Genomic DNA, 72,089 nt, shown 5'->3' on the forward strand with positions numbered 1-72,089 from the left:
TCAGAACGACACCAAATCGAGCCACTGGCCAAACACCCTTTGCCCTGGTATACGGGGCATAAGCAGTTCTCCCCACAGAACTCATATACGGGTCACCTCGAGTGCTCGCTTATGATGAGCTTGAGCAAGAGCAGTTGCGCCAAGATGATGCAACGCTCCTTGAGGAAGATCGTCTTCAGGCTGCTGTGCGAGCCGCTCGCTACCAGCAAGCCTTGCGCCGCTACCATAGCCGCAAGGTTCATGCCCGAAGCCTTGAGGAAGGCGACCTTGTTCTTCGACGTGTTCAGTCCGCCAAGACTTCAAACAAGTTGACGCCAAAGTGGAAAGGCCCTTATCGGGTAATACGAGTCACCAGGCCCGGCGCAGTCCGCCTGGAGACCGAAGATGGCATTGCGGTGAGCAACTCCTGGAATATCAAACATCTTCGCAAGTTTTACCCATAAGGCACGGTTGCCGGGAGCCCCGACAACCCCCTTTTGTACTAGCCTTGCCGGCAAGGCATGTAACCCTATGTATAGAGCCAGGCGCAGACCCTGTGTGCAGTCAGATAACTTTTAGTATGCGCAGTTTCCTATTGATTTCCATGTTTTATATAAGTATATGCATGCTTGTCCAGGGTATTATACTTGACTATAAACAGTAGGGTAAAACCCCACTGCAATTTTTATAAATAGAGAGAGAAAAGTATACAAATAGTCTGCAAGGCTTGAGATAAGCCTTAAACAAAAAGAAAACTAAGAAAGAAAAAACAAAGCTAGGAAGATAAGCCTAGGCGAATAAGGAAAAATTACAACAGGGCTTCTAGCCAATCAGAGAATTGTCTCTCATGTTTATGCTTTATTCTGAATCTTAGAAGCTTGAGCTCCTCCAGGAAAATGAACTTCCATCCTTGGAATGATGGTGAAATATTTTCAAAAATCTTATTATTTCTGGTTATCCAGATGGCCCATGATCCAAGAATGATGATCTCCATGAAGAATGGGTAGTTTAGCTTATCCTTCAGATCTCGGAAAGCTTCTAACACTAATAAATTTGGTGTTCTTGTTGGAAAGATAAAATACCAGCATTGTTGCACAAAGGGGCATCCCCAAAATAGATGATGTAATGTTTCTTCCTGTTGACAGCCTCTTACTGCACAGTTATATGCCACCAGCACAAAACTCTTTTTCCTAAGCAGATTTCTTGTGTTGACTCTATCATGGAGCAATTTCCAGAAGAATACTTTGTGTTTGGGCTGACATGAGCTCTTCCAAATCCAGTTGAAGTGGGGAGGTGTTTGCTTGTGTCCAATCAGAACCTTATATGCATTGATGGATGAATAGAATTCATCCCCCCAATTGTTGCTCCATGTGTCTAATGAGTCCAAGAATTCAGATTATCTTAGAGAGATGCAAATATCCTCCATTTGTAAAATTCTTGATATGCTTCTGTTGTCAGTGGCAAGTAGAATAGGTCATGTAGATATTCAGTGTGAATCACTTGCTGAATGTTGAGTTGCGGATTTTTGACAAAGGAATATAAGTGATGGAATTTGTGCTTGAGTACTGATTGATGCCATAAATCATCCCAAAAGAATGCACTGATACCATCTCCCACATTGCATCTGGCAATAGCTTTGTACTGACCAATCAGAGCTAAGTTGGATTTCCACCAGAATGAGCCTACCATGCTGTCTCCTGGTAGCTTCCCATCATTGTAGTAAGTCTCCCAAATTAGATTGACCCAAGGAATGTCATGTCTGTTGAAGAATTTGTGCAGATTCTTCATAAGAAGAGTTTTGTTGTGTGTATAAATATCCAAGACTCCCAAACCTCCCTGCTCTTTGGGCTTACAAACTGTGTGCCAAGCCACCAAAGCTGGTCTGCGGTCCTCCATATCAGGGCTTTTCCAAAGACAGTGCCTCAAATATTTTATTATCTATTTCTTTATGGTGATAGGGATGTCCAAACAGCACATGAAAAAGACTGATAGTGATGTAAGCACTGATTTGACCAGGAGCAGCTTTCGTGCTTGAGTCATGAAAATAGATAAGCCCGCCAATCTCTTTGCAATCTTGTTAACAAGAGGGAGACGTTGTTCCACAGTTGGTTTATATATTCCAAATGAAAGCCCCGGATAAGTAAAAGGGAATTGCCCTCTGGCACACTATAGTGTGTTTGTAAAGAGATCTACCCTTTCTTCAGCAATGTTTAGGGGAACCATAATTGATTTCCCATAATTGACTTTGAGCCTAGTTGCTAATGCAAAAGTATTGAGTAGTGCTTTCAGCAAATTAGTTGTCTAGCATTTGCCTGCAAAATAACCAGAGTGTCATCTGCATATTGGACTATTGGGAAGTTAGGGCAAGAGTTTACTTGAAGTGGAGGAGTGATAAGGTTCAACCTCATGGCTTTGTTGAGAATAGATTGAAGCATATCAGCAGCAAGCACAAATATTAAAGGAGAGTAAGGGTCCCCCTGTCTCACTCCTCTTCTGATGTAGAATTTTTTTCCCAGGTACTCCATTTAGCAATACAGATGATGATGCAGATGAGAATAATGATTGCATCCATGAAATCCATTTTTCTCCAAAGCCTTTTGCTCGAAAAATATCACTTATTGATGTATGCTCAATTGTGTCAAAAGCCTTTTCAAAATCCAGTTTAATTACTAAGATTTCCTCTCTAGACTTGTGGCATTGGTGAATATACTCATGTGCCCATCCTAGGCAATCCTGAATCACTCTGTCTCTGAGAAAGCCATACTGGTTAATGTGCACCATTTGCAAAATAACTCTTTGCAGTCTATTGGCCAGCAGCTTTGTAATGATCTTAAGCACTCCATTGAGCAAAGAAATTGGCTTGAAGTCATTTGGAGAAAGTGGCACTTCTTTTTTGGGGATCAGAGTGATGAAAGATGTGTTGATGCTTTCAAGATTTACATTTCCAGCATGAAAGGCCATAATAAGCTGAGTATCATCTGCCTTGATGATATCCCAACAGCTTTTGATAAACTCATTATTAAAACCATCTGGGTCTGGAGATTTATCTGATGGCTGGTTCTTCACCACATCATCAATTTATTCTTGGGTAAATGGCTTTTCCAAATCAATGAACACTTGTGGGTCCATTGTGTTTTCATACAGATCATTTAGATCAAAATGCATAGAGTGCCCATTGGATTGCCCCAGTCTATTTTTAAAAGTCTCCCAAAAGATGGCAGCCTTTCCTTCATGATCTGTGACTTCAGCTTGATCATTGTTTAAAAGCATAGCAATTTTATTGTGCATGTGATTGATAGAAGCCTTTGTGTGGAAAAAAATTGTGTTTTCATCCCCAAATTTCACCCCTTTAATTTTTCCTCTCTGCTTCCAATAGATTTTATGATTGTTGAGCATTGTTAGCAAAAGGTCCTTTAGCATGGTCCTGCAATTAGCTTAAAAACTGATAATTCCCTGTATTCCTCAATCAAGTCCCATAGAAAGATACAATCATTTAATTCTGCAATCTGCTTCTTAAGACATGATAAGTTTTTTGCCCACAGCTTGAGTGCTCTTCTGACATTCTTGAACTTTGCATTGATCTTCTTTGCATGATCAGTATGACCCACAAGAATGTTCCATGCAGCCTGAACCACTTGTTTAAAAGAGTTGTGCTTAAGCCAATAATTTTCAAATCTAAACACTTTGGATTTTAGAATATTTGTGCCAATAATCATGCAAGGAAGATGATCAGAAATTGGTTTAGCCATGGGGAGAGTAGTGGAATCTGGATAGCTAGTCATCCAAGCAGCAGAGGTGAAAACTAATCTAGCTTCTCCAGGAGGGGGCTGTCCTGCATGTTACTCCAGCTAAATTGTCTGCCTTTTAGTGCAAGTTCAGTTAATCCAAGTTCACTTATAACTTCTCCAGGGTATTATACTGCCTTTGATTCCAACAAATACTAATGGACCGGTAGGGTTCAAATGCTCCTATCATCTCTTCTTTCCAGTCACAGTAAAGATGCTCGGCCCCGCCGTTCCTGTTGTGGACTTGGCTCCGACAAGAAGCTGAGAAGACTGCCCGGCGTGTCGTCCCCGGCAACCCAAATAGATAAAGTTCACCTCTTGTCCATCTTTGCTCGTAACCTATGACTTGTGCATTAGAAAACCCCGTCACTCCTCTTAGACTTAGGTGCTCTCATCCTTTACCCGAACGCTGCTTCGGTCAGAATGGTCACAGCGGCCTCTGATAAAAAGAGATTGGCAAGGGGCTGGGCTCTTTTTCTGTAACCCAGCAGATGTGACTCTCCGACAGGCACTTAGGGCGCTGACAAGATAGCTTGCCGGGAAGACTCGTTTATTTGCATTAAAGAGGCGTTTCGCCTCTGGACGTACACATGCATGAGTTCCTGACAAAGCTCGTATTTTTCATTAATATGCTGATGCAAGTACAAATGTTACAGAACATAAGCATGGGCTCGTGAGATTACATTATCTAGAAAGTTGAGATTTGGCAAGTGCCTACAAGTTAAAAGAAGATAAGTTCCCTGTAATCCCCGTTCTTGCCCTTTTCCTCCCAGGTACGGCAAGTGCAGGCGGAGACGGGCATGGGGAACACGTCGATGGAGAGCTTGGCGGGGGAGCCCATCGACCACCGACGCCAGAGCTAGCAGGACGCAACCCCCGGCAAGGCGTGTTGCCGAGGAAGGAGGCGGAGCAGATGATGGTGCTGCCACTGATGGTTGCTACCTCTTGAGCATGCGTTGGTTTTCGCTTGAAGAGGAAAGGGTGATGCAGCAAAGTAGCTTAAGTATTTCCCTCAGTTTTTGAGAACCAAGGTATCAATCCAGTAGGAGACTACACGCAAATCCCTCGTACCTACACAAACAAATAAGAACCTTGCAACCAACACGATAAAGGGGTTGTCAATCCCTTCACGGCCACTTGAAAAAGTGAGATCTAATAAGATAATAAGATAAATATTTTTGGTATTTTTATGATATAGATTGTAAAGTAAAGATTGCAAAATAAAATAGATCGGAAACTTATATGATGGAAAATAGACCCGGGGGCCATAGGTTTCACTAGTGGCTTCTCTCAAGATAGCATAAGTATTATGATGGGTGAACAAATTACTGTCGAGCAATTGATAGAAAAGTGCATAGTTATGAGAATATCTAGGCATGATCATGTATATAGGCATCACATCCGCGACAAGCAGATCGAAATGATTCTGCATCTACTACTATTACTCCACACATCAACAGCTATCCAACATGCATCTAGAGTATTAAGTTCATAAGAACAGAGTAGCGCATTAGGCAAGATGACATGATGTAGAGGATAAACTCAAGAAATAGGATATAAACCCCATCTTTTTATCCTTGATGGCAACAATACAATACATGCCTTGTTGCCCCTGCTATCACTGGGAAAGGACACCGCAAGATTGAACCCAAAGCTAAGCACTTCTCCCATTGCAAGAAAGATCAATCTAGTAGGCGAAACCAAACTGATAATTCGAAGAGACTTGCAAAGATAACAAATCATACATAAAAGAATTCAGAGGAGATTCAAATATTGTTCATAGATAATCTTGATCATAAACCCACAATTCATCGGATCTCGACAAACATGCCGCAAACAGAATTACATCGAATAGATCTCCAAGAAGATCGAGGAGAACTTTGTATTGAGATCCAAAGAGAGAGAAGAAGCCATCTAGCTAATAAGTATGGACCTGAAGGTCTGTGGTAAACTACTCACACTTCATCGGAGAGGCTATGGTGTTGATGTAGAAGCCCTCCATGATCGATTCCCCCTCTGGCGGAGCGCCGGAGAAGGCCCCAATATGGGATCTCACGGGTACAGAAGGTTGCGGCGGTGGAAATAGGGTTTCGTGGTGCTCCTGGATGTTTTCAGGGTATAAGAGTATATATAGGCGAAGGAAGTCGGTCAGGGGAGCCACGAGGTGGGCCCACGAGGGTGGGGGCGTGCCTACCCCCCTGGGCGCGCCCTCCTGCCTCGTGTCCGCCTCGTTTCTTTCTTGACATCCACTCCAAGTCTCCTGGATTGCGTTTGTTCCACAAATAACTCTCCCGAAGTTTTCATTCTGTTTGGACTCCTTTGGTATTCCTTTTTTGCGAAACACTGAAATAGGCAAAAACAACAATTTGGGCTGGGCCTCCGGTTAATAGGTTAGTCCCAAAAATAATATAAAATTGCATAGTAAAGCCCATTAAACATCCAAAACAGGTAATATAATAGCATGGAACAATCAAAAATTATAGATACGTTGGAGACGTATCAAGCATCCCCAAGCTTAATTCCTGCTCGTCCTCGAGTAGGTAAATGATAAAAACAGAATTTTTGATGTGGAATGCTACCTAGCATAATTCTCCATGTAATTTTCTTTATTGTGGCATGAATGTTCAGATCCAAAAGATACAAGACAAAAGTTTAATATGGACATAAAAATAATAATACTTCAAGCATACTAACAAAGTAATCATGTCTTCTCAAAACAACATGGCCACAGAAAGCTATCCCTACAAAATCATATAGTCTAGCTATTCTCTATCTTCATCACACAAAATATTTAATCATGCACAACCCCGATGACAAGCCAAGCAATTGTTTCATACTTTTGATGTTCTCAAACTTTTTCAATCTTCACGCAATATATGAGCGTGAGCCATGGACATAGCACTATATGTGGAATAGAATGGTGGTTGTGGAGAAGACAAAAATGAGGAGAAGATAGTCTCACGTCAACTAGGCGTATCAGCGGGCTATGGAGATGCCCGTCAATAGATATCAATGTGAGTGAGTAGGTATTGCCATGCAACGGATGCACTAGAGCTATAAGTGCATGAAAGCTCATCAAAAGAAACTTAGTGGGTGTGCATCCAACTTGCATGCTCACGAAGACCTAGGGCAATTTCAGGAAGCCCGTCATTGGAATATACAAGCCAAGTTATATAATGTAAAATTCCCACTAGTATATGAAAGTGACAACATAGGAGACTCTCTATTATGAAGATCATGGTGCTACTTTGAAGCACAAGTGTGGTAAAAGGATAGTAACATTGTCCCTTCTCTCTTTTTCTCTCATTTTTTTGCTGGGCTTCTTTGGCCTCTTTTTTTATTTGGGCTTCTTTGGCCTCTTTTATTTTTCATAAAGTCCAGAATCTCATCCCGACTTGTGGGGGAATCATAGTCTCCATCATCCTTTCCTCACTGGGACAATGCTCTAATAATGAAGATCATCACACTTTTATTTACTTACAACTCAAGAATTACAACTCGATACTTAGGACAAAATATGACTCTATGTGAATGCCTTCGGCGGTGTACCGGAATATGAATCAAGAGTGACATGTATGAAAGAATTATGGATGGTGGATTTTCCACAAATACGATGTCAACTACATGATCATGCAAGGCAATATGACAATGGTGGAGCGTGTCATAATAAACGAAACGGTGGAAAGTCGCATGGCAATATATCTCGGAATAGCTATGGAAATGCCATAATAGGTAGGTATGGTGGCTGTTTTGAGGAAGCTATATGGTGGGTGTATGATACCGGCGAAAGGTGCACGGTATTAGAGAGGCTAGCAATGGTGGAAGGATGAGAGTGCGTATAATCCATGGGCTCAATATTAGTCATAAAGAACTCACATACTTATTGCAAAAAATTATTAGTTATCAAAACGAAGTACTAAGTGCATGCTCCTAGGGGGATAGATTGGTAGGAAAAGACCATCGCTCGTCCCCGACCACCACTCATAAGGAAGACAATCAATAAATAAATCATGCTCCGACTTCATCACATAACGGTTCACCATACGTGCATGCTATGGGAATCACAAACTTGAGAACAAGTATTTCTCAAATTCACAACTACTCAACTAGCATGACTCTAATATTACCACCCTCATATCTCAAAACAATCATCAAGTATCAAACTTCTCATAGTATTCAATGCACTTTATATGATAGTTTTTATTATACCTATCTTGGATGCCCATCATATTGGGACCAATTTTATAACCAAAGAAAATACCATGATATTCTAAAAGACTCTCAAAATAATATAAGTGAAGCATGATAGATCAATAATTTCTATAAAATAAAACCACCGCCGTGCTCTAAAAAGGTATAAGTGAAGTACTAGAGCAAAATTATCTAGCTCAAAAGATATAAGTCAAGCACATAGAGTATTCTAATAAATTCCGATTCATGTGTGTCTCTCCAAAAGGTGTGTACAGCGAGGATGATTGTTTTAAACTAAAAAGCAAAGACTCAAATCATACAAGACGCTCCAAGCAAAACACATATCATGTGGTGAATAAAAATATAGCATCAAGTAAAGTTACCGATGGACGAAGACGAAAGAGGGGATGCCTTCCGGGGCATCCCTAAGATTAGGCTTTTGGTTGTCCTTGAATTTTACCTTGGGGTGCCTTGGGTATCCCTAATATTAGGCTCTTGCCACTCCTTATTCCATAATCCATCAAATCTTTACCCAAAACTTGAAAACTTCACAACACAAAACTCAACAGAAAATCTCATGAGCTCCGTTAGTATAAGAAAACAAACCACCACCTTAACATACTGTAATGAACTCATTGTTTATTTATATTTGTGTTAAACCTACTGTATTACAACTTCTCTATGGTTCATACCCCCCGATACTAGCCATAGATTCATCAAAATAAGCAAACAACACACGAAAAACAGAATCTGTCAAAAACAGAACAGTCTGTAGTAATCTGTAACTTTAGAATTTCTGGAACCCCAAACATTCTACCAAATTAGGAAGTTCTAGGTAATTTGTCTATTAATATTCTGCAAAAAGAATCAAAGGAAAAGCACATTTATGTGATTTATGAAAATTATTCTCGTGCGCACAAAAGTTTTTGTTTTTCAGCAAGATCAAGTTAACCATCACCGTAGGTTATCCTAAAGGTTTTACTTGGCACAAACACTAATTAAAACAAAAAACCACATCTCACCAGAGGCTAGATGAATTATTTATTACTAAACTAGAACAAAAAGCAAGGAACAAAAATAAAATTGGGTTGCCTCCCAACAAGCGCTATCGTTTAACGCCCCTAGCTAGGTGTCACATCCCTAGCTTCTGGCATTGCTCTAGGCTAGCTTCATGTGTGCATCATGTCTATATTTTTGAAACTTGAATTGAGGAATATTGGAAGCCTCAAAACCCTAAATAAAAGAGGGGCAAAAAACCCTAGAAATCTCATTCATTGCTCCAAAGTGCTCCTCTTAAATGTTTGATAATTTTTGGTAAGGGTTCTGGTCCCAACCAAAATATTGAACATTTTTAAGGATTTATTTTTGGGACTTTGGATTTAATTCATTAGCTATTTGAATTTGAATTATATTCATATAATTAGAATATAATTTCAAATACCCTGAAATATTTTATAAGCTTTTGGAAAAGTCCATCTAGCAATATAAAATATTCAGAGGAGTTTTTGGCATTGTTTGAATTATTTTAAATTCAAAACAGTGGCAAAAAGAATTAAATAAAACAAAACAGAACAGAAAAATATAAAACAGAATTTACCTGGAGTTACCTGGCCTCACCCGTGCAGCCCACCAGAGCCGGCCCAGCTCCTGTGCTGGTCCAGCACTGTGCGGCCCAGCCCACCGTGGTCGCCACCGTCTTCAACCTCCTGCCAGTAGGCAGGAGGGCGTGTGCCCGACGCGCGCGCGCACGCTCCGGCCACCTCCTGCTTACCTGCTCGCCGCTGGAGGCACCCGAGGGAGCCACGCACCCCCCCTCGCCCCCTGCACCTCCCCTCTCTTCCCCTGGACCCCGTTCCCTCCTCTGCTTCCCTCCCGCGCACACCACCGAGCGGAGCTCGCCGTCATCGTCGCCGTACCCATGGCCACCGGCCACCCCTAGCCTCGCCGATGCACCCAGGAGCTCCGCCTCGACCCCCTCTTCCTCCCCACCGATCCACAGCCCTCCGGAAGCCCTGCATCGCCGCCATCGCCGTCGTCTTCTACCTCGGACCCGCCGGCCATCTTCGTCAAATTCGCCGGCTCCGGACCGTCCCCGACCTCGCCGAGCGTCCCCTCGTCATCGCCGTGAGTCACTGACCCTCTCCCCTAACTCAGCATGCTCCCCTCCGTGCCGTAGCGCCGTTCCCCACGAGCACCGAAGCCACCGTCCGCCATTGCTGCTGCACGCATAGCCTCCATGCTCCCCTGGCCCCACTGAGCTGCTCTTAGTGCTCCCCATGACTAGCAGGTGCTGCCCAGCCTCTCAGCTCGCTCGCTCGCCAAGCGTAGCCCCGTGCCCGTGCTGGCCCGAACTCCGGTCGCCGCCGCGGGCCCCGTTCCGGTGAGCTCGGGCCACCTCAGCCCCTGCCGTTTGCACAGATGGATGCGGGCGACTCCCAGCTACGCGTAGAGCCCCTCCTCCGTCCGTTTGGTCGCCGGAGCACGAAACCCGAAGGCCTCCGCCGCCTCGGCCTCGCCGGCGACTCACCGCCGGCGGGTTAGGCCCTGTTGACCAGGGGTTTGACCCCCCCTGGGTCGATGACAGGTGGGGCCAGCCCCCCTGTTAATTAGTTTAGTTTATTTTAACTAATTACCCCCCCTGCTGACACTGACATGCGGGCCCAGGCTCTAATTAAAATTAGGTTAGTTAGTTAGTCACTGACGTGTGGACCCCACATGTCAGGTTTGACCCTGACCGACCCCTGTTGACTTACTGACGTCACGGTGACGCACTGCTGACGCAGTAAATGTTTTCTGGAATTTAAATAATTCTTAAATGATTTATTAATTCCAGAAAATGCCTAAAACTTCAATAAATCATAGAAAATTAACCGTAACTCCAAATTAAATAATTTATATATGAAAAATTATCAGAAAAATTCAAGGAATCCATCTGTACCATTTTCATGCATGTTAGAACAACTTATAGCTGCTGTTTAGCACAAATCATATAAAGGGCATTTATTTAATCACATATGGAGTTTGAATTTGAATTTTATATTCAAACCAACTTCATTTAATCTGTTGCTAGTTGCATTAGCTCAAAACACATTCATATTGCCATGTCATGAGCATGCATCATATTGTGCATTGCATTGATTGTGTTCCCTTCTGTGTTGCCGGTATTTGTCCCCTCTCGATAGACGTGATACCGATGATGTGATCGTTGACACTGATGAAGACTCAATGCTATCTTCAGAAGTGCCAGGCAAGCAAAACCCCCTTGTTCATTCCGATAAAATCCCACTCTCTTGCTCCTGCTCTCTTTTACTGCATTAGGACAACAACGATATATTTGTTACTTGCTGCGGTAGCTGAACCCCTTTATCCTTTGCATGACCTGTCATTGCCACAGTAAATAGATGAAACCCACTAGCATGAGTAGAAGTTGTTTGAGCCCTGTTGTGCCTACTCATTCATGTTTGTTTGTCATGCCTGCTACTGCTTAGAGTCGAGTCAGGTCTGATTCATCGGGGATGAATCAGAGGCGTGTGAACATGTCCTACTGTGTGTGAGCTAAGTGTGTGAACACGATTTGGTAAAGGTAGCGGTGAGAGGCCATGTAGGAGTACATGGTGGGTTGTCTCATTGCAGCCGTCCTCAGGAACTGAGTTCTGTGTTTGTGATCCATGATCAGTTACTACCACACATTGGGCTCCGGGCGCTCCAAGCCCTCTCGACTTATTAATCAACTTGATCTCTGTCCAGGAGTTGCAACTAGTTTCTGGTGTTTGTAGGCAGTGTTAGTAGTCTACCAAGTGGCACCCGGTACAGGTGGGCTTGGGACAGACTAGGCACAGTGGCACGGTGTACCAAGTGGCACCCGGTTGGTGGGCTTGGGAACCCTGCACACATCGTTTGGGGCCGTAAGCGACACCCCGGCCGGATCTCCTTGTGGATGGAACCCGAATAGGCGATAAACCTGGACTAGAGACTTGTTCGGTTAGTCAGGTCGTGGCCGACTCCCTCGCCCGGCTTCCGCTTGAAGGTTGCCGAGGTACATGACGTGTACAGGGCGATAAGTGGCGAGAGCGTGTGTGAAGAAGTACACCCCTGCAGGGTTATCATCATCTATTCGAATAGCCGGATTCCTCGGATATGGAAACTTGGACCCCATTGCATAGTTCATAGACAAGTGAAAGTGGATACTCTAAAATACGCAAGATAAGCGTGAGTGCTATGGATGGCGTTCTCGTAGGGAGACGGGAGCGGATCCATAGTGGTGTATTGATATGGTGAATATGTGGACTCGTGTGCGCCACCTCAAAAGAGTTACTTGCAGTCGTAGTTCAGGTTAGCCACCGAGTCAAAGCTGGCTTGCTGCAGTTAAACTCCACCACCCCCTTTGTTGATAATGATGCATGTGTAGATAGATCTGATGTAAGTCTTGCTGGGTACATTTGTACTCACGTTTGCCTATTTTATGTTTTTGCAGAGAGACTTCAGTCTCACTAGTAGTTCCGCTTGGACTTCGACGTTTAGCTTGATACCTCAGCTACGATCTTGTGCCCTCGGCAGGATCTGATAGATAGTCAGGCTTCTCAGCCTTTTTCATTTATAGATGTCTGTACTCAGACATGATAGCTTCCGCATGTGCTTTGATTTGTATGCTCTGAGTGTTGGGTCATGAGACCCATGTTTGTAATATCTCGCTCCTCGGAGCCTATTGAATAATTACTTGAGTCGTAGAGTCATTTTGTGATGCCATGTTGTATTGCACATATCGAGCATATTGTGTGTATGTTATTGAAATGCTTGGTATGTGTGGGATCTGACTATCTAGTTGTTTATCTTTAGTAGCCTCTCTTACCGGGAAATGTCTCCTAGTGTTACCGCTGAGCCATGGTAGCTTGCTACTGCTCTGGAACACCTAGGCTGGCCGGCATGTGTCCTTCTTCGTTCCTGTGTCTGTCCCTTCGGGGAAATGTCACGCTTTGAGTACCGGAGTCCTGTTAGCCCGCTACAGCCCGGTTTACCGGAGTCCTGCTAGCCCAGTGCTACAGCCCGGACCCACTTGCTGATGACCGACACGTTCGAAGCTGGGTCATGAATGCCTGTCCCTGTAAGTCTGTGCCACTTTGGGTTTACGACTAGTCATGTCAGCCCGGGCTCCTTATCATATGGATGCTAGCGACACTATCATATACGTGAGCCAAAAGGCGCAAACGGTCCCGGGCAAAGGTAAGGCGACACCGTGGGGATACCGTGCGTGAGGCCGCAAAGTGATATGAGGTGTTACCGGCTAGATCGATGTGACATCGAGTCGGGGTCCTGACATCGTTGGCCATGTAGGAGTACATGGTGGGTTGTCTCATTGCAGCCGTCCTCAGGAACTGAGTTCTGTGTTTGTGATCCATGATCAGTTACTACCACACATTGGGCTCCGGGCGCTCCAAGCCCTCTCGACTTATTAATCAACTTGATCTCTGTCCAGGAGTTGCAACTAGTTTCTGGTGTTTGTAGGCAGTGTTAGTAGTCTACCAAGTGGCACCCGGTACAGGTGGGCTTGGGACAGACTAGGCACAGTGGCCCGGTGTACCAAGTGGCACCCGGATGGTGGGCTTGGGAACCCTGCACACATCGTTTGGGGCCGTAAGCGACACCCCGGCCGGATCTCCTTGCGGATGGAACCTGAATAGGCGATAAACCTGGACTAGAGACTTGTTCGGTTAGTCAGGTCGTGGCCGACTCCCTCGCCCGGCTTCCGCTTGAAGGTTGCCGAGGTACATGACGTGTACAGGGCGGTAAGTGGCGAGAGCGTGTGTGAAGAAGTACACCCCTGCAGGGTTAACATCATCTATTCGAATAGCCGGATTCCTCGGATATGGAAACGTGGACCCCTTGCATAGTTCATAGACAAGTGAAAGTGGATACTCTAAAATACGCAAGATAAGCGTGAGTGCTATGGATGGCGTTCTCGTAGGGAGACGGGAGCGGATCCATAGTGGTGTATTGATATGGTGAATATGTGGACTCGTGTGCGCCACCTCAAAAGAGTTACTTGCAGTCGTAGTTCAGGATAGCCACCGAGTCAAAGCTGGCTTGCTGCAGTTAAACTCCACCACCCCCTTTGTTGATAATGATGCATGCGTAGATAGATCTGATGTAAGTTTTGCTGGGTACATTTGTACTCACGTTTACCTATTTTATGTTTTTGCAGAGAGACTTCAGTCTCACTAGTAGTTCCGCTTGGACTTCGACGTTTAGCTTGATACCTCAGCTACGATCTTGTGCCCTCGGCAGGATCTGGTAGATAGTCAGGCTTCCCAGCCTTTTTCATTTATAGATGTCTGTACTCAGACATGATAGCTTCCGCATATCGAGCATATTGTGTGTATGTTATTGAAATGCTTGGTATGTGTGGGATCTGACTATCTAGTTGTTTATCTTTAGTAGCCTCTCTTACCGGGAAATGTCTCCTAGTGTTACCGCTGAGCCATGGTAGCTTGCTACTGCTCTGGAACACTTAGGCTGGCCGGCATGTGTCCTTCTTCGTTCCTGTGTCTGTCCCTTCGGGGAAATGTCACGCTTTGAGTACCGGAGTCCTGTTAGCCCGCTACAGCCCGGTTTACCGGAGTCCTGCTAGCCCAGTGCTACAGCCCGGACCCACTTGCTGATGACCGACACGTTCGAAGCTGGGTCATGAATGCCTGTCCCTGTAAGTCTGTGCCACTTTGGGTTTACGACTAGTCATGTCAGCCCGGGCTCCTTATCATATGGATGCTAGCGACACTATCATATACGTGAGCCAAAAGGCGCAAATGGTCTTGGGCAAAGGTAAGGCGACACCCGTGGGGATACCGTGCGTGAGGCCGCAAAGTGATATGCGGTGTTACCGGCTAGATCGATGTGACATCGAGTCGGGGTCCTCACAGCGTTGGTATCAGAGCTTGACTGCCTGTAGGATTACCAAGCCAAACTGGTCGAAGTTGAGTCTAGAAATGCTTTAGTTATATAAGGGAATTGATTGTGGGATGGAACGTAAGGCTCTTTTTACTCCTTATACCTCATGCCCTTCTGATCTGAGTCATCTTATCTTTCCTACGGGGATTAAGAACTAGGCTATCTCTTCTTTCTATCAGGATCATGTGTTACTAATCCGTAGACTTATAGATTGTTGGATTTAAGTCTCAGTTCAGTTCCTACTACTTCTGTATGTTAACTGTTGATCTCGAGACCTTGATATTGTGCTTCTGAGTGGTTATGCCACCATTTATGTGAATGTCTCAAATCTTTTCTGAGCATTTACAGCCGTTATGTTGTCCGAGTCATTCCAGGTTTCTAAATAGTCTGATGCATTTGCAAAATCCTTTCCCTCTGGTTTCGATGCTCCTTTATGCCAGCTCAATCACACTAATTGTTGAGTTGAGGTATTCTATTGCCTTGACATTATGTTGGAGTTACTATTATGACCCTAGGTGTCTCAGGGGATCATCTAGTAGTCTAGCCATGATTTATGTTCCAGTGTGATGACTCTGGCCGTCATTATCGAAAGCATCCCGTGATGCCATTTAGTAGTAGGTATTCTATCCCTGGGTTTTGAACCCGAGATTCACCCTACTTGCTTCATGTTGATAGTTTTGCTCGTTCCTTTAGGTTATTAGTAACCTTTGCATTAGTCCTCGATGTTCGTGGTATTCCTTTCTTCCAAATACTATGAACCGTTTATGGCAGATGTTCCTCGCTGATCGAAAGATCACAATCAGAGTGCTCTCGATGGGTTCTCGATTCTATATTGTGACTCTGCCAGTTCTACCTTTCTGCATGGGTTATCCGGAAGAAATATGTTGAATTCGTTCGACATGCTAGTCCATGCATCCACAACTTGGAAAATCATATGTTCTTTTGAGTTGTCCCTTTTTAGTTGTTTTCTGGCCCTCGTCTATCAATTGATAGTCAGGAGTATGCATGCATTCGTTTATCGATGCCTATTACCCTTGTGGTCCGTCAAGCCATTCTGTCCTGAATGACTTGGAGAAACAAACTCCAGTACCTCATCCATATCTAGGATTGGGTCAAAGTAGTTGTATTCCGCAGATCAAATGCCAATCCAGCTTTTGGTTCTGTTCTACCTTGGAGTATTACCCCCTTTATGTCAGAATTGTCATGAGAACTGCACCAACTTTCATGAATTTTGACGTAGTAATACTTCTCACCATCATTAGTCATTCCTCGGCCATCGTGTTGATGCAACCGGAATACCGACAAATGAATTGTGATGTGTGAAATCGATACTCCTAGCAACCTTGTTGCTTGGTAGTTAAAAGGATAATAATTTCATTCTTAGCATGTTGGTTTTTGAATCATCCTTCTAAGACTTATCGTGCTACCTAGTTCTTATTTCGGTGCACCCTTCGATTGATGAGTTAGGATCTTGTCAAGTCCTCACTCATTTGATCATATCGTCTTGCCCTCAAAAGCGAGATTGTTCTCGAGCTTAGTAACATATCGGTGGTTCGTGATTTTCCGAATATCTTCTCGAAAGTATCACCAGGCTGTCACCTGACTGTTATGTTGAGCTCGTAATCAAGTTGGTTTCTTTTGAACCACCTTCTCTCCAAGAATCGGTGTTAGATATCCCTGAGCTAGTTGGTTAAGCTAGACAACAACTTGGAGAGTTGGAAGATAAAAGCTTGCCTGACTTAGTTCGTCCCAAAGGGATATTCTTGTGTAGTGTGTGTTGAAGAAAGATGATATCTTCATCGATTGGTCCCTGTGATCAGTTGCTGGACCTATTGTCTTATCAATCCTTTGATTTGAGTGTGGGCTATCGTCAAATCAAGTCAGAACCAACGATGCTCGTAATGTTGTCTTCCTCGTGGTTGATCCCTCGAGCATACACCATTATATCTTTTGGGTCTGACCAATGCTATCACCGTGTTCACACGATGGTGGAAGTCCAGTGATATGGAAATTCCGATGAGTTGTTGTTGAGTCCATTGACAACATCCTTATCTCCTCCATGATGTTGTTGAACATTAAGTTAGTGTTGGAAACTTTTGAAAGCATTTTCTTCATGCTAGCTCATGAAGTACTTGTTTGATGAAAGAAGTGACTTCCTTTGATTCACGGGCATTTTGATGTAAGCTGCCGTCGTGAATTCGAGAAAGTTTGTTTTTGCTCCTTTGGAATCATCCCAAGTCAGTCATGCACGTGCGAAGAATTCTATGGTCCGTTAGACTGATCATCTTCATTCCATATGTATATCCTAGCACACCAAGCCACTGACTGATTTGTTCAAGGAGAAGGAGTATCTTCATAAGAGCTAATCCGGACTTATGAAAGAACTTCGATATCCTCGCTGATGGTTCCCAACCAGAACTCGGTAGTGTTTTATTGTAAGACTACCATGTGGGCGTGCTTGTCTGGAACAACGTGTTCACATGTTTGTAGCAGAACCAGCTCATGTTTTGGAGCTTGCTATCGTAGTTCATTTCCCGAGAATCTCGCAACGTCATCTCGTCGATTTGTGTTGCAAACTTTCATTTTTCTTCCTAGACTCGATGAGTCTGGAATATCCTGACACCAACCAGATCTGAGTCTCAGGCAGATATGATGGTTGGAACATTTCCCAAGAACTATAATATTGGTCCCTCGATAACCGGTAAAGTGGATGTCGTGGCCAACACACCCAGCCGGAAGACCTATCATTGTAGTATCTTGTTTGAGGAAGTTGGCCACCTCCCCATAAGGATTTCGTAGGATTTACCTCCGTAACTGTTTCTTATGGATTCTATTGCTCCCGAAGTCTGACCTTTACTTGATGTTCTAGATATCAAACCATATCTATGAAGGGGTTACCCTAGCACATCAAGGAGAACATTAGAAGCGGAGTGCTAAATGTCTCTTGGTCGATCATCCAGATTTTTATTTCCTTGGCCTCGCTAAGATGAAATCTGAGAAAGTGTTATCCTCCTTTGCATCTGCATCGTCCATCGCTATTCATCATGGTAGTATGTCGTGTTGTCAGCATCCTTGACACGGATGTTGGTAAACCTTGATGAATATGGAAATGCTCAAGTTCTTGAGAGCACGCACAAGTGCTACGTGTTATCATCGGCACTAACTGGGATTCCTCTCAGTTTCCTCGGCAATACTATGACCCTTTCAAACAGTGAATCCACTCTCTTTTGTTGGGTTCTTCCCCAGTTACCAAAATCATTCCCAGCATTTACATTTTGTTCCCAGCTTGCACCGCCAATGTGCCCTTCTACCATGGGTCTCTTCCATTTCCGGTGATAAGCAAAATCATCCATTGCGTTGTCTTCAACAAGGTAATCCACATCATCCAAGTCCGAGTATGCCATTCCACCGACCCCCTCCAAACGATCGCTCGAGAATTGCCTTAGGCTGGTTTAAAGAGTTTCAATGATCTCTGAATCAAAAGTAATTCTTTTTGCCACTTAAGGGGATATCTCTACGAGTCACCTTCCCTAAGATGCCTCGTTGTGGTATCATGGCAATCCAACTCCTCGCTACCTTGACAATCGTTTACCACCTTCTTAGGTGTGGAATCGTTGTCTACCTAGTGAACCTTCGTCATCCGTTTCTTTCCACCCCTCTTGATGTGTATCTCGTGTCTCAACCCGAGAGATGGTCCTATGTCTCATTCCGTGAGTTGTTCGATCTTCGAGAAGATCGACCCTTCTAGAGTCTCCTTCTTCCCTCCATGTCATGTTGACAGGATTTTTCAAGGCAACACTTCAAGACAATGATGGTGAATGAATCAACGTTCAACTGAAGTGCACCCTGGATCGTGAAGATTGTACTAGTTTGCGTTTCCCCTTCATCCTACCCTACGCTTGAATCTCGAGACGAGATTCTTGTTTAGTGGGGGTGAGTTGTCACATCCCTAGCTTCTGGCATTGCTCTAGGCTAGCTTCATGTGTGCATCATGTCTATATTTTTGAAACTTGAATTGAGGAATATTGGAAGCCTCAAAACCCTAAATAAAAGAGGGGCAAAAAACCCTAGAAATCTCATTCATTGCTCCAAAGTGCTCCTCTTAAATGTTTGATAATTTTTGGTAAGGGTTCTGGTCCCAACCAAAATATTGAACATTTTTAAGGATTTATTTTTGGGACTTTGGATTTAATTCATTAGCTATTTGAATTTGAATTATATTCATATAATTAGAATATAATTTCAAATACCCTGAAATATTTTATAAGCTTTTGGAAAAGTCCATCTAGCAATATAAAATATTCAGAGGAGTTTTTGGCATTGTTTGAATTATTTTAAATTCAAAACAGTGGCAAAAAGAATTAAATAAAACAAAACAGAACAGAAAAATATAAAACAGAATTTACCTGGAGTTACCTGGCCTCACCCGTGCAGCCCACCAGAGCCGGCCCAGCTCCTGTGCTGGTCCAGCACTGTGCGGCCCAGCCCACCGTGGTCGCCACCGTCTTCAACCTCCTGCCAGTAGGCAGGAGGGCGTGTGCCCGACGCGCGCGCGCACGCTCCGGCCACCTCCTGCTTACCTGCTCGCCGCTGGAGGCACCCGAGGGAGCCGCGCACCCCCCCTCGCCCCCTGCACCTCCCCTCTCTTCCCCTGGACCCTGTTCCCTCCTCTGTTTCCCTCCCGCGCACACCACCGAGCGGAGCTCGCCGTCATCGTCGCCGTACCCATGGCCACCGGCCACCCCTAGCCTCGCCGATGCACCCAGGAGCTCCGCCTCGACCCCCTCTTCCTCCCCACCGATCCACAGCCCTCCGGAAGCCCTGCATCGCCGCCATCGCCGTCGTCTTCTACCTCGGACCGCCGGCCATCTTCGTCAAATTCGCCGGCTCCGGACCGTCCCCGACCTCGCCGAGCGTCCCCTCGTCATCGCCGTGAGTCACTGACCCTCTCCCCTAACTCAGCATGCTCCCCTCCGTGTCGTAGCGCCGTTCCCCACGAGCACCGAAGCCACCGTCCGCCATTGCTGCTGCACGCATAGCCTCCGTGCTCCCCTGGCCCCACTGAGCTGCTCTTAGTGCTCCCCATGACTAGCAGGTGCTGCCCAGCCTCTCAGCTCGCTCGCTCGCCAAGCGTAGCCCCGTGCCCGTGCTGGCCCGAACTCCGGTCGCCGTCGCGGGCCCCGTTCCGGTGAGCTCGGGCCACCTCAGCCCCTGCCGTTTGCACAGATGGATGCGGGCGACTCCCAGCTACGCGTAGAGCCCCTCCTCCGTCCGTTTGGTCGCCGGAGCACGAAACCCGAAGGCCTCCGCCGCCTCGGCCTCGCCGGCGACTCACCGCCGGCGGGTTAGGCCCTGTTGACCAGGGGTTTGACCCCCCTGGGTCGATGACAGGTGGGGCCAGCCCCCCTGTTAATTAGTTTAGTTTATTTTAACTAATTACCCCCCCTGCTGACACTGACATGCGGGCCCAGGCTCTAATTAAAATTAGGTTAGTTAGTTAGTCACTGACGTGTGGACCCCACACGTCAGGTTTGACCCTGACCGACCCCTGTTGACTTGCTAACGTCACAGTGACGCACTGCTGACGCAGTAAATGTTTTCTGGAATTTAAATAATTCTTAAATGATTTATTAATTCCAGAAAATGCCTAAAACTTCAATAAATCATAGAAAATTAACCGTAACTCCAAATTAAATAATTTATATATGAAAAATTATCAGAAAAATTCAAGGAATCCATCTGTACCATTTTCATGCATGTTAGAACAACTTATAGCTGCTGTTTAGCACAAATCATATAAAGGGCATTTATTTAATCACATATGGAGTTTGAATTTGAATTTTATATTCAAACCAACTTCATTTAATCTGTTGCTAGTTGCATTAGCTCAAAACACATTCATATTGCCATGTCATGAGCATGCATCATATTGTGCATTGCATTGATTGTGTTCCCTTCTGTGTTGCCGGTATTTGTCCCCTCTCGATAGACGTGATACCGATGATGTGATCGTTGACACTGATGAAGACTCAATGCTATCTTCAGAAGTGCCAGGCAAGCAAAACCCCCTTGTTCATTCCGATAAAATCCCACTCTCTTGCTCCTGCTCTCTTTTACTGCATTAGGACAACAACGATATATTTGTTACTTGCTGCGGTAGCTGAACCCCTTTATCCTTTGCATGACCTGTCATTGCCACAGTAAATAGATGAAACCCACTAGCATGAGTAGAAGTTGTTTGAGCCCTGTTGTGCCTACTCATTCATGTTTGTTTGTCATGCCTGCTACTGCTTAGAGTCGAGTCAGGTCTGATTCATCGGGGATGAATCAGAGGCGTGTGAACATGTCCTACTGTGTGTGAGCTAAGTGTGTGAACACGATTTGGTAAAGGTAGCGGTGAGAGGCCATGTAGGAGTACATGGTGGGTTGTCTCATTGCAGCCGTCCTCAGGAACTGAGTTCTGTGTTTGTGATCCATGACCAGTTACTACCACACATTGGGTTCCGGTAACTCGACCCCTCTCGACTTATTAATCAACATGATCTCTGTCCAGGAGTTGCAACTAGTTTCTGGTGTTTGTAGGTAGTGTTAGTAGTCTACCAAGTGGCACCCGGTACAGGTGGGCTTGGGACAGACTAGGCACAGTGGCACGGTGTACCAAGTGGCACCCGGTTGGTGGGCTTGGGAACCCTGCACACATCGTTTGGGGCCGTAAGCGACACCCCGGCCGGATCTCCTTGCGGATGGAACCTGAATAGGCGATAAACCTGGACTAGAGACTTGTTCGGTAGTCAGGTCGTGGCCGACTCCCTCGCCCGGCTTTCGCTTGAAGGTTGCCGAGGTACATGACGTGTACAGGGCGGTAAGTGGCGAGAGCGTGTGTGAAGAAGTACACCCCTGCAGGGTTAACATCATCTATTCGAATAGCCGGATTCCTCGGATATGGAAACTTGGACCCCATTGCATAGTTCATAGACAAGTGAAAGTGGATACCCTAAAATACGCAAGATAAGCGTGAGTGCTATGGATGGCGTTCTCGTAGGGAGACAGGAGCGGATCCATAGTGGTGTATTTGATATGGTGAATATGTGGACTCGTGTGCGCCACCTCAAAAGAGTTACTTGCAGTCGTAGTTCAGGATAGCCACCGGGTCAAAGCTGGCTTGCTGCAGTCAAACTCCACCATCCCCTTTGTTGATAATGATGCATGTGTAGATAGATCTGATGTAAGTCTTGCTGGGTACATTTGTACTCACGTTTGCCTATTTTATGTTTTTGCAGAGAGACTTCAGTCTCACTAGTAGTTCCGCTTGGACTTCGACATTTAGCTTGATACCTCAGCTACGATCTTGTGCCCTCGGCAGGATCTGATAGATAGTCAGGCTTCTCAGCCTTTTTCATTTATAGATGTCTGTACTCAGACATGATAGCTTCCGCATGTGCTTTGATTTGTATGCTCTGAGTGTTGATATCTCGCTCCTCGGAGCCTATTGAATAATTACTTGAGTCGTAGAGTCATTTTGTGATGCCATGTTGTATTGCACATATCGAGCATATTGTGTGTATGTTATTGAAATGCTTGGTATGTGTGGGATCTGACTATCTAGTTGTTTATCTTTAGTAGCCTCTCTTACCGGGAAATGTCTCCTAGTGTTACCGCTGAGCCATGGTAGCTTGCTACTGCTCTGGAACACTTAGGCTGGCCGGCATGTGTCCTTCTTCATTCCTGTGTCTGTCCCTTCGGGGAAATGTCACACTTTGAGTACCGGAGTCCTGTTAGCCCGCTACAGCCCGGTTTACCGGAGTCCTGCTAGCCCAGTGCTACAGCCCGGACCCACTTGCTGATGACCGACACGTTCGAAGCTGGGTCATGAATGCCTGTCCCTGTAAGTCTGTGCCACTTTGGGTTTACGACTAGTCATGTCAGCCCAGGCTCCTTATCATATGGATGCTAGCGACACTATCATATACGTGAGCCAAAAGGCGCAAACGGTCCCGGGCAAAGGTAAGGCGACACCCGTGGGGATACCGTGCGTGAGGCCGCAAAGTGATATGAGGTGTTACCGGCTAGATCAATGTGACATCGAGTCGGGGTCCTGACACTAGGCATAAAAGCGAGAATAGATCTAAGTATTGCCATAATGATAAGGTAAATCACGAAAACTCATCTCATATTCCCTATGTTCAGCAACAAGTTTTCTTTGTGGCAAGCAAAAGTAATCAAAAGGGCTAAATTTAATGGGACAGAAGTCCCCAAGATCAAGCTCGGGAGGTATGGGTTCCTCCTTTGGCCCCTCATATTGCACAACCAATTCATAATTATAAGCATTCTTTTGGCAAAAAGTCATGAGCCTTTGCTCAAGAGAAAATCCTAACCCATTGTTTGAACATCAAAATCATCATTAAGTTCAAAGGTTCTATCAACTAGAACATTGGTAAGAACCTTTTTTCTAAGGTCTTCATTATAAGAAACATGATCTAAAGATTGTAAACGCATTATGTCTTCTTGATTAAAAAGGATCACCTCTATAGGGGGACGACCACCGTCCACCCTATAGTGCGCAAAAATTTCTTTAGCTTCTTTAATTATAAATCTGAACTCATGTGCCAAAAAGATAGTAGCTGCACGCTTAACAGAAGAATGCTCAATAACAGAAGAATGCATAAAATGTCTTTCAAGTTCAACTATAAGCAAGGATATAGCATCCGCAAGACTAATAGTTCTATGAGAATAGATCCACCCATAGCGGGCAAAGCACCGGCACAAGTAAAGAAATCTTGAATAACCCCTTTTCCAATAATATTACCACTACCGGTTCGAACATTTTTAGTATGTAAGATGGTGGATTCTTCAGCAGGACCATCAAAAGCATCAAAGTTTCCCATGTTATCCTTATCAACGATAACCTCCCTAGTTTCAGACATAGTGGCAGCAAATACAAGAAGCAAGCAAAAAAGAGGCGAATGGGAAAGAGAGGGCGAATAAAACAGCAAGGGTGAAGTGGGGGAGAGGAAAATGAGAGGCAAATGGCAAATAATATAATGCGAGGGATAAGAGTTTGTGATGGGTACTTGGTATATCTTGACTTGATCGTAGACTCCCCGACAATGGCGCTAGAAATCCTTCTTGCTACCTCTTAAGCATGCGTTGGTTTTCCCTTGAAGAGGAAAGGGTGATGCAGCAAAGTAGCATAAGTATTTCCCTCGGTTTTTGAGAACCAAGGTATCAATCCAGTAGGAGGCTACACGCAAATCCCTCGTACCTACACAAACAAATAAGAACCTTGCAACCAACGCGATAAAGGGGTTGTCAATCCCTTCACGACCACTTGCAAAATTGAGATCTGATAGAGATAATAAGATAAATATTTTTGGCATTTTTATTGTATAAATTGGAAAGTAAAGATTGCAAAATAAAATAGATCGGAAACTTATATGATGGAAAATAGACCCGGGGGCCATAGGTTTCACTAGTGGCTTCTCTCAAGATAGCATAAGTATTACGGTGGGTGAACATATTACTGTCGAGCAATTGATAGAAAAGTGCATAGTTATGAGAATATCTAGGTATGATCATGTATATGGGCATCACGTCTGCGACAAGTAGATCGAAATGATTCTGTATCTACCACTATTACTCCACACATAAACCGCTATCCAGCATGCATCTAGAGTATTAAGTTCATAAGAACAGAGTAACGCATTAAGCAAGATGACATGATGTAGAGGGATAAACTCAAGCAATATGATATAAACCCCATCTTTTTATCCTCAATGGCAACAATACAATACGTGCCTTGCTGCCCCTGCTGTCACTGAGAAAGGACACCGCAAGATTGAACCCAAAGCTAAGCACTTCTCCCATTGCAAGAAAGATCAATCTAGTAGGCCAAACCAAACTGATAATTCGAAGAGACTTGCAAAGATAACAAATCATACATAAAAGAATTCAGAGGAGATTCAAATATTGTTCATAGATAATCTTGATCATAAACCCACAATTCATCGGATCTCGACAAACACACCGTAAAAAGAATTACATCGAATAGATCTCCAAGAATATCGAGGAGAACTTTGTATTGAGATCCAAAGAGAGAGAAGAATCCATCTAGCTAATAAGTATGGACCTGAAGGTCTGTGGTAAACTACTCACACTTCATCGGAGAGGCTATGGTGTTGATGTAGAAGCCCTCCGTGACCCTCCGGCGGAGCGTCGAAAAAGGCCCCATGATGGGATCTCATGGGTACAGAAGGTTGCGGCGGTGGAAATAGGGTTTCGTGGTGCTCCTGGATGTTTTCAGGTTATATGAGTATATATAGGCGAAGGAAGTCGGTCAGGGGAGCCACGAGGGGCCCACGAGGGTGGGGGCACGCCCCTGCCTCGTGGTCGCCTCGTTTCTTTCTTTACGTCTGCTCCAAGTCTCCTGGATTGCGTTTGTTCCAAAAATAACTCTCCCGAAGGTTTCATTTCGTTTGGACTCTGTTTGACATTCCTTTTCTGTGAAACACTGAAATAGGCAAAAACAACAATTTGGGTTGGGCCTCTGGTTAATAGGTTTGTCCCAAAAATAATATAAAAGTGTATAGTAAAGCCCATTAAACATCCAAAACAGGTAATATAATAGCATGGAACAATAAAAAAATAGATATGTTGGAGATGTATCAATGGTCAGCTGGAGTTGGAGTCGTCATCCTCCCGCCCGTTGTCGTCGTCGTTGTTGGCGCTAACCTCCTAGTCACTGTCGCTCTAGGAGGAGATTTCGTCGTCCGTGGAACTCTCCATGCAGTACCCTAAACGGATTCCTGAGCTCCCGAAGACCTTGATGGAGAGCAGGTCGTTCTCCATTAACTTGAACTAGAGAACGTGCCCCTCCGACAAGCTGTGGGCGCATGTAAAGTTTTCCACCCTCAGCGAAGATACATGATGTGAGGGGCGGGGAAGTCGACGTCGACCCACATGATGTCATTCCCGCAGCCCCTCACGTGCAGCCTCAAAGCCTGCGGCTGATCCTTCTCCATCACCCGAGCGAACGGGGTAGGGAGGCGGAGATGACCATGTTGGAAATATGCCCTAGAGGCAATAATAAAATGGTTATTATTGTATTTACTTGTTCATGATAATTTTCTATTCTTCATGCTATAATTGTATTAACTGGAAACCGTAATACATGTGTGAATACATAGACCACAACATGTCCCTAGTGAGCCTCTAGTTGACTAGCTCGTTGATCAATAGATGGTTATGGTTTCCTGACCATGGACATTAGATGTCATTGATAACGGGATCACATCATTAGGAGAATGATGTGATGGACAAGACCCAATCCTAAGCATAGCACAAGATCGTGTAGTTCGTTTGCTAAAAGCTTTTCTAATGTCAAGTATCATTTCCTTAGACCATGAGATTGTGCAACTCTCGGATACCGTAGGAATGCTTTGGGTGTGCCAAACGTCACAACGTAACTGGGTGGCTATAAAGGTGCACTACGGGTATCTCCGAAAGTGTCTGTTGGGTTGGCACGAATCGAGACTGGGATTTGTCACTCCGTGAGACGAAGAGGTATCTCTGGGCCCACTCGGTAATGCATCATCATAATGAGCTCAATGTGACTAAGTAGTTAGTCACGGGATCATGCATTACGGAATGTGTAAAGTGACTTGCCGTTAACGAGATTGAACGAGGTATTGAGATACCGACGATCGAATCTCGGGCAAGTAACATACAGATTGAGAAAGGGAATTGCATACGTGATTGCTTGAATCCTTGACATCGTGGTTCATCCGATGAGATCATCGTGGAACATGTGGGAGCTAACATGGGTATCCAGATCCCGCTGTTGGTTATTGACCGGAGAACGTCTCGGTCATGTCTGCATGGTTCCCGAACCCGTAGGGTCTACACACTTAAGGTTCGGTGATGCTAGAGTTGTTATGGGAAATAGTATGTGGTTACCGATGGTTGTTCGGAGTCCCGGATAAGATCCCGGACATGACGAGGGGCTCTGGAATGGTCCGGAGGTGAAGATTGGTATATTGGACGAAGGGTATTGGAGTCCGGAATTGTTCCGGGGGTACCAGGTGATGACCAGCGTGTCCGAAAGGGGTTTCAGAGGCCCTGACAAGCGTTGGGGGGCCTTATGGGCCAAGGGGAGAGGGTACATCAGCCCACTAAGGGGCTGAGCGCCCCTTCCACCCCATCTCACGTAACCAGGAGATGTGGGGGCGCCACCCCTAGGGCAGCCGCCCCTCCCGGCTTGGGGGGCAAGTTTCCTAGGGGGTGGGGGCGCCCAAACCCATCTAGGGTTTCCCCTGTGGCCGCTGCTCCTCCCCTAGGGAACCCTAGGGAGCCTCCCCCTCCTCCCTTCCCCCTATATATAGTGAGGGAGAGAGAGGGCAGCCGCACCCTTGCCCTGACGCAGCCCTCTCCCTCCTCCAACACCTCCTCCTCCTCCGTAGTGCTTGGCGAAGCCCTGCCGGAGAACCACGAGCTCCATCACCACCATGCCTTCGTGCTGTCGGAGTTCTCCCTCAACTTCTCCTCTCCCCTTGCTGGATCAAGAAGGAGGAGACATCCCCGGACTGTACGTGTGTTGAACACGGAGGCACCATTATTTGGTGCTTAGATCGGATTCGGCCGCGATCTGAATCGCTTCGTGAACGACTCCACCGACCGCGTTCTTGTAACGCTTCTGCATCGTGATCTTCAAGTGTATGAAGATGCACTCCCCTCTCTCTCGTTGCTAGTCTCTCCATAGATTGATCTTGGTGATGCGTAGAAAATTTTGAATTTCTGCTACGTTCCCCAACAGTGGTATCAAAGCTAGGTCTATTGCGTAGATTCTATGCACGAGTAGAACACAAGTTGTTGTGGGCGTTGATTTTGTTCAATATGCTTACCATTAATAGTCCTATCTTGTTTCGACGGTATTGTGGGATGAAGCGGCCCAGACCGACCTTACACGTACACTTACGTGAGACAGGTTCCACCGACTGACATGCACTTGTTGCATAAGGTGGCTAGCGGGTGCCAGTCTCTCCCACTTTAGTCGGATCAGATTCGATGAAAAGGGTCCTTATGAAGGGTAAATAGCAATTGGCATATCACGTTGTGGTTTTGGCGTAGGTAAGAAACGTTCTTGCTAGAAACCTATAGCAGCCACGTAAAAACTTGCAACAACAAATTAGAGGACGTCTAACTTGTTTTTGCAACATATGCCGCATGATGTGATATGGCCAAAAAGGATGTGATGTATGAAATATATGTGATGTATGGGATTGATCATATTCTTGTAATAGGAATCACGACTTGCATGTCGATGAGTATGACAACCGGCAGGAGCCATAGGAGTTGTCTTTATTTATTGTATGACCTGCGTGTCACTGAATAACGCCATGTAATTACTTTACTTCATTGCTAAACCGTTAGCCATAGTAGTAGAAGTAATAGTTGGTGAGACAACTTCATGGAGACACGATGATGGAGATCATGATGATGGAGATCATGATGATGGAGATCATGGTGTCATGCCAGTGACGATGATGATCATGGAGCCCCGAAGATGGAGATCAAAAGGAGCAAAATGATATTGGCCATATCATGTCACTATTTGATTGCATGTGATGTTTATCATGTTTATGCATCTTATTTGCTTAGAACGACGGTAGTAAATAAGATGATCCCTCATAATAATTTCAAGAAAGTGTTCCCCCTAACTGTGCACTGTTGCGAAAGATCGTTGCTTCGAAGCACCACGTGATGATCGGGTGTGATAGATTCTACCGTTCACATACAACGGGTGTAAGACAGATTTACACACGCGAAACACTTACGTTGACTTGACGAGCCTAGCATGTACAGACATGGCCTCGAAACACAAGAGACCAAAAGGTCGAGCATGAGTCGTATAGTAGATACGATCAACATGAAGATGTTCACCGATGATGACTAGTCCGTCTCACGTGATGATCGGACACGGCCTAGTTGACTCGGATCATGTATCACTTAAGATGACTAGAGGGATGTCTATCTGAGTGGGAGTTCATTAGATGAACTTAGTTATCATGAACATAGTCAAAAGGACTTTGCAAATTATGTCATAGCTTGCGCTTTTGTTCTACTGTTTTAGATATGTTCCTAGAGAAAATTTAGTTGAAAGTTGATAGTAGCAATTATGCGGACTGGGTCCGTAAACTGAGGATTGTCCTCATTGCTGCACAGAAGGCTTATGTCCTTAATGCACCACTTGGTGTGCTGAACCTCGGACGTTGTCTGTGGATGTTGCGAACATCTGACATACACGTTTTGATGACTAGATGATAGTTCAGTAATGTTAAACGGTTTAGAATTGTGGCACCAAAGACGTTTTTGAAACGTCGCGGAACATATGGGATAGTCCAAGGGCTGAAATTGGGATTTCAGGCTAGTGCCCACGTCAAGAGGTATGAGACCTCTGACGAGTTTCTTAGCCTACAAACTAAGGGAGAAAAGTTCAATCGTTGAGCTTGTACTTAGATTGTCTGGGTACAACAATCACTTGAATCGAGTGGGAGTTAATCTTCCAGATGAGATAGTGATGTTTCCCCAAAGTCATTGCCACCAAGCTACTAGAGCTTCATGATGAACTATAACATATCAGGGATAGATATGATGATCCTTGAAATATTCGCGATGTTTGACACCGCGAAAGTGGAAATCAAGGAGCATCAATTGTTGATGGTTAGTGAAACCACTAGTTTCAAGAAGGGGAAGGGCAAGAAGGGATACTTCATGATATGGCAAATCAGTTGTTGCTCTAGTGAAGAAACCCAAGGTTGAACCCAAACCCGAGACTAAGTGCTTCTGTAATGAGGGGAACGATCACTAAAGCAGAAGTACCCTAGATACTTGGTAGATGAGAAGGCTGGCAAGGTCAACAGAAGTATATTGGATATACATTATATTAATGTGTACTTTACTAGTACTCCTAGTAGCACCATGGTAATAGATACCGGTTCAGTTGCTAAGTGTTAGTAACTCGAAGTAAAAGGCTACGGAATAAATGGAGACTAGCTAAAGGTGAGATGACGATATGTGTTGGAAGTGTTTCCAAGGTTGATGTGATCAAACATCGCACGCTCCCTCTACCATCGGGATCGGTGTTAAACCTAAATAATTGTTATTTGGTGTTTGCGTTGAGCATAGACATGATTGGATTATGTCTATCGCAATATGGTTATTCATTTAAGGAGAATAATGGTTACTCTGTTTATTTGAATAATACCTTCAATGGTCTTGCACCTAAAATGAATGGTTTATTGAATCTCGATCATAGTGATACACATGTTCATGCCAAAAGATATAAGATAGTAATGATAGTACCACCTACTTGTGGCACTGCCATGTAAGTCATATTGGTATAAAACGCATGAGGAAGCTCCATGTTGATGGATCTTTGGACTCACTCGTTTTTTTGAAAAGTTTGAGACATGTGAACCATGTCTATTGGTATGTACGCATGAAGAAACTCCATGCAGATGGATCGTTTGGACTCACTTGATTTTGAATCACTTGAGACATGCAAATCATACCACATGGGCAAGATGACTGAAAAGCCTCGTTTTTAGTAAGATGGAACAAGAAAGCAACTTGTTGGAAGTAACACATTTGATATGTGTAGTCCAATGAGTGTTGAGGCATGCAGTGGATATTGTTATGTTCTTACTTCACAAATGATTTGAGTAGATGTTGAGTATATTTACTTGATGAAACGCAAGTCTGAATTATTGAAAGGTTCAAGTAATTTCAGAGTGAAGTTGAAGATCTCGTGACAAGAGGATAAAATGTCTATGATATGATCATAGAGATGAATATCTAAGTTGCGAGTTTGCTACACAATTGAGACATTGTGGAATTGTTTCACAACTAATACCGCCTGGAACACCATAGTGTGATGGTGTGTTCGAACATCATAGATGCACCCTATTGGATATGGGGCATACCATGATGTCTCTTATCGAATTACCACTATCGTTTATGGGTTAGGCATTAGAGACAATTGCATTCACTTCAAATAGGGCACTACGTAATTCTGTTGAGATGACAGTGTATGAACTATGGTTTAGCGAAACCTAGGCTGTCGTTTCTTGAAAGTTTGGGGCTGGGACGCTTATGTGAAAAAGTTTCGTCCTGATAAGCTCGAACCCAAAGCGGATAAATACATCTTCATAGGACACCCAAAAAAGTTGGGTATACCTCCTAATTCAGATCCAGAAGCAAAAGTAATTGTTTCTAGAAATGGAGAAAAAGTTTCTCTTGAAAGAATTGAGTGGGAGGATGGTGGAGACTTGATGAGTTTATTGAACCATCACTTCAACCAGTGTGTAGCAGGGCACAGGAAGTTGTTCCTGTGGCACCTACACCAATTGAAGTGGAAGTTGATGATAGTGATCATGAAACTTCAGATCAAGTCACTACCAAACCTCGTAGGACGACAAGCACGCCTATTGCTTCAGAGTGGTACGGTAATCCTGTCTTGGAGGTCATGTTGCTAGACAACAATGAACCTACGAGCTATGGAGAACCGATGGTGGGCCCGGATTCTGACAAATGGCCCGAGGGCATAAAATCCGAGAGAAGATCCATGTATGAAAACAAAGTGTAGACTTTGAAAGAACTACTTGATGGTCGTAAGGCTATTGGGTACAGATGGATCTTAAACGGAAGACGGACAATGATGGTAAGTATCACCATTAAGAAAGCTCGACTTATCGTTAAGATGTTTTCCGACAAGTTCAAGGAGTTGACTACGATGAGACTTTCTCACTCATAGCGATGCTAAGAGTTTGTTGGAATTATATTAGCAATTACTGCATGATTTATGAAATCTTGCAGATAGGATGTCAAAACATTGTTTCCTCAACGATATTCTTGAGGAAAGGTTGTATGTGATACAACCAGAAGGTTTTGTCAATCCTGAAAGATGCTAACAAGTACGCAAAGCTCCAGCAATCCTTCTAAGGACTGGAGTAAGCATCTCGGAGTTGGAATATACGCTTTGATGAGATTATCAAAGATTTTGGGTTTATACAATGTTTATGAGAAACTTGTATTTCCAAAGAAGTGAGTGGGAGCACTATAGCATTTTTAATGAGTATATGTTGTTGACATATTGTTGATTGGAAATGATGTAGAATTTCTGCAAAGCATAAAGGGTTATTTGAAAAGTGTTTTTCAATGGAAACCCTGGATTAAGCTATTTGAACATTGAGCATCAAGATCTATAAGGATAGATCAACAACGCTTAATAGTACTTTCAAATGAACACATACCGTGACAAGATTTTGAAGGAGTTCAGAATAGATCGGCAAAGAAGGAGTTCTTGGCTGTGTTATAAGGTGTGAGTATTGGGTAAGACTCAAGACATGACCACGGCAGAAGGGAAGAAAGGACGAAGGTCGTCCCCTATGCTTCAGACGTAGGCTCTACAGTATGCTATGCTGTATACCGCACATGAAGTGTGCCTTGCCATGAGTCAGTCAAGGGGTACAAGAGTGATCCAGGAATGGATCACAGGACAGTGGTCAAACTTATCATTAGTAACTAGTGGACTAAGGAATTTTCTTGATTATGGAGGTGGTAAAAGAGTTCGACGTAAATGGTTACGTCGATGCAAACTTTGATAATCTGGATGACTATGAGTAGTAAACCGGATTCATATAGTAGAACAGTTATTTGGGATAGTTCCAAATAGCGCGTGGTAGCTGCATCTACAAGATGACATAGAGATTTGTAAAACACACAGGGGTCTGAAAGGTTCAGACCCGTTGACTAATAACCTCTCTCACAAGCGAGATATGATCAAACCCCATGGGTGTTGAATTCATTACAATCACATAGTGATGTGAACTAGATTATTGACTCTAGTGCAAGTGGGAGACTGTTGGAAAAATGCCCTAGAGGCAATAATAAAATGTTTATTATTGTATTTCCTTGTTCATGATAATTGTCTATTGTTCATGCTATAATTGTATTAACTGGAAACCGTAATACATGTGTGAATACATAGACCACAACATGTCCCTAGTGAGCCTCTAGTTGACTAGCTCGTTGATCAATAGATGGTTATGGTTTCCTGACCATGGACATTAGATGTCATTGATAACGGGATCACATCATTAGGAGAATGATGTGATGGACAAGACCCAATCCTAAGCATATCACAAGATCGTGTAGTTCGTTTGCTGAAAGCTTTTCTAATGTCAAGTATCATTTCCTTAGACCATGAGATTGTGCAACTTCCGGATACCGTAGGAATGCTTTGGGTGTGCCAAACGTCACAACGTAACTAGGTGGCTATAAAGGTGCACTACGGGTATCTCCGAAAGTGTCTGTTGGGTTGGCACGAATCGAGACTGGGATTTGTCACTCCGTGAGACGGAGAGGTATCTCTGGGCCCACTCGGTAATGCATCATCATAATGAGCTCAATGTGACTAAGTAGTTAGTCACAGGATCATGCATTACAGAACGAGTAAAGGTTATTTGCCGGTAACGAGATTGAACGAGGTATTGAGATACCGACGATCGAATCTCGGGCAAGTAACATACCGATTGAGAAAGGGAATTGCATACGTGATTGCTTGAATCCTTGACATCGTGGTTCATCCGATGAGATCATCGTGGAACATGTGGGAGCTAACATGGGTATCCAGATCCCGCTGTTGGTTATTGACTAGAGAACGTCTCGGTCATGTCTGCATGGTTCCTGAACCCGTAGGGTCTACACACTTAAGGTTCTGTGATGCTAGAGTTGTTATGGGAAATAGTATGTGGTTACCGATGGTTGTTCGGAGTCCCGGATGAGATCTCGGACATGACGAGGAGCTCTGGAATGGTCCGGAGGTGAAGATCGGTATATTGGACGAAGGGTATTGGAGTCCGGAATTGTTCCGGGGGTACCAGGTGATGACCAGCGTGTCCAAAAGGGGTTTCGGAGGCCCCGACAAGCATTGGGGGTCCTTTTGGGCCAAGGGGAGAGGGCACATCAGCCCACTAAGGGGCTGAGCGCCCCTTCCACCCCATCTCACGTAACCAGGAGATGTGGGGGCGCCACCCCTAGGGCAGCCACCCCTCCCGGCTTGGGGGGCAAGTTTCCTAGGGGGTGGGGGCGCCCAAACCCATCTAGGGTTTCCCCTGTGGCCGCCGCTCCTCCTCTAGGGAACCCTAGGGCGCCTCCCCCTCCTCCCTTCCCCCTATATATAGTGAGGGAGAGAGAGGGCAGCTGCACCCTTCCCCTGGCGCAGCCCTCTCCCTCCTCCAACACCTCCTCCTCCTCCGTAGTGCTTGGCGAAGCCCTGCCGGAGAACCACGAGCTCCATCACCACCATGTTGTCGTGCTGTCGGAGTTCTCCCTCAACTTCTCCTCTCCCCTTGCTGGATCAAGAAGGAGGAGATGTCCCCGGGCTGTACGTGTGTTGAACACGGAGGCACCGTTGTTCGGTGCTTAGATCGGATTCGGCAGCGATCTAAATCGCTTCGTGAACGACTCCACCGACCGCGTTCTTGTAACGCTTCCGCATCACGATCTTCAAGGGTATGAAGATGCACTCCCCTCTCTCTCGTTGCTAGTCTCTCCATAGATTGATCTTGGTGATGCGTAGAAAATTTTGAATTTATGCTATGTTCCCCAACAGACCACACATGTGCTTGTACAGCCTAATGAAGAACTCACGGGATTGATCTCCGACGTGGTCATCCATTGGAGGAGGGGCCGCCAGCGAAAGCGCAGCCGGTACGCCGCCCCGTCCTCCTATTCCTCGGCACCACGGCGACCTCGGCCTCGTCCCCTTCCTCTCCCCCTTGCGATGGGATCCGTCGTCGGGATCTCCAGAGGAGGAGGGACACGCTGTCGAGCAAAGGCCCTCTTCGCTGCCATCGCGGCACCAGCACACCCTCTAACCATGGCGAATGGAGAAAAGATGCTAAGAAGAAGGAGGAGAAGAAGGTGAGTACGAAGAAGCACCATCCCTCTCCCTTTTTATAGAAGGGTAGGGCCGGGGCCCGGCCTCCCAGCCCAAGGGCGGCCGCCCTGCTCGACCAATGCGGCCTCCTGAAGCACAGGGGAATCGGGACCGACCCGCTGCCCCAATCAGCGATGCCTGGTTTCCCGCCTCGGTGTTAATAACCATGCCCTCTGCATCCACTGCCTGCCCTTCATAAGGCATGGGGGACACATGGCGAGCGAGTCGGAGGCATAAAGACAAGTGGGGCGACCGTTTTCCACCCCATGATCGTGGGGTGCGGCGCCATGCACGCCACTTAATAAATGAGTAGCACCCCTAGAGATTCCTCTTTTTTATGAAGGAAGCAAAGGCCGCCTCTTTACTATACACTACGAGATGATGCAAGCATGTTGCGACCATCCCACGCACGACCCCCATGTCACGCCCTCAATGCAGATCGTGGGGAAGCGCAACTGACGAAAAGATTGTGTAAGTTAAGTCTCTGCCACGCATGCCCGCGTACTGCTTTGGGCCTGGCCTAACTACGCCTTCCGCTCATGTGTGGCCCAGGCCCGGGGGCTCCTGACGGTGTACAAAAGTATGGGCTCTTCTGTACCCCTTACTTGTGCACGGGCAGTTGTAGCCATGCCTGTGGCTGGGCCCGGCAGGATAGCAGAAGACGGAACACGGGACTACCAAGACATACACTCAATACAGTGAACAAAGAGCAGAAGACAAGCTGGACCTCCCCCGGCAACATCCTTGTTGGGGCGGCTTGTGTTGCCCGGGTAAGCACCTTGCCGGGACGACCTGCGGAGCACCAGCAAGGCTATCACCCTTGAGGTCAAGAGCTTTGACACCATCGATAGCGTCAAGGCCAAGGCTCAGATGGCGCATGCAAGGTAGCATGCAGATCTTTGTGGAGATTGATAGCCTGCGGGTCCACGTGAGACCAGAATATGAAGACCCCCGGCAAGACCCACGTCGAGGACAACCGTGAGGCCCCCGGCAAGCCTTGTCGGGGATGATAGTGGGGCCGCGGCCAGGCCCGTGCCCGACAATGTTTTGCCACCTCACCACCACTCCAGTGTGACGACCAGCTTGCCAACTAAGCAGGTGCCTGCATGGCGGCATGCAGATCTTTGTGGAGGCTCTACCACCGCACCAACATAGCAGCTAGCTAGCTAGCATGGCACTGCATGCCTCGTCAGCCTGGACGCGTGTCAAGGCAAGGAAGGGCGGCGACGGACGGGACTGCTCCTGTTGCCATCCCCGATAAAGTGAAGGGGCACGTAGGCAGCGCATTAAATGCATTTTTCATGCGATGTCCGCGATAATTATCTACACTGTAGATACTTTCCACCTCATGTGTGCCGTTGTGGCAACCCCTTTGACATATAAAAGGAGGCCCGAGGCATACTAAGAAAGGATTCGTACTTTTTGAGCTAGGCATGCACCACAGCTAGTTCAAGAACTCAAGAACATAGAATATACAGACAAGCAGGACTAGGGTATTACGCATCTTTGCGGCCGAACCTGGGTAAAAATCCCTTGCACTAATCGCTAGACCCGCTCTTTGTGTAGCTCCTCTCCCTGCCAACCGTAGAAGGGGTCGCCCCTGATCCCATAGGTGTTCGTTTTCCCCGACACCGACCTTCGAGGTGCTCACCACCCATCCCTGCACGCCTGGGGGAGGGGTCCCGCGCCCTGGTGCCTTGTGGAGGCCGTGGGCCTCCGTTTGCGTTGATTCCACCTCCCAAAAATCACATATATTCCAAAATAATTCTTCGTAAAATTTTATTGCATTTGGACTTCGTTTGATATGGATATTTTGCGATACAAAAACATGCAACAAGTAGGAACTGGCACTGGGCACTAGATCAATATGTTAGTCCCAAAAATAATATAAAATGTTGCCAAAAGTACATAAAAGTTGTAGAATATTGGCATGAAACAACAAAAAGTTATAGATACGACCGAGAAGCACCAATGCGTGCACGCCACGGGTTGCGGGGATGAACCGAGCCGAAGCTTATTTTTGCCCATCAAGAATGGTTAATTAATATCGGATTAATTAACGAGTCGCTTATGGAAGTGCCACCGTCCGACACGTTGGACCGTGGGCTGTTCGCGGACTCGGTCGTGGGCCTGAGCCTAGGCTCATCTACTCGATGACCTATATAAGAAAGCTCTGGCCAGTGGAGTGAACCGTAACTCAAGTTCACTCACTCCTTCTCGCACAAACCTAGTAGTCATCTATTGTTACTCCCTCTGTGCTTCTTCCCACGATCCCATCCCAAAGAACATGTGCACGGTTGGTCAGGAGAGCATGTGCCTTCAGAACCTTGTTGTTTGAGATCCTGCCCGGGAGAACGACAATAAGGTTTTGGGGGAGCGTCTCTACGTGATTGCTCCCGGTCCGTCCCATCGTCGATTTCCTCTGCTTCCACTACTTCCCCTGCATTGACTCCATGGCTGATGATGAAGCCGCCAAGAAGAAGGCCTCGGCCGATGCCGAGGCTGTCGCCGCCTCGTTGGCCTGACCAACTGGAGGGTATGTCGTGGATTTGTCATAACAGATGTCCTTAGTGTGAGGACTTAGTCGTGAGGCGGACGCATCTATGTGGTAGCTTGAGAGGGGGTGAGTGGGACGAGAGACGCGAGGTTTTTTACCCAGGTTCGGCCCCTCATGGTGGAGGTAAAAGTCTACGTCCGGCATCCCCCCCACCCCTCCTCCTCCCGTGACTGCATCGCCCCCACGGTCGGGCGGTCGTGACCAACCTCCTCCCACGCGCGCCTCTCCCTCCCCCTCCCTTCCTGTCGCCGTCGCCGGCACCCGCTATGGGCCTGGCCCGGGCGACGCTAGTGGCGATGGCCCCCAGGCCCTTCCCCTCTCGGGTGTCTGCCGGGGCGGGACGAGGCGACCCCGGGCGGTGTTTCTAGGCGGCGGCGGTCCAGCGCAGCGGCAGGGGCTCCTGGCGCGAGCGTGGGCGGACTTCTGCTCGGTGGCGTCGCCGTTGGCGGCGGAGCGACACGACAGCATGGTCTGGCGGCGCCCGCTCAGCCCAGATCTGGGCCCTTTGGGCCTCATCTGGGTTTGGGCGGGCCGACGATGGGCTGGGTCTGCTTCGTGGCTTCCGGGAGGCGGGGGAGAGGCGATGAGCGACAGGGTGCTGGCGGCGCCATCGCCGGCTTGCTGCAGCGTGGCGGCGGGGCTTAGTGGGCCTGTTTTGGGCCTGGCCGGGCCAGGGGTGGCCTGGCATGCCCTGCTGCCATGTCCGGACGGCTACCGCGATGGTGCCGGAGGCTCTGGCTCCCGCACGACGGCGGTGGAGGTGGTTCCCTCCCGCTCAGCTTTGGTGTTGCTTCTCCCTCCGCGGGGTACTTCTCTCCAGTCCTCTTGGCCTCGTATTGGTGTTCGCAGTGAGGCAGCATGGGTGGCGGGGCAACCGCGATGGTGCATGGTGGTGGGCGGTGGTCTGGTTGGTCGGCTCCGAGCCGTTGGGCGGTGGGGTTGGAGTGCGGGAGAAATCCTTGCCGGTCTTCGGCTCCGATGCGGTGACAACTGTGGGTGCCTCCATTCCTTCCTGGAGGGTGTTGGTGATATCCATCCCCCACCTCCCTCCGCGTGCCGGGGAAATCCTATGACATGTCCGGGCAGCAGCGTCGTCGGTGTCGTCGGCATCGCTTTCCTTCTTGGAGGTGCTGCTTTGTACGCGGTGGTTCAGAGCCTCGGGTGGTGGTGGTTTGTTTCTGGTGGGCGTAGCGGTGGCGGGTCATTCGCGCTTTGTTGAGCTGCCGTTGTTGGCATTTGATTCTTCTTCTTTTTCATTTGGGCTTTTTGTGCTGTTTGCCCCAGCGATCCATGTATCGGTGTTGGTTGCTTTGGAATACAAAGCGGGGGGAAACCCTTTTTCGGTAAAGCCTATATCCTTCCTCATTGATATTGATGATGATGATGCTCACGATTACAAGGGTGCTCTTTCGCTACCTCTATCTCGAGAACTATTGACTTGTCTCTCTAAACTTGTGAAACTTGTCCCTCTTGGGGTGCCCTGCCCTTCCTTATATAAGTTAGAGGGGCGGGTTACATGTGGAGTCCTAGTAGGACTAGGACTACTCTATTACAAGTGGAATCCTAGTCTTGCTTCCTTTGTAAGGGAAAACTCTTTATGCTTTTTCTCTTAAGCCGGCCCACCATAATATGAGTCGGCCTTCCATGAACCTCCTTCTGGGCCACCGGGTCTTGTTGCTCTTCTGACCCGCCTGCCGGGTCACCAATGAGTCGCCAACTCTGGGCGGGTTACTAATGAGTCGTCAGGTCAAGGCCGGTCACCAGTGAGTCGCCAAGTCCGGCCGGGTTACACCGCGAGGTATATCCCCCACATAATCCCCTAGTTTAATTTGGATTTATCCATGTTAAACTCATCCTGCAAAATAAACACAAGAACATATTTGACAGGTTGTGCTCCGGGTTAAAAGTTTTTCCTGAACCGGCACCTGATCATCCTTAAGTCCTTGTCATTTCCTTCTTCTGGAAATTCCGGGTCAATATACCAGCTTCATAATCAATTTACTGACATTGGTATCTCATAGAAATACTATGAAGAATAATTCATTTTATTTAGCTCCTAATTCTTAACAAAAATATTGGTCTTGAAATACTCATCTGATTTTCAGTCGGCTTGAAAATATAGAACTTGCCGGTTTATAATTGCCTATAGCCCCCAAGTCTTAAGAGGGGAATGTAATGATAGCTTTAAGACATGCTTCAACATAAATATCACAACCTTCAAGAAATCCAGGTTGTTCATCTCAGTCACTAGTCATAAAGTGAATATTCCACATATGTAGCCCCCAAGTACCGGGTTGTCTTGCTTGCAGCAACCTGGGACTTGTAATTGCCTTATGCTCATAAAAACTTCAACCAGTGTAGCCCCCAAGGGCCGGGTCATTATGCAATAATGAGTAGGGACTTTTGCAGATCTTTGACAGGAGCAATTAGTAGCCCCAAGGGCCGGCTCATCACAATGTGACGGGTTGGGTCTTCAATAAGGCAAGTTAAAAATGACCTTGCATTAGCCCCCAAGTGTCATGGTGCATGCTTGCAGCGGCATGGGACTTCCATATTTGATATAATCATGATTTGAATAATGTAGCCCCCAAGTGCCGGGTCGTGTGCCTGCAGCGACTCGGTCTATTCCTTCCATTGTAGAATTAATCATATCTATTGATAAAGAAACAATAGCCATTGTGCTGAAGCGACTTTGAAAACCTCAATCATAATACTAGTTATTGATAACCATAATAAAAATCCATCGATGTTGGCTATTCCAGATTTGAATAATATAATCCGGTATGAAAACCTCAATCATTCAATATCATAATGAAAATCCAGCCAAGTTAAAGATTTGAATACTTTATTTGTTGACAAGTAACGGAGTTAAATACCTGACGGCTCTTGGCCGATAGCGACTTAATACGCATCCATGGTAATCCATAATTTTTGTAACCCAGCGGCTTATAGCCTTTGTAAAAATCAAGAACTGATAACCCTTTTGAAACACCAATTTTGATGATGGGCTTGAACTTAATCATTTATGTAAGCCATAGCTCTGCATGTTCTGCACAAAGTTTAAAAAACATATGCCCTGGGACTTATCGTCAAAAGCCAGGGAGGGTAACAACCCAAACATAATATAGTCTTATGCAATCATGAAAAAGACTAGAATTAAGGCCATTCAAACCTAAACATACTGGCGACTTAAAGTCAAAAGCCAGGGCGAGTTATCAACCCTTGCATATTTATATAACCAGGGAAATCATACCTCTAGAATTGGCTCATACTGCCGGCTTACATCACCATATGTAGTGATGGTGATAATCCAAAGATTAATAAGCGTATGATTCCAATGGAGCAATCCAAAGTATACTGGCGACTTATTGTCCAAAGCCAGGGCGGGTTATCAAACCTCGCATATTTAAAAACATACCTGGAACATTGGCTCAAATTGTCGGCTTACATCGCCACATCCTGTGAGGGTGACAACCCAACTACTCATAAGCTCATAATTCCAATTGCGCAATCAACATATACTGGCGACTTAACGTCCAAAGCCAGGATGGGTTATCAAAACCCCAAATATGCTCAAATATGAGTCATAGAAGTTAAGGCTACATGGCCTGAATTGTTTCAAACCATATATTAACATGGAACATGGATATGAATCCGAACAATGTTCAGAAAAATAAAAAAATCAGAAAAAAAAGATAAGGCTTTTCATAGACCTCCAAGCCAAAATTTCAAGTGCTTTCAAGGGCCGCACAACCACTGAGTTAATCCTTCATTCAAACCTGTAAGCCAAGCCTCACATGACCAACCGTCGTTTTAACTTTGACAAGTTTAGGGTATTTATAAGATTGACTGTCAAGAGTATGGCGGGTCATTCTAGGATTACCTCGGCGGAGTGGAAAACATACAAGGCAGGATAAACCGGAATTTTCGTGAATATACCTGGCATCCAAGCCGATCATGAGGGTAAACAAAGCTTTGTTCATTGAACAGGAAGCCCCCAAGTGACCTATAATAAGCCATCAAGGTAGGATACCTATGTTTGAACTGCGCACTATAGCAAGTTCTCTTTGGTAACCTTTTAATTTGGGTAAGAAACCCCAAGTAATTTGCAATAAGGCATATAAGCCGGATCAAAAGGGTAGTCACAACTATGCTCAATGAGCAGGAAGCCCCCATGCAATTTGTAACAAGGCGTGCAAGCCGGATCAAAAGGGTAAGCACAGTTATGCTCATTGAGTAGGAAGCCCCCAAGTGACCAATAATGTGATAAGACAATAAGGCAGGATACCGATGTTTGAACCGCGCATCATGGCAGCAAGTTCTCTTTGACAACTTTTAATTTTGCCTGAAAACTTGAACTTGCGAGAGATAGATTTTTTTGAACCAGAATTTTAAAACGTGTATTGAGAGCTTCAAAGCTTTTTGAGAGATAGATTTCCCTTGAGTCGGATTTTAAACCAGAATCCGTCATTTTAAGCCGGAAATTTTCTAACGACCTTTAAATTTTCATCAATATGGCAGTAGCCTCCAGGGCCGGCTTATTTTTTCTCCAATGACCCAGGTTCTTGAATTTGCTGAAACTGGCAACATTTGTTGAGTCATGTTATTGTAGCTCCCGGGTCTTAAGACGACTCGAGGAGTTGTCTTGAGATTCTCCATACTTGACTATGATATAAACTGGCATAGAGTTTGATCAGCGGAACGCTGGGATGCGTTGAAGCTCGGAGGGTTGTAAATGATCCCGTATGATTTATGTCAGTAATCCGGCCAGCGGATCATCCTAGCTGGTTGTTGAATTCTAACAAACCGCACTGGCAGCAACTTGCGTGCCATGGAATCAGCCGGTGTTCGTTGAGCATTATGGCACGGTCAGATGCTAGCGCATGATAATGGTGGCGCAAGCTATATATCCATGCACGACCATCGCTCTTGAAGTGAACAATTGTCCTGCACCAAAAAACATCGCAAGCCGGAGTAACTGTTCACAGACAGATTATTGTATATAAATGAAATAGATAGGAGGGATATCACCTGATGTACTTTGATGATAGATGATCCATACGCAGACTATCAGCACCAATTGATTCATCTATCGCGTGATTTCCCCTTTCCTTTTGCCTTTGTCCTTTTTTGCCCGACTCTGGTCATCACGTGGTTGGTAACCTCTTTTTCCAACGTAGCCTCAGAGCCAGAAGGTAATACGCAGGCGCTTAAAACTGTTATTTTTGCCTGGCTGTTTTTTTCATTGTCATTCAACTCCATCACGTGATGCATGCCTCTTTGTGGGCCTGCCCAATGCATGCTTTATCCCGTGAATCTCATCAACACAGGCGCGGTCAGAGTGGCAAAGGCAACGGAGGCGACCGACAACTTTGTATGGCAAGTGGTGACCCGGAACATGGTGGCTCAGTGACTAGTGTCGTGTCCATTGGGCAGTGCCATGTGGGTCAGTGCTGGCGCGACCTTTGACGTGTCAATGGATTTTTTAATGATGGACCCAGATATTGGGGAACGTAGTAATTTAAAAAAAATCCTACAATCATGCAAGATCTGTCTAGGAGATACATAGCAATGAGATGGGAGAGTGTGTCCATGTACACTCATAGACCGAAAGCGAAGGCGTTTAGTAACACGGTTGATGTAGTCGAATGTCTTCATGATCCAACCGATCCAAGTACCGAACGTACGGCACCTCCGTGTTCAGAACAAGTTCAGCACGATGACGTCCCTCGAGCTCTTGATCCAGTAGAGGGTCGAGGGGGAGTTCCGTCAGCACGATGGCATGGTGAAGGTGTTGATGAAGTTACCAGCGTAGGGCTTCGTCTAAGCACTATGATGATATGACCGAGGTGTTAAACTGTGGAGGGGGCATCGCACACGGCTAAGAGATTGTCGGTTGTGCTTTGGGGTGCCCCCTGCACCCGTATATAAAGGAGGGAGGGAGGAGGCCGGCGGCCAGGAGGGGCGCGCGCCATAGGGGGAGTCCAACTAGGATTCCCAATCCTAGTTGGAGTCCCCTTCATTTTTCCAAGAGGGGGAGATAGGGATGGAATAGGAGAGGGAGAAGCAAAGAGGGGGCGCCACCCCCTCCCTAGTCCAATTCGGACCTGCCATGGGGGGCATGCAGCCACCCTGTGGCCCTCCTCTCCTTTCCACTAAAGCCCATTAAGGCCCACTACTTCCCCGGGGGGTTCAGGTAACCTCCCGGTACTCCGAAAAATGTCCGTACTCTTCCGAAACCTTTCCGGTGTACGAACATAACCTTCCAATATATCAATATTTATGTCTCGACCATTTCGAGACTCCTCATCATTTCCGTGATCCCATCTGGGACTCCAAACAAACTTCGGTCATCGAAAACACATAACTCTTAATATAAATCGTCATTGAACATTAAGCGTGAACTATGTAGACATGATCGAGATACATCCCCGATCAATAACCAATAGCGGAACCTGGATGCTCATATTGGTTCCTACATATTCTATGAAGATCTTTATCGGTCAAACCGCCCAACAACATAGGTTGTTCCCTTTGTCATCAGTATGTTACTTGCCCGAGATTCGATCGTCGGTATCCTCATACCTAGTTCAATCTCATTACTTGCAAGTCTCTTTACTCGTTCCGTAATGCTTCATCCCGCAACTAAGTCATTATCCACATTGCTTGCAAGGCTTATAGTGATGAGCATTAGCGAGAGGGCCCAGAGATACCTCTCCGATACACAGAGTGACTAATCTTAATCTTGATCTATGCCAACCCAACAACCACCTTCGGAGACACCTGTAGAGCATCTTTATAATCACCCAGTTACATTGTGATGTTTGATAGCACACAAGGTATTCCTCCGGTATTCAAGAGTTGCATAATCTCATACTCTGAGGAACATGTATAAGTCATGAAGAAAGCCGTAGCAATGAAACTGTAACGATCATAATGCTAAGCTAACGGATGGGTCTTGTCCATCACATCATTCTCCTAATGATGTGACCCCGTTCATCAAATGACAACACATGTCTATGGTTAGGAAACATAACCATCTTTGATTAACGAGATAGTCTAATAGAGGCATACTAGGGACACTATGTTTTGTCTATGTATTCACACATGTACTAAGTTTCCGGTTAATAAAAATCTAGCATGAATAATAAACATTTATCATGATATAAGGAAATATAAATAACAACTTTATTATTGCCTCTAGGGCATATTTCCTTCAGTCTGCCACTTGCACTAGAGTCAATAATCTAGATTACAAAGTAATGATTCTAACACCCATGGAGTCTTGGTACTGATCATGTTTTGCTCATGGAAGAGGCTTAGTCAATGGGTCTGCAACATTCAGATCTGTATGTATTTTGCAAATCTCTATGTATCCCTCCACGACTTGATGCCGGATGGAATTGAAGCGTCTCTTGATGTGTTTGGTTCTCTTGTGAAATCTGAATTCCTTTGCCAAGGCAATTGCTCCAGTATTGTCACAAGAGATTTTCATTGGACCCAATGCACTAGGTATTACACCTAGATCGGATATGAACTCCTTCATCCAGACTCCTTCATTTGCTACTTCCGAAGCAGCTATGTACCCCGCTTCACACCTAGATCCCGCCACGACGGTTTGCTTGGAACTGCACCAACTGACAGCTCCACCATTCAATATAAATACGTATCCGTATTGCGACTTAGAGTCATCTGGATCAGTGTCAAAGCTTGCATCGATGTAACCATTTACGACAAGCTCTTTGTCACCTCCATAAACGAGAAACATATCCTTAGTCCTTTTCAGGTATTTCAGGATGTTCTTGACCGATGTCCGGCGCTCCACTCCTGGATTACTTTGGTACCTCCCTGCTATACTTATAGCAAGGCACACATCAGGTCTAGTACACAGCATTGCATACATGATAGAACTTATGGTTGAAGCATAGGGAATGACTTTCATTTTCTCTCTATCTTCTACAGTGGTCAGGCATTGAGTCTGACTCAACTTCATACCTTGTAACACAGGCAAGAACCCTTTCTTTGACTGAACCATTCTGAACTTCTTCAAAACTTTATCAAGGTATGTGCTCTGTGAAAGTCCAATTAAGCGTTTTGATCTATCTCTATAGATCTTGATGCCTAATATGTAAGCAGCTTCACCGAGGTCTTTCATTGAAAAATTCTTGTTCAAGTATCCTTTTATGCTATCCAGAAATTATGTATTATTTCCAATCAACAATATGTCATCCACATATAATATTAGAAATGCTACAGAGCTCCCACTCGCTTTCTTGTAAATACAAGCTTCTCCAAACATCTGTATAAAACTATGTGCTTTGATCACACTATCAAAGCGCATATTCCAACTCTTAGAGGCTTGCACCGGTCCATAAATGGATCGCTCGAGCTTGCACACTTTGTTAGCACTTTTTGGATCGACAAAACCTTCTGGTTGCATCATATACAACTCTTCTTTGAGAAATCCATTAAGGAATGCAGTTTTGACATCCATTTGCCAAATTTCATAATCATAAAATGTGGCAATTGCTAACATGATTCGGATAGACTTAAGCATCGCTACAGGGTGAGAAGGTCTCATCATAGTCACCTCCTTGAACTTGTCGAAAACCTTTCGCAACAAGTCGAGCTTTGTAGATAGTAACATTACCGTCAGCATCAGTCTTCTTCTTGAAGATCCATTTATTTTCTATGGCTTGCCGATCATCGGGCAAGTCCACCAAAGTCCACACTTTGTTCTCATACATGGATCTCATCTCAGATTTCATGGCCTCAAGCCATTTCACAAAATCTGGGCTCATCATCGCTTCCTCATAGTTCGTAGGTTCATCGTGGTCTAGTAACATGACTTCCAGAATAGGATTACCGTACCACTCTGGTGTGGACCGTACTCTAGATGACCTACGAGGTTCGGTAGTAACTTGATCTAAAGTTTCATGATCATCATCATTAGCTTCCTCACTGATTGGTGTAGGAATCACTGGAACTGATTTTTGTGATGAACTACTTTCCAATTCGGGAGAAGGTACAATTACCTCATCAAGTTCTACTTTCCTCCCACTCAATTCTTTCGAGAGAAACTCCTTCTCTAGAAAGGATCCATTCTTAGCAACGAATATCTTGCCTTCGAATCTGTGATAGAAGGTGTACCCAACAGTTTCCTTTGGGTATCCTATGAACACGCATTTCTCCGATTTGGGTCTGAGCTTATCAAGTTGAAGCTTTTTCACATAAGCATTGCAGCCCCAAACTTTAAGAAACGACAACTTTGGTTTCTTGCCAAACCATAGTTCATAAGGCGTCGTCTCAATGGATTTTGATGGTGCCCTATTTAAAGTGAATGCAACCGTCTCTAAAGCATAACCCCAAAATGATAGCGGTAAATCAGTAAGAGACATCATAGATCGCACCATATCCAATAAAGTACAGTTACAACATTCGGACACACCATTACACTGTGGTGTTCCAGGTGTCTTGAGTTGCAAAACTATTCCACATTGTTTCAAATGAAGACAAAACTCGTAACTCAAATATTCGCCTCCACAATCAGATCGTAGAAACTTTATTTTCTTGTTATGATGATTTTCCATTTCACTCTGAAATTCTTTGAACTTTTCAAACGCTTTAGACTTATGCTTCATTAAGTAGATATACCCATATCTGCTTAAATCATGTGTGAAGGTAAGAAAATAACGATACCCGCCATGAGCCTCAACACTCATTGGACCGCATACGTCGGTATTTATTATTTCCAATAAGTCAGTAGCTCGTTCCATTGTTTCGGAGAACGGAGTTTTAGTCACCTTTCCCATGAGGCATGGTTCGCAAGCACCAAGTGATTCCAAAAGTCCATCAGCATGGAGTTTCTTCATGCTCTTTACACCAATGTGACCTAAATGCAGTGCCACAAATAGGTTGCACTATCATTATCAACTTTGCATCTTTTGGCTTGAATATTATGAACATGTGTATCACCACGATTGAGATTCAACAAAAATAGACCACTGAACAAGGGTGCATGACCATAAAAGATATTACTCATATAAATACAACAACCATTATTCTCTTATTTAAATGAATAACCGTCTTGCATCAAACAAGATCCAGATATAATGTTCATGCTCAACGCTGGCACCGAATAACAATTATTCAAGTCTAAAACTAACCCCGAAGGTAGATGTAGAGTTAGCGTGCCGACGACGATCACATTGACCTTGGAACCATTTCTGACGCGCATGGTCACCTCGCCCTTAGCCTATCTTCGTTTAATGCATAGCTCCTGTTTCGAGTTGCAAATATGAGCAACATAACCAGTATCAAATACCCAGGTGCTACTAAGAGCATTAGTAAGGTACACATCAATAACGTGTATATCAAATATAACTTTCACTTTGCCATCCTTCTTATCCGCCAAATACTTGGGGCAGTTCCGCTTCCAGTGACCAGTCCCTTTGCAGTAGAAGCACTCAGTTTCAGGCTTATGCCCACACTTGGGTTTCTTCCCGGGAGTAGCAACTTGCTTGCTATTCTTCTTGAAGTTCCCCTTCTTCCCTTTGCCCTTTCCTTGAAACTAGTGGTCTTGTTAACCATCAACACTTGATGTTCCTTCTTGATTTCTACCTCCACAGCCTTTAGCATTGTGAAGAGCTCGGGAATCATTTTCGTCATCCCTTGCATATTATAGTTCATCACGAAGCCTTTATAGCTTGGTGGCAGTGATTGAAGAACTTTGTCAATGACACTATCATCAGGAAGATTAACTCCCAGCCGAGTCAAGTGGTTATGGTACCCAGACATTCAGAGTATGTGTTCATTGACTGAACTATTATCCTCCATTTTGCAGTTATAGAACTTGTTGGAGACTTCATATCTCTCAACTCGGGCATTTGCTTGAAATATTAACTTTAACTCTTGGAACATCTCATATGCTCCATGACGTTCAAAACGTCTTTGAAGTCCCGATTCTAAGCCGTAAAGCATGGCACACTGAACTATCAAGTAGTCATCAGCTTTGCTTTGCCAGACGTTCATAACGTCTACAGTTGCTCCTGCATCAGGCCTTGCACCTAGCAGTGCTTCCAGGACGTAATTCTTCTGTGCAGAAATGAGGATAATCCTCAAGTTACGGACCCAGTCCATGTAATTGCTACCATCATCTTTCAACGTAGCTTTCTCTAGGAATTCATTAAGATTCAAGGGAACTGTAGCACGGGCCATTGATCTACAACAACATAGACATGCAAAAACTATCAGGACTAAGTTCATGATAAATTAAAGTTCAACTTAATCATATTACTTAAGAACTCCCACTTAGATAGACATCCCTCTAGTCATCTAAATGATCACGTTATCCAAATCAACTAAACCATGTCCGATCATCACGTGAGATGTAGTTTTCAATGGTGAACATCACTATGATGATCATATCTATTATATGATTCACGTTCGACCTTTCGGTCTCGGTGTTCCGAGGCCATATCTGCATATGCTAGGCTCGTCAAGTTTAACCTGAGTATTCTGCACGTGCAAAACTGGCTTGCACCCCTTGTATGTGAACGTAGAGCTTATCACACCCGATCATCACGTGGTGTCTCGGCATGACGAACTATAGCAACGGTGCATACTCAAGGAGAACACTTATACCTTGAAACTTAGTAAGGGATCATCTTAGAATGCTACCGCCGTACTAAGCAAAATAAGATGCATAAAAGATAAACATCACATGCAATCAAAATATGTGACATGATATGGCCATCATCATCTTGTGCTCATGATCTCCATCACCGAAGCATCGTCATGATCTCCATCGTCACCAGCTTGACACCTTGATCTCCATCGTAGCATCATTGTCGTCTCACCAACTATTGCTACTACGACTATTGCTACTGCTTAGTTATAAAGTAAAAAAAAATTACATGGCGATTGCATTTCATACAATAAAGCGACAACCATATGGCTCCTGCCAGTTATTGATAACTCTGTTACAAAACATGATCATCTCATACAATAATTTATATCACATCATGTCTTGACCATATCACATCACAACAAGCCCTGCAAAAACAAGTTAGACGTCCTCTACTTTGTTGCTCCAAGTTTTATGTGGCTGCTACGGGTTTCTAGTAAGAATCGTTCTTAGCTACGCATCAAAACCACAACGATTTTTCGTCAAGTGTGTTGTTTTAACCTTCAATAAGGACCGGCCATAGTCAAACTCAATTCAACTAAATTTGGAGAAACAGACACCCGCCAGCCACCTACATGCAAAGCACGTCTGTAGAACCAGTGTCAAGAATGCGATCATGTAATGCTGGTCTGGGATGCTTCATCCAACAATACCATCGAATCAAAGTAAGACGTTGGTGGTAAGCAGTATGACTAGTATCGCCCACAACTCTTTGTGTTCTACTCGTGCATATATCATCTATGCATAGACCTAGCTCTGATACCACTGTGGGGGAACGTAGTAATTCAAAAAAATTCCTACGATCATGCAAGATCTATCTAGGAGATGCATAGCAACGAGACGGGAGAGTGTGTCCACGTACCCTCCTAAACCGAAAGCGGAAGCGTTTAGTAACGCGGTTGATGTAGTCGAACATCTTCATGATCTAACCGATCCAAGTATCGAACGCACGGCACCTCCATGTTCAGCACACGTTCAACATGATGACGTCTAGAGCTCTTGATCCAGTAGAGGGTCAAGGGAGAGTCCCGTCAGCACGACGGCATGGTGACGGTGTTGATGAAGTTACCGATGCAGGGCTTTGCCTAAGCACTACGATGATATGACCGAGGTGTTAAACTGTGGAGGGGGCACCGCACACTGCTAAGAGATTGTCTGTTGTGCTTTGGGGTGCCCCCTGCCCCCATATATAAAGGAGGGAGGGAGGAGGCCAATGGCCAGGAGGGGTGCGCGCCATAGGGGGAGTCCAACTAGGATTCCCAATCCTAGTTGGAGTCCCCTTCCTTTTTCCAAGAGGGGGGGAGAGGGAAGGAGTAGGAGAGGAAGAAGGAAAGAGGGGGGTGCTGCCCCCTCCCTAGTCCAATTTGAACGTGCCATGGGGGGCACGCGGCCACCCTGTGGCCCTCCTCTCCTTTCTAATAAAGCCCACTAAGGCCCACTACTTCCCCGGGGGGTTCCGGTAACCTCTCGGTACTCCGAAAAATGTCCGAACTCTTCTGAAACCTTTCCGGTGTCCGAACATAACCTTCCAATATATCAATCTTTATGTCTCGACCATTTTGAGACTCCTCGTCATGTCCGTGATCTCATCTGGGACTTTGAACAAACTTCGGTCATAAAAAACACATAACTCTTAATACAAATCATCATCGAACATTAACTGTGTGGACCCTACGGGTTCGAGAACTATGTAGACATGATTGAGACACATATCCGATCAATAACCAATAGCGGAACCTGGATGCTCAATTGGTTCCTGTATTCTACGAAGATCTTTATTGGTCAAACCGCACAACAACATACGTTGTTCCATTTGTCATCGGTATGTTACTTGCCCGAGATTCGATCGTCGGTATCATCATACCTAGTTCAATCTCGTTACCGGCAAGTCTCTTTACTCGTTCCATAATGCTTCATCCTGCAACTAACTCATTAATCACATTGCTTGCAAGGCTTATAGTGGTGAACATTACCGAGAGGGCACAGTGATACTCTCCGATACATGGAGTGACATATCCTAATCTTGATCTATGCCAACCCAACAAAGACCTTCGGAGACACCTGTAGAGCATCTTTATAATCACCCAGTTACGTTGTGACGTTTGATAGCACACAAGGTGTTCCTCCGGTATTCGGGAGTTGCATAATCTCATAGTATGAGGAACATGTATAAGTCATGAAGAAAGCAGTACCAATGAAACTGTAACGATCATAATGCTAAGCTAACAGATGGGTCTTGTCCATCACATCATTCTCCTAATGATGTGATCCCGTTCATCAAATGACAACACATGTCTATGGTTAGGAAACATAACCATCTTTGATTAATGAGCTAGTCTAGTAGAGGCATACTAGGGACACTATGTTTTGTCTATGTATTCACACATGTACCGAGTTTCCGGTTAATACAATTCTAGCATGAATAATAAACATTTATCATGATATAAGAAAATATAAATAACAACTTTATTATTGCCTCTAGGGCATATTTCCTTCACCAGCAACCGCAACAGCAAAACACACTTATTCCTTTTTTTGAGGTTGATTTGGGCAGAGATGTGGTCTTCAAAAAATGCCATATCCACCAACTATCAATTTCCATGCTAGTACTAATAGTATTTCCTCATGGCTAACTTGGTCGCTCTTTTTCCATTGCTCACTTTTTTTTCAAACACCCAGTTTGGGCATCCAGCCTTCTCCGCATCTTTCTTTCCTGCTCTGAAACACGACTGCAATAGGAGCGCATGTGGCCGGACGACTCGGTGATGGATGGTAAAGACGGAGCAAGGCAGAGGCAGCTCGGGTCGGCTCAACGTGGCTACGGCGGCTTGAGGGGAAGTTCTTTTCCAAATTGTTTTGCACTGCTTCAGAATTGTACCGTCAGGCAACACCGCAGACCGATATTTTGTTGACAAGAAGCGTTTGTTGGTTTTGCACCCTAGATTAAATCCTCCATGGACTCCACGTATTTGCAAGGCTGGCTAGCTTCCGAAGCTAGCAATCAAGTAGCTTAAGTTATGAATGAGAACACGGTTGATCTACTGACAGGTATGATGAACAAAAATTCTGGCTTCTTCAGGAGATCTTGAACTAAAGCAAATTCTGCTCAGAACCTCTTACGTAGGTAGCATCACTCAGACAACGACATCTTAGACGGGTCGAAAATCGCTCGCCTTACTTCAAAGCCATCACTATAAAGGCTGATGTAGTTGAGTTTTGGCCCAGAAGAATCTTTCGAGTCAACATGAACAAAGTTGATACACTTGAGGCGGTTCCACGATGGCGCGTGCGGAGGCGGCCGGGTTGTTGCGGCTCAGGTCGACGACGTCTTGCAGAGGAGGTGGTGTGACGAAGCCGAGTCAAGACCACTCGGAAGACGGTAGCGGCGGCTCCAACTAACAATAACTCGCGGCGAGAGCAGGCCGGCCCGGAGCAGTGAAACAGGAGCGAACAGAGGGGCGGCTCACGAGCCGTGGTTCAAGGCCGCGGCCGCACATGACAGAAGCAGTAGGGCGGCTTGATAGCAGAGAAGCTAGGCCAAGGCGACCGAGGACAGCGCGGCTTCAATAGCGGGTGGAAGTCGTGGCAGAGGCCTAGTCCAGCAGGTGTGAGGCCGAGGTGACCGAGATTGGGGCGGTTTCGACGGCGGGTTGACAGGCCGGCCGGGCCACTCTTGAGGCAAGCCTGATGAGGTCCCGCAGCGGCGAGTCCGAGTTGCGGCTGTATTTGTTTCCGGGTCATATACCCCCCTTTTTTTCTTCACCAGTTTGACTGTACGTTGACATATGAATCTGGACCCTGCAGCTCATGTATAGCGACAGAACACCTCGGGACCCGGTCTGCCGGTGAAACATGCTGCAACAGTAGAACACGGTCTCGACGACTTACGATTTCACCGCTCCCCAATCACACAACACATTGCAAAATTTCCTATTGGTCCCTACGACATGATCCTTGCATTGATCGACCTTGAACACGTCTTTAACTTGCAGCGGCAACAGCGCACTCGATGCAATCTTAATTTTCTTGAACTCAAATCTTCATCTATCTAATCGCGAGCTCCTCAATCTCTGAAGAGATCCCTCCAAGAACTCAACACCATCGTGCGCAGCCCCACGGTGTCGGATTTCAGGTTCCGGCAGACCCTTAAGGTTTGAACTCTGGGGTGCATGCGGAGATCACACCTCCTACCTACTCACGTCTTGTTGCCTCGCAAAGGATCTAAACTACACGAAGAACAACACAAGGGACACGAGGTTTATACTAGTTCGGGCCACCATTGTGGTGTAATACCCTACTCTAGTTTGTGGTGTGGTGGATTGCCTCAGGGGCTGATGATAAACAATACAATGGAAGAACTGCCTCGCGAGGGGAGGAGCTCTTGTGTTGGTGGTTCTGGCTAAGGTTCGACTAGTCGATCTCCTTGCCTTGAGAGTGGCTAGTCCTATTTATAGAGCAAGGCCCTCGTCCTCTTCCCAAATATTGAGTGGGAAGGGCGCCAACAATTGGCCATTTTGAAGGGGAACATCTAGTACACTTATCCTGACTAAAGATGGTCCTCGCCTGCCAAAGACTCTGACGATGACGCCGGCTTGGGCTCCACGATGACCTCCATCCTGCCGTTCTGCTGGTCTTGGTCTCGTTGCACCGAAATGGCTGCCTTTGCTTGATATCGTTGCCTGCGCTTGCCCCTTTGCACCAAAGAGGAAACAAGGACTCTGCGCAGGACGGCGCCCGCCTGGCGCCCGCCTGGCTTCGGTCATCATGGTTTGCGTCGCGGGCACCTCGTGAGGTACCCCGCCTTGATCTCTCCGCCTCCTCGCGAGCCAGCCTGACGAGGGTGTGCCTGAGGAAGCTTCATGTCGTCCGCCCCGCGAGGCTTGGCCCCTCGCGAGGGTCTTGAGCTTGTGTGGACGAAGATGGGCCGTACTGGGCCACTCCTTGAGCCATGCCGCGGGCCGTAGGCAGGCAAGTCTGGGTACCCCCGTTCCCAGAACAACGACAGTAGCCCCCGGGCCCAAGGCGCGCCCGGACTTGGCTTAGCAGAGAAGCGAAGGGGCAAGTGCGAAGCGCCGCGGGCCCCAACAGCCTGCGGCCTTGGGCGCCGCGTGGCGGTTGATTCGACGTGGGTGTCCCTGCTTCCCCACGACGCCTCGGCAACTGCACGACTTGACAAGTCCCTGCATGCAAAACGGGTCATGATTACCTGTGATCATGGAGGCCGACGGTTGGCCTCCTCCGGCTATATGTACGGAACGGCGCGAGCCCTTCCAGTCCATCCTTTCCTGGTACTCTCCTTCTTTTTCTTCCTTGCCCTTGCTCCACCTTACGCCAATGGCACCAATCCACCGGTTTTCTGCCAAAGAGAAGGGGAAGGCCCCCCAAGAGGGTCCTGTCCCGCTTCCGCCGAAGAAGCGGCCCGTCCCCTGCCGCGGAGAAGGGGGTGCTTGGCAGGAGGTGTCGAGGCCATGGTTCGAGCGGCCGCCGCCTAGATTCCCATTGCCCTTGTATGCCCGTATCGAGGGCCCTGAGGACACAGGCGCCGAGCGGCATCGCCAGAGGCGCCGTCGTCGCTGGCGGATTATGGCGGAGCACGTCGTTCCTCCTGGATTTCACGCCGAGGGCTCTTCTCGCGAGTTTGTGCTTCACGCCGCCATGCCTCCTCGATCTTGGATTCGCCTTCCTCCCTCCTCCGCCTTCGAGATCTCACCAAGGGGGCCTCTTAAGCTCTGGTTGTAGCACGCCGACTGCAGTACTCCTGTGACCGAAGCGGATGTCGAGGTCGTCGCTTCGGGCAAGGTCTTCATGACCCGGGGCTAGGGCGAGATCGCCCGGGTCTGCCGATCTGAGGGGCCCTCGTGATCCACCTGGATTATGATGGCGCCTCCCTGATGCTCTTCAAGGTCTTCAAGAAGATGGATGCCGGCTGGAGTGCTGCCCTAGAGGCAGCAACCGAAGCTCTAGAGCAGCGAGGACCAGGCCTACCGCCCGCCCTTCCAGCAGCTCCTCTGGTGGCAGCGGGCGTACCGGAGGGTCCAGCGACTCTTCCGGACTCTTCCTGACCCTAGCGACAAGGGACGACAGCTACGAGCCTCCGAGCTCGCGTCGTGCCCGAAGCGGGGCCGGCGCGTCCGGCGATCGGCGCGGCTGATCTGGATGAGGTTGGCGCTGGCTTTGTGCGGCCCACTGTTGATGATGGTGTCTACCGTCATGGTCCCTGTAGTTAGGACTCCTTAGGATTCGTGTCTTTTGTCCCTGCGAGGAGCCAAGAATACACCCTGTGGGGGCTTGTAAGGTGCATGTAGTTCCTTTTGTTAATACGATCCTTATTGTGAATCAGTGTGAGATGCTCGTCCCGTCTTAGCTTAGTTCTTCCTTTTAAACCTCGCGAGGACTTGATGCTCTATGCCGACAGGTCCCGGTCCCAAGGCAAGCTTCAGCCGTCACTGGTACGCCAGGTCGCGATGCCGTGGTCAAGGCCAGGAGGTGAGCGTCCCGAGGTCCAGTAAGAGCCCCTGAGTCGCGATGCTCAGGAGGTCCCCTTCAGCGCTCAAGCAGCCATCATTCCGTGAGAAAGGAGCGCACCGTTGCCAACACAGAGCTGCATTAGGTGCGAGGTCGGTGTTGCGATAGCTAGTATCTCCGGAGGATGACTTATCTCAAGAGTCTGAAGCCTTTCCTCGGCGCGGCACCAGGCCCGTGCGTCGGCAGCTGAGGAGTTGCCTGGCGAGGTCCTCGCTATCCTCTTCCCTCTTGCCTTTACTCCCCTTCGTGCTCTACATCCTCGGGTCCCGGCCCTCGAGCGAGCTCAGCCGTTGCTGGTATGCCAGGTCGTGATGCCGTGGACAAGGCCAGGAGGTGAGGGCTGGAGAGCCAGTAAGAGCCCGTGAGTCGCGATGCTCAGGCGCCCCCCCCCCCTTTAACGTGCAAGCGGTTCACGCGGACAAGAGGGAAGGAGACACTGTGAAGGCCTCGCCCGACGCTGCTCCTTAAAGAGATCGTGCGAGCTCATCACAAGGAAAATGAGAGTTTGCCATTACAATTGCCAGCCAACTACTGGTTGCTCTGGAGGGGTGACGAGGGCATTGAGGGCCTGGTGAGGTGGCGCTTTGCGGGGTTGCCGCGACCAAAGCTCAGCCACTCAGGTTTGTCGACGCTGCAGGGACGGACCCATGCGCAAGCATCGTGCCGTTAGGGAGCAGCTCCATAAGTTGGTGTCAATCGAGCGGGCGATTAAGTCAAGCATGTTAAGCATGAAGGAGCAAATCCATTTAGATAGATATAGGAAAGGGCAAACACCGTTGGGTCAGGCTCGAGTGGTTTGGGGATAATGCAGCCCGAGGGGCGCCCCCAACAAAGTAAGATAAAGACATGAACAAAAGGGGTACATGCCGCAGGGACGGACCCACGCGGCCTGGGAATGATGCAGCCCTGGGGGTGCTCCCAGCTGAAAATGAAACTTGAAGGATGTCACCTGATGATGTTGGGGATGAAGGGATGCTGAAGTAGCGAACGACGTGCGCTGCGGAAGCCGATCCTCACGAGCCCCCAAGCCCAGGAGCCTCGGGAGTCTCCGGGGGCGCTGGTGGCTCTTCGAGGGCCATCTCCATCTCTGCCAGGACTGTGGAATGCCTGACCTCTTGAGCCTCCAGAATGCTCCTCATGAGGCGCTGACGCGCAGTAGCCGTGTTCGGCAGGCCGAAAGGCATGCGAACATAGTTGTGGGGTGGACCTTCGCAGCGTCCCACGTGTGAGGGCCAGAAGCACTCCTGAGAGGCGGCTTGGTTGAGCCCTGGTACGTCGATGCAGACGCGCAGCCCACCATCCTCGCTTGGATGGGGAGCTACGGCGGGTAAGCGACGGCTGCCGCTCATGACTCTTGACTCCTGCAGGTCATGAATGATCTCGCTAATGAACTCCTGAGGGTTTGGCCCTCCTTGCCTTGCTCCTTCCTGAGGGAAACGTGCTTTGAAACACGCCTCCAAGTGGTGCCCGAGCGCCTCCCTCGTGATCTTGGCAAAGTCGATGGCCCTCCAGGAGAGAGCCCCCGAGCCTTGCCCGAGGAAGGCGCCAGGCACGCCTTCCTATGTGACAGAGGGAGGCGCCCCTTGGACGGGTGTGGATCCTAAGGTGCCTGCCTCTTGAGGGTTCAGACCAGGCGATGTCTTCTTCTTCTTAGGGACTGCCTCGGGAAGCCTTCTGCTCCTGTGATCTGGGTCTTCGATTGACGCAGCCTGAAAAGCATGCTCTAGAGAACACACAGCATCCCTCTCCTCACAAGGCACCGTGATGACTCCACCGCTTCCTGGCATCTTGAGGACATTGTAGCCGTGATGAGTCACTGCCATAAACTTGGCCAGGGCTGGGTACCCGAGGATGGCATTGTACGGTAGGAGAATGTGGGCGACGCCAAAGTCAATGAGCTTTGTGCGGTAGTTGTCATGCTGCCCAAAGGTGACAGGAAGGTGGACTTGCCCTATCGGAACAGTGGAACCATCAGTGACTCCTGAGAAAGGCTTGGTTGGCTGAAGCTGATTGTATGGCACTTGGAGATTGTTGAACATCTCAACGGGCAGGACATTGAGTCCTGCTCCGCCATCGATGAGGGTCCTGGTGACCTGCACATTGCTGATGATTGGGGAACCAAGCATCGGGAGGACTCCGGCTGTGGCTGCGCACTTGAGCTGATCCGCTGAGCTGAACGTGATGGCGCACACTGACCACCTGAGGGGGCGCGTGGCCTCAAGCTTGGGGAGGACTGCATTCACCTCGTGAGCAAACTGTTTGAAGATGCGCTGAGAGGCTAGGGCCTGAGCACCGCCCAAGATGCAAGCGATTGCGCGCGGCTCCTGGAAGCCCCCAGCCCCTTCGTCCTGATGATGGTCTTCATTCCTCCTCGGCTAAGGTGGCAGAGGAGGGAGGCATGCGTTGCCTTGTGGGCGATCCTCACGAAGCTGATCCTTCCAACCTCCCTCGCGAGGCTGGTCCTGCCAGCTCTCCTCACGAGGTCGATCACGCCACCCTTGGGGAGGGCCACGGTCTTCCCATCGTCCTCCACCTCTTCTTCCTCCTCGGCCATAGCCTCGGTCGCTGCGCTTGGGGCATCGGCCGGCACGCACAGCCCTGAGCTCTTGGCATTCATTGGTGTTGTGGGTGTGGAGGTCGTGGTACATGCAGTAACGGCTGCCCTTGGATGACTCAGGCTGATCCCCGCCTCGCTTGGTGTCTGGCTCTGCTGCAAGCACGGCAACCCCCTTGCGCTTCACGTCCTTGACCTTGGGCTTCTTTTCTTCTGGATCGGCAGCCAGAAGCTCGAGGAGGGAAAGGCGCCCTTCCTCAGCCCTAGTGCACTTGGTCGCCAAGTTGAACAGCTCCAGGGATGTGCACAGGTCTCCATGGATTGCTAGCTCCTCTTTCATCTTGATGTCACGCACGCCGTCGGAGAAGGCTGAGATGATGGCCTCCTCAGTCACCCTGGGGATCTTGAGGCGAGAGTTGTTAAAGCGCTGGATGTACTTTTGCAAGGTCTCTCCTAGCTGCTGCTTGATGCGGTGCAGGTCGCTCATGGCCGGGGGCCGATCGCGAGTGCCTTGGAAGTTGGTGATGAAGCGGGTGCGCATCTCGTCCCAGGAGGAAATCGTGCTAGGAGCCAGGTGCGGGCACCGTCCTTGAGTGCCATGGGAAACCAGTTCGCCATGACCTTCTCGTCCCCGTTGGCGGCTTCGATGCCCAGCTCGTACAGCTGTAGGAACTCCGCAGGGTCAGACGTGCCGTCGTAGCACGGGGGCAGATCTGGCTTGAACTTGCCCGGCCAGGCCACGCTGCGCAGCTCGGCGGTGAAGGCACGGCAGCCTGCCGTGGCCACAGGAGGCCTTTGGTGACAAAGAGCTTGATCCTGGAGGTCTCCGTGCGCTGCCGCCAGGAGCAGCGTGGGGTCTTGGCGCGCTGGAGCAGGAGCGCGGTCATGACGGGCCGGTGCGGAGAGCACACGGGCAGCTTCTTGGGGACGAGGGATCTCTTGGCAGCTCTTCTCTTGCTGCGCTGGTGCCGGACGGAGCGGGTCCCGTCCAGGGGCCACGCGCCTTGGGGCCAGGGCGCCTTCTTGAGGGGGAGGCGGCTGAGGCGCCTCCGGAGCTTCGTTTCCCACGCAGGGCGGGTGGCGGTGCAGTGAGAGGGATGGTACAGGGGAGCCCCTAGCGGTGCTGACGAGCTCGGTGATGCGGGAGAGCCTCTCGTCGTAGAGGTCGTCGACGGGATGGTAGTGCAGGAGCTCTCGCGCCAGGAGCAGCGCAGTGTGCGCGTCCGCAGGAGCGCGATGAGCCTGGGACGATGAACTGGCTGGAGTCAGCGATGGGGTGGCGGTGTGGCCTTCTCGCCGCACTGAAGGATGCAGGGACGACGCATGCTGCTCGTTCCCCGTCGGGCCAGTGGCGGCGTGGATGGCAGGCGACGGGGAACGACGAGGAGGCCCTCCGACGGGGGCCGTCTGGGCAACATGGGCCGCGAGGGCAGCCCGGCGCTCGGCGCGGGCTCGACGAGCGTCGGACATGGATGCGATGGATGGTGAAACGCAAGGCGGAGGAAGGCGGATTCCAGCACACCCCTACCTGGCACGCCAAATGTCGGATTTCGGGTTCCGGCAGACCCTTAAGGTTCAAACTCTGGGGTGCATGCGGAGATAGCACCTCCTACCTACTCATGTCTCATCGCCTCGCAAAGGATCTAAACTACACGAAGAACAACACAAGGGACACGAGGTTTATACTAGTTCTGGCCACCATTATGGTGTAATACCCTACTCTAGTTTGTGGTGTGGTGGATTGCCTCAGGGGCTGATGATGAACAATACAATGGAAGAACTGCCTCGCGAGGGGAGGAGCTCTTGTGTTGGTGGTTCTGGCTAAGGTTCGACTGGTCGATCTCCTTGCCTTGAGAGTGGCTAGTCCTATTTATAGAGCGAGGCCATGGTCCTCTTCCCAAATATTGAGCGGGAAGGGCGCCAACAATTGGCCATTTTGAAGGGGAACATCTAGTACACTTATCCTGACTAAAGTTGTTCCTCGCCTGCCAAAGACTCTGACGATGACACCGACTTGGGCTCCACGATGACCTCCATCTTGCTGTTCTGCTGGTCTTGGTCTCGTTGCACCGAAATGGCTGTCTTTGCTTGATACCCTTGCCTGCGCTTGCCCCCTTTGCACCAAAGAGGAAACAAGGACTCTGCGCAGGCCGGCACCCGGCTGGTGCCCGCCTGGCTTCGGTCGTCATGGCTTGCGTCGCGGGCACCTTGTGAGGTACCCCACCTTGATCTCTCCGCCTCCTCGCGAGCCAGCCTAACGAGGTTGTGCCTGAGGAAGCTTCCTGTCGTCCACCCCGCGAGGCTTGGCCCCTCGCGAGGGTCTTGAGCTTGTGTGGATGAAGATGGGCCGTACTGGGCCACTCCTTGAGCCACGCCGTAGGCTGCACGCAGGCAAGTCTGGGTACCCCCGTTCCCAGAACGCTGACACATGGTGGGTGCCAACTGTTGTGGATTTGTCACAGTAGATGTCCATAGTGTGAGGACTTAATCGTGAGACCAACGCATCTATGTGGTAGCTTGAGAGGGGTTGAGTGGGACGAGAGACGCGAGGTTTTTTTACCCAGGTTCGGCCCCTCACGGTGGAGGTAAAAGCCTACATCCTACTTCATTGATATTGATGATGATGATGCTCATGATTACAAGAGTGCTCTTTCGCTACCTCTACCTCGAGAGCTATTGACTTGTCTCTCTAAACTTTTGAAACTTGTCCCTCTTGGGGTGTCCTGCCCCTCCATATATAAGTTGGAGAGGCGGGGTTGAAAGGAATGATATAGTTGACTAGAGGGGGGGTTGAATAGGCAACTAACAATTTTTAGCTTTTCTTTACCAAATTAAACTTTGCATCAAAGTAGGTTGTCTAGATATGCAACTAGGTGAGCAACCTATATGATGCAACAACAACAAGCACACAAGAAAGCAAGGTATAGAACAAGAAATAAGCTTGCACAAGTAAAGGTGAGAGATAACCAAAAGTGGAGTCGATGGAGACGAGGATGTGTTAGTGAAGTTCCTTCCCAGGGGAAGTACGTCTCTGTTGGAGCAGTGTGGGGGCACAATGCTCCCCAAGAAGACACTAGGGCCACCATATTCTCCTCATGCCCTCACACAATGCGAGATGCCGTGATTCCACTATTGGTGCCCTTGGAGGCTGCGACCGAACCTTTACAAATTGGGTTGGGGCAATCTCCACAACTTAATTGGAGGCTCCCAACGACACCACGAAGCTTCACCAAAATGGACTATGGATCCGCGGTGACCTCAACCGTCTAGGGTGTTCAAACACCCAAGAGTAACAAGATCCGCAAGGGATTAGTGGGGGGAATCAAATTTCTCTTGGTGGAAGTGTATATCGAGGCCTTCTCAACCAATCCCTAGAGAATCAACAAGTTTGATTGGCTAAGGAGAGAGATCGGGCGAAAATGGAGCTTAGAGCAACAGTGGAGCTTAGGGATGGAAGAGGTAGTTAACTCGGAGAAGAAGACTCCCCTTATATAGTGATAGGACAAATCCAATTGTTACCCACTTATCCAGCCTGCGACATGCGGTACTACTGCAAGGGCCTGCGGTACTACCGCGAGGCACTATGGTACTACCGCTTCCACGTCAGGAGCCAGACCAGCCTTGTTGTGTTGAAGCAAAGAGCGGTAGAACTGCCGGAGTGGTACTACCGCTCACCCTTGCGGTACTACCGCAAGGCAGGGTTTGCCTGGGCTGGGAAGGCACGGACGAATAAAAATACATCCGTGGCTACTTCCGCTGAGTTTCAATCTATGCAAAAATCTGACACGGTACTACCGCATACAGGGAGCGGTACTACCACGTAGGGCGCGGATGTAAAAAATTACATCCGCCCCTACTTCTGCTCGTGCTGCTGTGCTGGGCCCGAGGTCATGGTACTACCATGCCCGGGGAGCGGTACTATCACAAGGGCCTTCGGTACTACCGCGTCCCCGGCTGGTACTACCGTGGGCCTCTGCGGTACTACTGCTCTCTTGAGCAGTACTACCGCATGCCATAGCACAACAACACTAGGAGTCCTTCATTTTGCAGAGACATAGATAAATGATGGTTGCTCCAAAGAGGTAAAGGAAAGGTGGTGAAAAGGAATAGACGTGTGTGTGGTGATTCCACCCAAACCTTTCCAAAGTGAACCCCCTCTTAATAGTACGGCTTTCCTACGACTCAAATCCACCGAAAAGAAACGTAGAGGAAACTCCATCTTCACTAGACTCTGAGGGGCAACGAATCATCTTGTGCCTAAACATGAGATATCTGAAATGCTCAATGCACATGATTAGTCCGCAAATGCATTTTCATCAATCACCAAAGCCACATGGGATGAAATATGCCCTTACAATCTCCCCCTTCTTGGTGGATTGATGACAATACGGGATTTGCACATAAGAGTACACAAATGAATATAAGAAAACCCACCATCTACAAAATATAGACAGGCTCCCCCTAGATGTGTGCACTCTATATAAATGCTTTGGACTGCACGACACACATACTAGGATCAACACTCCCCCTATATTTTATAGACGAGGCATACCTTGCAACAAAATAACTAACACTAAGCATGGAGGCAAGGCAATGATTATGAGCATAAAGTAAGGGCACAAGATAGCATAGGCTCACGAATTACTAAGCATGAAAGACAATAAGATAAGCTAGAGTGCATATGTCTTACACCATATGATAGGGTACCAGGTCTCACGAGCATAAACCAAACCAAAGCAACACAAACGAAGGTCCAACGAAACGAAAACAAAGAGACACGAAAGCAAATCCTACGCTCTCCCCCCCTTTGGCATCGAGACACCAAAAAGGCAGAGAGCACACCTACAACACAGGTGGTAGCATCTTCTGCAGGGATCACTCCGCATGCTCCTCGTCGGACTCGGCAGCTGGGATGGTCTCCTACTTTGACTCGGTCCACTAATATCCCTGCTTGGCTATCCATTCAGCCTCCGGAGTGATGTTCACCTCTGACCCGCTCTCCATGATCTCGTTGAATGTCCTCAAGATCCTCTTTTCACGTTGGTGACTCTCCTTGGAAGCAACATGGGTCCTGTACTGCCCCTTGGCTTGCATACAGAACAGGGTCTTCATCTTTTCCTTCAGCTTCTTAGCCCAAGAGGGCTCAGCAGATGGAGGAGCATACCCAGTAGAATTGTCCTCAGCCTCCTCCTCCTCCTCAACCTCGTCCTCATCCACATTCATCCTCGCAGCCTCAGCCTCAGCCCTGGTAGTGGTATTTTCCCACTTGTTCTTCTAACACAGCTTGATAGGCTCGTGGCGAATCCAGTTTGGAACAGAAAAGTCTTCCTCCGGAAACATATTGTCCCAAGTCTTCAAGATCAGAAGGTGCAGGTATGGACCATAGATGGGAACTTTGCGATTGTAGACCGCAAACCTGAGCTCATTCCACATGATATGAGAGATATCCAGAGGCTGCGCAGCATGATGGCGTGCCTCCTCACACAGAAGCATCATATCCACGAGATAAGCATTCACCTTATCTTTGTCACTGATGCGTGTAAACAGAGTGTTGCAGAAGATTCGGTGCATGACATCGAGGAAGGGGTTGAGCACCCAAGACTGAGTGCCATTGGGAAGCTTCTTCTCCAAAAGAAACGGCATAAGCTTGTCCTTGTTAGCGGACTCGGCGTTGCCGTGAGGGCGGGCACCAACGGGCACATCAGGCCCCTCACCACGGACATGCAGCAGTGTCATGAATTCCTTCCAAGTAGTAGACAACTTCTTCCAATTGGTCATACAAGACATAGTCCGCTCCCCATCTGTGTGGAAGTGGACGGAGGCAAAGAACTGCGCCACGAGCTCCGGGTCAAAGTCCATATGGAACATGTTGAAGTCTTCAATGCCAAACTGCTCCACCAAGTCCAGTGCCTCACCAAAGTAGTTCTGATCCTTCCTCGGATGATTCATATCAATCCACTTCATGGGAACATAGAGGTTGTGCTTGGACTTGATCACATCAATGTATATGAGATTCTTCTGCTTGGTCCAAAACAACTCATTCCCTCTGACATTCTCACGAGGGTTCACATAGGGATTGATCCTCCTTCGAATGATGAACTCAGATAGAGGCATCTCATCCATGCCAAGAACTGGCTCCTTGTACTACTGCCTTGTACCTGTTGGCAGTCTTCTTGACACTGCGATGTTGGGCATTGGAGCCCTCTGGTGCTTCTTGATTGCGCAGACGCTTGGAGCTCGTGTCGCGGCTTGGGTTCGAGCGACGAACATTGGAGCCACCACCTATGACACACAACACAAGAACACACAAGAGAAATGAGAAGGATCAATGCAAAGACCACAACCAAAACAAACTAAACACATAGAAATAAGATTGGGTAGTCGCAACAAGGTAGTTTCAAATTCAACGGTAGTACCTCACCACTTAGCGGAAGTAAAAGTTTACTGCTGCCCTAGCCGCGGTAGTACCGCGTCGGGATGGCATGGTAGTACCACGCCTAGAGTGGAAGTAAAACTTTACTTCCGCGCCCCGAGCGGTAGTACCACTCCAGAGGAGCGGAAGTACCGCATGAGGCGGATGCGGCCAGAGCGGTAGTACCGCATGGGAGGTCCGGTAGTACCGCTCAGAATCAAATCCGGCATGAAATGGATCTAGGCACATCCGCAACTTTGGATCGGTACTAGGGTTGATCAAAAATACCGTGTGGCAACCTACCAAATGGCATCTCTACTGCACTACTACTCTCCTACATCCTTCTCTTGCAAAGATTTGGCCTAAAATCTCAAGAACAACATGCATCTCCCCAAAATCTAGAAGCAAAACTACGAGGCAAAGAGAGAAGGATTTGGGGAGAAACCTTGTTCCATGGCAAGAGGGCGAGGTGGGGATCAATCCCACCGGTCGGAATGCAAGGAGAGCAGCCGGAGACGGAGATCCGATGAGGTCCTCCGGCACCGTTCATGGGTAGGAGGGAGAGAGAGAGAGATGAAGTGGGAAAACTGAGTTGAATGGGTATGGGGGAGTTGGAACTCCCCCTACCCGCTCTTGACCCCTACCCGCTTGCGATGGCGCGGTAGTACCATGGGTCATCGCGGTAGTACTACCCGGGCGGAAGTAACGCATGCAGGGCGGTAGTACCGCTCTTCCAGTGATAGTAAAAAATTACTGCCATGCTGGTAGCGGTAGTTGTTGGAAATATGCCCTAGAGGCAATAATAAATTAGTTATTATTATTACATTTCCTTGTTCATGATAATCGTTTATTATCCATGCTATAATTGTATTGATAGGAAACTCAGATACATGTGTGGGTACATAGACAACACCATGTCCCTAGTAAGCCTCTAATTGACTAGCTCGTTGATCAATAGATGGTTACGGTTTCCTGACCATGGACATTGGATGTCGTTGATAATGGGATCACATCATTAGGAGAATGATGTGATGGACAAGACCCAATCCTAAGCCTAGCACAAAGATCGTGTAGTTCGTATGCTAAAGCTTTTCTAATGTCAAGTATCATTTCCTTAGACCATGAGATTGTGCAACTCCCGGATACCGTAGGAATGCTTTGGGTGTACCAAACGTCACAACGTAACTGGGTGGCTATAAAGGTGCACTACGGGTATCTCCGAAAGTGCCTGTTGGGTTGGCACGAATCGAGACTGGGATTTGTCACTCCGGTTGACGGAGAGGTATCTCTGGGCCCACTCGGTAGGACATCATCATAATGTGCACAATGTGACCAAGGGGTTGATCACGGGATGATGTGTTACGGAACGAGTAAAGAGACTTACCGGTAACGAGATTGAACAAGGTATCGGTATACCGACGATCGAATCTCGGGCAAGTACAATACCGCTGGACAAAGGGAATTGAATACGGGATTGATTGAGTCCTTGACATCGTGGTTCATCCGATGAAGATCATCGTGGAACATGTGGGAGCCAACATGGGTATCCAGATCCCGTTGTTGGTTATTGACCAAAGAACGTCTCGGTCATGTCTGCATGGTTCCCAAACCTGTAGGGTCTACACACTTAAGGTTCGATGACGCTAGAGTTGTTATGGGAATTAGTGTGCAGTTACCGAATGTTGTTCGGAGTCCCGGATGAGATCCCAGACGTCACAAGGAGTTCCGGAACGGTCCGGAGGTAAAGATTTATATATGGGAAGTCCTATTTTGGCCACCGGAAAATGTTCGGGATTTTTCGGTATTGTATTGGGAAGGTTCTAGAAGGTTCCAGAGTGGGGCCCACCTGTATGGGGGGACACACATGAACGTGGGTAGTGGGGGCAAGGCCCCACACCCCTGGTCAAGGCGCACCAAGATCTCCCCTTAGAAGGAATAAGATCATATCCCGAAGGGATAAGATCAAGATCCCTAAAAAGGGGGGATAACAATCGGTGGGGAAGGAAATGATGGGATTTCTTTCCTCCCACCTTTGCCAAACGCCCCAATGGACTTGGAGGGCAAGAAACCAGCCCCATCCACCCCTATATATAGTGGGGAGGCGCATGTTAGCTTCAACCTTTGCCCCTGGCGCAGCCCTCCCCCTCTCCAACTCCACCTCCTCCTCGGTAGTGCTTGGCGAAGCCCTGCTGGAGAACTGCAAGCTCCACCACCACGCCGTCGTGCTGCCGGAGCTCTCCCTCAACTTCTCCTCTCCCCTTGCTGGATCAAGAAGGAGGACACGTCCCCGGGCTGTACGTGTGTTGAACGCAGAGGTGTCGTCCGTTCGGCACTAGGATCTCCGGTGATTTGGATCACGATGAGTACGACTCCTTCAACCCCGTTCTCTTGAACGCTTCCGCTTAGCAATCTACAAGGGTATGTAGATGCACTCCCCTCTCTCTCGTTGCTAGTTTCTCCATAGATAGATCTTGGTGACTCGTAGGAAAATTTTGAATTTCTGCTACGTTCCCCAACAGTGGCATCATGAGCTAGGTCTATTACGTAGATTCTTTGCACGAGTAGAACACAAAGTAGTTGTGGGCGTTGATTTTTTTTCAATATGCTTACCGTTACTAGTCCAATCTTGTTTCGACGGTATTGTGGGATGAAGCGGCCCGGACCGACCTTACACGTACACTTACGTGAGATAGGTTCCACCGACTGACATGCACTTGTTGCATAAGCTGGCTAGCGGGTGCCGGTCTCTCCCACTTTAGTCGGATTGGATTCGATGAAAAGGGTCCTTATGAAGGGTAAATAGCAATTGACATATCATGTTGTGGTTTTTGCGTAGGTAAGAAACGTTCTTGCTAGAAACCCATAGCAGCCGCATAAAACATGCAAACAACAATTAGAGGACGTCTAACTTGTTTTTGCAGGGTATGCTATGTGATGTGATATGGCCCAAAAGAATGTGATGAATGATATGTGATGTATGAGATTGATCATGTTCTTGTAATAGGAATCATGACTTGCATGTTGATGAGTATGACAACCGGCAGGAGCCATAGGAGTTGTCTTAATTTATTGTATGACATGCGTGTCATTGAACAACACCATGTAATTACTTTACTTTATTGCTAACCGGTAGCCATAGTAGTAGAAGTAATAGTTGGCGAGACAACTTCATGAAGACACGATGATGGAGATCATGATGATGGAGATCATGGTGTCATGCCGGTGATGATGATGATCATGGAGCCCCGAAGATGGAGATCAAAAGGAGCAAAATGATATTGGCCATATCATGTCACTTTTTGATTGCATGTGATGTTTACCATGTTTATGCATCTTATTTGCTTAGAATGACGGTAGTAGATAAGATGATCCCTCATTAAAATTTCAAGAAAGTGTTCCCCCTAACTGTGCACCGTTGCGAAAGTTCGTCGTTTCGAAGCACCACGTGATGATCGGGTGTGATAGATTCTAACGTTCACATACAACGGATGTAAGCCAGATTTACACACGCAAAACACTTAGGTTGACTTGACGAGCCTAGCATGTACAGACATGGCCTCGGAACACAAGAGACCAAAAGGTCAAGCATGAGTGGTATAGTAGATACGATCAACATGAAGATGTTCACCGATGATGACTAGTCCGTCTCACGTGATGATCGGACACGGCCTAGTTGACTCGGATCATGTAATCACTTAGATGACTAGAGGGATGTCTATCTGAGTGGGAGTTCATAAGATGAACTTGTTTATCCTGAACATAGTCAAAAGGTTTTTGCAAATTATGTCGTAGCCCGCGCTTTAGTTCTACTGATTTAGATATGTTCCTAGAGAAAATATAGTTGAAAGTTGACAGTACCAATTATGCGGACAGTAGAAGGCTTATGTCCTTAATGCACCACTCAGTGTGCTGGACCTCGAACGTGGTATGTGGATGTTGCGAACATCTGACATACACGTTTTGATGACTACATGATAGTATGGTAATGTTAAATGGTTTAGAATTGAGGCACCGAAGACATTTTTGAAATGTCGCAGAACATATGAGATGTTCCAAGAGCTGAAATTGGGATTTCAGGCTCGTGCCCACGTCAAGAGGTATGAGACCTCCGACGATTTTTTTAGCCTACAAACTAAGGGAGAAGATCTCAATCGTTGAGCTTGTACTCAGATTGTCTGGGTACAACAATCACTTGATTCGAGTGGGAGTTAATCTTCCAGATGAGATAGTGATGTTTTTCCAAAGACATTGCCACCAAGCTACTAGAGCTTCGTGATGAACTATAACATAACAGGGATAGATATGATGATCCTTGAGCTATTCGCAATGTTCGACACCGCGAATATAGAAATCAAGAAGGAGCATCAATTGTTGATGGTTAGTGAAACCACTAGTTTCAAGAAGGGCAAGGGCAAGAAGGGGTACTTCATGAAACGGCAAATCAGTTGCTGCTCCAGTGAAGAAACCCAGGGTTGAACCCAAACCCGAGACTAAGTGCTTCTATAATGAGGGAACAGACACTGAAGCAGAATTACCCTAGATACTTGGTTGATGAGAAGGATGGCAAGGTCGACAGAAGTATATTGGATATACATTATATTGATGTGTACTTTACTAGTACTCGTAGTAGCACCATGGTAATAGATACCGGTTCAGTTCCTAAGTGTTAGTAACTCGAAATAAAAGGCTACGGAATAAACGGAGACTAGCTAAAGGTGAGATGACGATATGTGTTGGAAGTGTTTCCAAGGTTGATGTGATCAAGCATCGCACGCTCCCTCTACCATCGAGATTGGTGTTAAACCTAAATAATTGTTATTTGGTGTTTGCGTTGAGCATAGACATGATTGGATTATGTCTATTGCAATACAGTTATTCATTTAAGGAGAATAATGGTTACTCTGTTTATTTGAATAATACCTTCAATGGTCTTGCAATGGTTTATTGAATCTCGATCGTAGTGATACACATTTTCATGCCAAAAGATATAAGATAGTAATGATAGTACCACTTACTTGTGGCACTGCCATGTAAGTCATATTGGTGTAAAACGCATGAAGAAGCTCCATGTTGATGGATCTTTGGACTCACTCGTTTTTGAAAAGTTTGAGACATGTGAACCATGTCTATTGGTGTATACGCATGAAGAAACTCCATGCAGATGGATCGTTTGGACTCACTTGATTTTGAATCACTTGAGATATGCAAATCATACCACATGGGCAAGATGACTGAAGAGCCTCGTTTTCAGTAAGATGGAACAAGATAGCAACTTGTTGGAAGTAACACATTTTGATGTGTGCAGTCCAATGAGTGCTGAGGCATGCAGTGAATATCGTTATGTTCTTACTTCACAGATGATTCGAGTAGATGTTGAGTATATTTACTTGATGAAACACAAGTCTGAATTACTAAATGGTTCAAGTAATTTCAGAGTGAAGTTAAAGATCATTGTGACAAGAGGATAAAATGTCTATGATATGATCATAGAGATGAGTATCTGAGTTACGAGCTTTGGCACGCAATTAAGACATTGTGGAAATTGTTTCACAATTAATACCTCCTGGAACACCATACTGTGATGGTGTGTCCGAACATCATAGTTGCACCCTATTGGATATGGTGCGTACCATGATGTCTCTTATCGAATTACCACTATCATTCATGGGTTAGGCATTAGAGACAACCGCACTCACTTTAATAGGGCACCACGTAATTCCGTTGAGACGACACCGTTTGAACTATGGTTTGGAGAAACCTAAGTTGTCGTTTCTTAAAAGTTTGGGGCTGCGACGCTTATGTGAAAAAGTTTCAGGTTGATAAGCTCGAACCCAAAGCGGATAAAATACATCTTCATAGGACACCCAAAAACAGTTGGGTATACCTCCTATTTTAGATCCAGAAGCAAAAGGATTGTTTCTAGAAACGGGTCCTTTCTCGAGGAAAAGTTTCTCTTGAAAGAATTGAGTGGGAGGATGGTAGAGACTTGATGAGGTTGCTGAACCATCACTTCAACTAGTGTGTAGCAGGGCACATGAAGTTGTTCCTGTGGCACCTACACCAATTGAAGTGGAAGCTAATGATAGTGATCATGAAACTTCGGATCAAGTCACTACCGAACCTCGTAGGGTGACAAGGATGCGTACTACTTCAGAGTGGTACAGTAATCATGTCTTGAAGGTCATGTTGCTAGACAACAATGAACCTACGAGCTATGGAGAAGCAATGGTGGGCCCGGATTCTGAAAAATGGCTCGAGGCCATAAAATCCGAGAGAGGATCCATGTATGGGAACAAAGTGTGGACTTTGGAAGAACTACTTGATGGTCGTAAGGCTGTTGGGTACAGATGGATTTTAAAAGGAAGGCAGACAATGATGGTAAGTGTCACCATTAAGAAAGCTCGACTTGTCGCTAAGATGTTTTCCGACAAGTTCAAGGAGTTGACTATGATGAGACTTTCTCACTCGTAGCGATGCTAAGAGTCTGTTGAAATTGGATTAGCAGTTACTGCATTATTTATGAAATCTTGCAGATAGGATGTCAAAACATTGTTTCCTCGACAATTTTCTTGAGGAAAGGTTGTATGTGATACAACCATAAGGTTTTGACAAATCCTGAAAGACGCTAAAAAGTATGCAAAGCTCCAGCAATCCTTCTAAGGACTGGGGTAAGCATCTCGGAGTTGGAATGTACGCTTTGATAAGATGATCAAATATATTGGGTTTATACAAAGTTTATGAGAAACTTGTATTTCCAAAGAAGTGAGTGGGAGCACTATAGCATTTCTGATGAGTATATGTTGTTGACATATTGTCTATCAGAAATGATGTAGAATTTCTAAAGAGCATATAGGGTTATTTGAAAAGTGGTTTTTCAGGAAAACCTGGATTAAGCTACTTGAACATTGAGCATCAAGATCTATGAGGATAGATCAAAAAACGCTAAATGGTACTTTCAAATGAGCACATACCTTGACATGATCTTGAAGGTGTTCAAGATGGATCAGTCAAAGAAGGAGTTCTTGCCTGAGTTGTAAGGTATGAAGTTAAGAGTTGAAGCTCGACCACGGCAGAAGAGAGAGAAAGGACGAAGGTCGTCCCCTATGCTTCAGACATAGGCTCTATAGTATGCTATGTTGTGTACCGCACTGGAAGTGTGCCTTGCCATGAGTCAGTCAAGGGGTACAAGAATGATCCAGGAATGGATCATTGGACAGCTGTCAAAATTGTCCTCGGAGTAAATAAGGACATGTTTCTCGATTATGGAGGTGATAAAGAGTTCGGCGTAAAGGGTACGTCGATGCAAGCTTTAACACCTATCCGAATGACTCTGAGTAGCAAACCGGATACGTATAGTGGAGCAACCATTTGGAATAGCTCCAAGTGGAGCGTGGAAGCAGCATTTACAATATGACCTAGAGATTTGCGAAATACATACGGATCTGAATGTTGCAGACCCGAT

This window comes from Triticum dicoccoides, chromosome 3B (genome assembly GCF_002162155.2).
Source record: "Triticum dicoccoides isolate Atlit2015 ecotype Zavitan chromosome 3B, WEW_v2.0, whole genome shotgun sequence".
Lineage (NCBI taxonomy): Eukaryota > Viridiplantae > Streptophyta > Magnoliopsida > Poales > Poaceae > Triticum > Triticum dicoccoides.